This window comes from Corvus moneduloides, chromosome 1 (assembly GCF_009650955.1).
Source record: "Corvus moneduloides isolate bCorMon1 chromosome 1, bCorMon1.pri, whole genome shotgun sequence".
NCBI lineage: Eukaryota > Metazoa > Chordata > Aves > Passeriformes > Corvidae > Corvus > Corvus moneduloides.
Genome location: NC_045476.1, coordinates 54,242,731 through 54,314,819, shown reverse-complemented (window position 1 = coordinate 54,314,819; position 72,089 = coordinate 54,242,731). Strand labels below are relative to the sequence as shown.

The following is a 72,089-nucleotide window of genomic DNA, read 5'->3' as shown; positions in this document are numbered from 1 at the left end:
GTATCTGTAACAATTAATTGTTAATAATACAAGCCTACTTTTTCTAGTTCAGCTAAGTAAAGACAGGAACAAAGAAAACGGTGGCAGCTTTGTTTGGAACTGAGACAGGCTTTCTGTAAGAAATATGGTGTGTGCAACCATCTTTAGATTTCAGATTGCAATCCACTTGACTTCAGTGGGAACTAGAAGGAAAATCAGCTCCTGCATAAGCTAGATATCCAAAATTATGTTGGTCAGTTCCAAGGTACTTGGAATCCAGGCTGGTTTTGAAAATCTGGGTTCAGTATATCAGAGTCCACTCATATTTGTAATTCAGTACTTCTGTTGGAAAACTATATGAACACCTGCAGAAAGAAAGAGGAGTATATTCACCAGAATTAAAGGTACTGAAAACTAATTATTACTCAGGTTTGGGCAGTGTTAGTGTTTTCTGTCCTAAATCCAAGCTGATAAATATATCCTGTAGTGTAACATCTGTGTACCATGCCACAGTGAAAACCATGGGCATTCATCAACTCAGTGGAATATAAATTTAAAAAACAAGACAGTGAAGTACTGAAAGATGTTTTTATGTCACATGAACATAGGAGAATTAACAAGCAAGCCAGGAATAAAACAGTGAAATGTGAGAAAAACTGTAAGTTTCATTTCAATAAATAACAGTGATTAGCAAACCTTGCAGGAAGTTTTTTAAAAGCTGGTGCATAGATACTTCAATGAGATGTTATTAAAAGGCTAAAAGCCTTTTCCCAACAAAGTAATATTTGGAGATTCCCCATTAAGTATCAAACAGTCATGGATAAATAGGTTCTTCTCTCCAAACCATGAACTGTCTCTAAATGTGTGGAGACATCATAGAAAGCCCCTGGGAATACTGTACGTGCTTTTGATCACATCCTAACAATGTGACTTTTAAGTGTGGTTATACTGGACTCTGTGTCATACTGGAGGTTGTATGAGGCTACATAGGATAAGAGTTAAACAGCTGATGAACTGAGCAAAATGAACCAGATTACTATTTATCAGTCTTTGGGACAGCATATATTTTGTATAGTCTCATCCCACTCTAAATAAACATTACACTACAGTGTCCTCATGAAAGACATAGCGGCCATGTTCATGTTTGAACAGGTTCTTTCCAGAAACATCTTCCTATCTATCTGTTAAAGAAAGACAAGATAGAGAAATGTGCATTGCACTTGGAAGATTATGTGAAAAAGACTAGAGTGCTTTAAAACCTGTAGAAGCCAGTTCCACTTATCATTTGCATACATAAGTTTTACCTTAAAAGAGTAAAAAGAATTTTTTGGAGCCAGAATAAGGGCACAACATGCTATATCATTTGTGTAAGAGGCAGGTTGACATTCCCACTGTACCAAAATTGTAAGCTAGAAGTTAGGGCACTTTCTAGAATTTGAAACTTGTTAATCCAGGATATGCCTTAATTACTACATTAGCTTTCCCACCTTGGGTAGGAGAATTTTTACCCAGAATGAACTATCCAAGCCTATGTATTACCAGAAAATACTCTGGCTTCGAAAGAGAGAAAAAAATATGGTTAACTTCGTGATGGCTGTATGGAATTAAGAGCATGTTATTGACTGCTAGGATAGGACTGACCCTAACTGGGGATAATATTAACAATCAGAAAAACTGCTCCTGTGGAGTATCCATAAGGAATGGAAACAACTGAGATGCTAGAATATGAATCAGTCAAATGTTAATTTGCATCAATTAGCCAAAAGGATGAACCCTTTAGACTCCTTAACACTCCTCCAACTCTTCTTGGTTGGCTTTATCATAGACTTCTTCCAGGAATATTCAACATTAAAAATCATCGAGTTGACAGCACGGTCTAAAAGTGATGAACATCAATTATAACATTTACATTTCCACCACTAAACACAGATACACTCATTCACATAAATAAAATCCTTTATGTGCACCCTTGTATACACACAGGTAGATTTTACATGACAAATATATAAGAAGACAGACCAAAACGTGCCAACATAATAACAAAATTACCAAATTACAAATGATGTCCCTGTCAACATTCCCTAAGGCCTACCCATTGGATTTAGTACATCATGGATCATGCCTTTCTCCATAAAAGTTCTTCCTTAGCAGTTGCTCCTGAAAAGGCTTACCTAGAAATGTAGATGTAATTTCTGCTTTTTCTATTTCATCACCTCCTCTGTGGCTCTGGCCCTCTGTTGTGTTTTGTTTACAGAGTAGGAACACTTGTGCTTTAGTGTTTCCCTCCATTTCATACTGCTGTATAGCAGGCTGAGGGTGTTGTCTAATTTGAAAGCCTTGGCCACTTAAAACGTGGCTGTCAGCAGCAGTTGCTAAGAGACTACAACTTAACTGCTTTCAAACACAGTATTGCTAAAGTGCAATTACCCACACTGCTATTATTATTTATATGAGCTAATGTGTAATTCCTTCTTCACCATACTGGACACGTCCTCTCTTACATCCCATTTCAATAAGCCCCTTCTTTCTGGTAACTTCTGAGATCATTCCTCATCTCATCCAAACATACATTTCAAACCACCCCCATATCCCAAATATTCCCTGAGCAGGGAAATGTGCCACAAAATATCTTAGTGTAGCTCACAACGAGAGCACATAAATGCCCAGCTGGTCACTGTCACTTAAAAAACTATGATTATGAGACAGTCTCCAAATAAATTTTCCCCCAAGTGAAACTGCATGTTTGAATAAGAGTGGATGGGCATTTTTTACTTGAAGAAAATGTTTATGAAGTAATAAAATATTTAACTAAAAAGTAAGTGGATCGTTTAGTAACTCTGCTTGTACTAAGTCAATCTGCAATGTTTTGATACATGAACAAAAAAAGTGCCTGTAATAAGGAATATACATGCAAGACGAGTAGGTGTCTTATGGGCGGAAAGCTTTTGTCCTTACCTTTTTTATCTTGTAAAACATCTATTGGTGCCTCTTGAATAAAAATGGCATCTTTTACAGTGTTTTGGCTGTATTCCACATCAGCTCAGCCCATTCTGTTTACTAAGTAATTTCAACCGTGTGGATTAGATGCTGTCTTCTTTGCTTTCTGGAGGTGAATGCAAACCTCTTGGAACCAGTCAAGCAGGGACGTGAATGAGAGGAAGTCTGGGCTAGATAATGGGAGTGAACAATTAAAATGCAAAGAATTTGTAAAGCTTGATGCTTGCCCTTTTCTGCAGCCTGAGGTATGCAGCAACACATGGGAGTAAGGGGGAGAACAGCCTTAAGAAGAGCATGGCACCTCCCCACAGGTGGGAACAGACAGCCTTGCTCTCCTTTTTCCTTCCACTCTGATTCCACTCAGAGCTAACTAGACACAAAACAGAGAACAGGCTCTGCAGGGAGGCAACTGTGATAGCCCTGGTCCAGCTATGTTTTATTACAGCTGTACATCTTCTGAAGAGACCCTTGCTGGCACCTGAAGATTCAGAAATACTGGAAATGGGGCTTACATAGGTCTCCAGTCACTCACATGGGCTCACACAAAATAGAGAATATGAAAGGAAAAAAAAATAAAAAGGAGAGAAGGAAAAAGGAAGAAAAAAATAATCTTCTTAGCTAATAAATACACTCAGGCAGACTTACACCTTCATAAACTCTTTAAAAGAAAGTAATATATTCTAATGTAAATCTTGTTAGTCACTGAACCACTAGTCATTTAAGTTAAACTCCTTGATTTTTAACATCTGGTTCATAGAGTACAATTCCTTGTCTCAGTGCTGTATTTGGGTATTTGTTCTGCTTATATGTAGGGGTTTGGCACTGCAATTATGAACATTTGAGCCTCTCTGTGGGGTGGTGAGGTGACGTATCCTGCATTAGACTGCAGAGGTAAACAACATGATTTGTAGCTGCATGTGATTGTTAATTACGCAAAGAAAAACTTTGGGAACAGTACAGTAAACAAATGAGGTTATTTATAAATCTCTCATTCCCTAGTTTTAACTTCCAAACTGCAGAATACAAGTGCAGTCATATTGTCTTGTATGAAAATGGCAGTAATTAAAAAAAAAAAAAGCCAGTTCTGCATCACAAGATATCATTGTGCAGTTATTTAGAAAAACAAAGATGCTATTTTTTCCTAAGGGAGACCCTTGAGCCCACAGTTTCTTTCAGAGAGTTTTATTTTCACTAACAAACATTTGATATCTCTAGATAACTTAAGAGCACATTGTTGGAATATATTTCAACACATCTACTGCATAACTGCAGCAATGTAAGCTCAGGATAGTTCATTTATGAAAAAACCAACAGCCCACTATTTTCACAAAACTCCAATTTAGAGTGGAACGGGAATAAAAGTGGGAACAATAATTCCTGAAGATATCATTTGAATGACCACCTTTGGAGATGCTCAGGAGGCATTACTGTGTGGAAGAGGAAGGGGACCAGCAGCCCGCACCACCCTGCTCTGACAGCCATGGGGCAGAGGAGCTACATGCTAAGGGACCACCAAGGGTTTCCAACCTCCACCCAGATCTGCACATAAGTTATCATTCGTGTTCTGAGCACAACACGAAGGCACTACATTGAATGCCATTTTAATAATAACTTTATTGATAGGAGTAAGACATTGGGTTTCAGGGTATGCTTTTAAGACTTCTTTGAAGGGAACAGAGTTTGGTGGAAGAGCAACAGACTGCAGAGAGTCCCAGGTGTATAGCCAGACATATCCAGCTTTTTTAAAGATTGCTTCACCTGCATGACTTTTTTTTTTTTTAACTTTTGGATGGGTTAGAAATTCCTTCTTCATCATATTCTCCTTGTTAACTGAGGCAGAGACAATAAAACACACTACTAATAAATCTAGGGATTCAAACTGCAGCCCTTGGCTGCCACCTAAAGGTTTGCTATACTCCTTTAGAGGGATACCACCAGAATTCATTCCCGTGTTTGGAATGGAAAAATGCTTGTCTACTATTGTTATAGGCAACCTCTGTGGTCACTGTTACTAAAAGAGATTTAGGGGGAAATATATTTGTTCTAAAAAAAAACAAAAAACCCCACCAAAACAAAACAAACGAAGGAAAAAACCCCACAGTAGCTCAACACAGATTTCTTTTTTCTGCATACACTTTCAATTGGAAAGACAACATAAAATCTTAGAAAAGAATAAAAGCATACTAGTTGGTTTTGACAAAAGAAGACAGCCAGAAGAAAGAAACAATACAAACTGCTGAGTAATGAATGGCTCAAGAACAAAAAAGGGGGCAGTGTGCCCAGCCACCTTTTGGGCAACACAATGGGGGCAGCAGGCAGTTTATGTAGGTCTTATGCTCTCCACAGAGGACAGTTTGCTCTCTCTAGACACTCTGGAAATTCAAGCCACTTGAAAATAATAGGAGCTGAGATGGAAAAGAAAATGCTGGCCAGGGCTCCTTTTAGCACCAACAGGCAGAAATCTGCCTCAGTTCCCCAGCTAGCTACAACGATCTGATTGTCATCAATTAACTCAAAATCACTGTTCCTTACTCACAGTGTCTGTACTAACTGGGCAATACTGACTTCTTTCCAAGGTTTTTTAAATCTATTATAAAGTTTTCATTTTCAATGAACTATCAGTTTTACACAATGGAATCATTTTTTGGGAAACCTTTCTTTAATGTATCTAGAATTTGTAACATGATATGGTAAATGTTAAACTTTGCTCCTTTTATGAGTGGACCTTTTTTTTTTTTTTTTTGTTAGACGTTGGAATTTGAATAAAAACGAGTGCTCTGAAGTGATGTGGCCACATAGCAAAAATGTAAAACTAACAGAGAATCAGCCCACTGTTTGAAATGAACCTTTTGTATTGCTAATGAACATTCTTTTTATGATTTTTGCTGTATGTTCATCGTATATGTCTTACATCCTAGAGTACAAACAGCAAACAAAAGAATATATTAAGTAGGAGATATTTCAAGAGAGAAAAACACCCTATACTATCATAGGCTCAAAGAAATTCTGGACAACAAAAACCTGTTATTTCCTATGGTTTGGGTTTTGAAGTTTAGTCCTTGTTTACACATCCAACTCCATTTTGACTTTCCACAGGATCTGATCTGTTTTATTACGGGTTCATCCTCTCCTCTTACAGGAATGACACCTCTCATGTTCTTACAGGGATGTGGACTGACCAACTGACAATGATGCTCTGAAAAATAAACCAAGAATCCACAGAGAACTAGTGGTTTCCACCCACACATGGGAAGAAGTTTAGTGACAACATCATCTCATCCTCCATTGTAAAAATGAAAACCCACAAGTCATCAGTAAACTCATAACTGTGCATTTTCAAGCTGTGATCATTGTGTATTTGCAGTATTCCCTGGAGGACAGTTAATGGCTAAGGGAAAAAGATCTAGTCATTCTCTTCCGTCCTTTTGAGCAGTCCACGTGTCTGTGTCATCTGTGGCACACACAGTGATATTTGAGGTTACTCCCTGATCACAAACCTTGTGATCAAGACCTCCCATGGCAGCTATTAGGACAGTTTGTGTGTACGTAAGGTGTATGCCACTGGTATCCTGTCATACTGCCTACACTGCTGGCTCTTCTCTCCTTTCCCTCAGTTTTGCACCTGTATTTTTCTGTTCAGCAAGGTGAAGTTTTCGTTTAATTTGATGTAATGTAATCCTTACCGGTTTCAGAGTCAGCCAGGATGCATCTGCAAATTAACTTCATGTGTTCTGTTTTCTCTTCCAAGGCCAAGTCACAGAGTTTTGTTAATTATCTGTAGAAGTGTGGACACTTAGAAGAATGATAGAATTTAAATCAAGAAAGAAATGCAATGGTAATCTTTTCTGACCTCCTGTGTTATACAGGCTATACAACTTCACCCAGAAATTTAACATGAACACTTCTATTTCATCTATAGTCTGTTTCTCATACAACCATTCAGTCCTGAATTCAAGACCACCTGTGATGGAATATGGTGCCAAAGAAGTTTTATCAGAGACATTTTTCTTCAAACACAGTTAGGAACACAAAATTACTTTGCAATCTCTATTTCCCTTCATCTTCCAGTGTTCATTATTGTGTCATGTCACATGAGGATAATTTGCTGGTACAATATCACATTAACTAAATTTTAATGAAACAAGTTACTAGCCTGGCTGTAACTTAATTTTGTAAAATATTTTCCATTTGAGATAAAAAGATAAGGTCTGGCAAATCCTAAGGTAGCTGTGTACTCTATTCAAGTACATGCTAACAATGTGGTCCTAATTTTGGCCCTCAGTTCATGTTGACTTGTTGACTGTTGAACAATTCAATTATTCCTAGACTGCCTCAACTCAGGCTAGAAGTGTCTGTCCCCAAAAACATCTCTTTTTCTTAGCAATACCCGAATCCCATAGTCCGTCTCATGCCCTGTACTGACTTTAGTCGCAGTTGGTACCAGATGCTTCAGCAAAGGTGGAAATCATCTTTAAAGGAACACGTCACTGTGTGGCTGAAGGAGAAATTTCTCTGCAGCTTTAGAAAGTGGCCAGTTCTTGTTCTGAAGTACAAAAGCTTACCTTTGTTATCAACTTTTATCCTGGCTAATGTCAAGGCACATACAATTCATATAAATATCTCATCTATTTTTAAATCCAACAAACTTCTTATCTACAGCCAATGAATTCCATGAGTTAATTATATGTTATTTTTAAAAAGAATCTTAGCTTTATTATAGCTTAAAGGATGAACACCAAAACCAATAACTACAGCTCTACTGGATCCTGGAATTAGACAAGAGAAGACTTACTGATATGAATAAAAAAAATTCAGAATTCAGAAGTAGAGATATCTTTCAGAAGAAGGGATGAATTTGTGTGAGGTGCTGCCCAAACATACATGCTCTTATGCCAAAATGAAAACAGTCTAAGGATAAGCAGGATGTAAGAGGTGAGAAGATATATATGCAGACACATATTTGAAACAATTACAAAAATCAATAAGCAATGGTTTTTTCCTATTTCTAAATGTCCCTATCTGCCTCCATTCTTTTCTGATTTCGCACTTAAATATTTCTTGATTTATGTTATTGTCATTTTAGCAGTGAGCCTTGAGCAGCAATCTGATGAGAGAGGGGTTGGGGTTCCTCCCCCCTGCCATGTAGTACTGGGGGAGGGGACCCTGCAGTAGAGGCATGACCTACTGGGTTTCCCCACTCCCTGGTCAATCCCATTCCCCACTGGTTGTTTTGTGTTCCCCTGCCCGGGGGAAGACCCTGCTGGTCCCATGATTGCGGCAGTTCTTCATCAGGACGCCAGCCATGCAGCTGGAGAATAAAGATCTCTAAAACATCTATCAAGAATCAGTCCCTAATTTTTTCCACAGGCCTCGCTGTCCTATATATGTTGCAGAAATCCCCACTGCAACAGAGAGGGGAGGGGATATGCAGGTAAATACCACACAGAGAGCAACCAGGCTGTAACATGTACACCATATTTCAAGACTGAGGACAAGATCAGATGAAATCCTATCAGAGGTGCTCAGAACCTTTGATAATTCTGGAAAAACACCCACTTCCCATCCTTGCTCCCCACCCCTCCCACTTCCCCCTCTGCCACACACACACACAGAGTTTGCCTGTGGGATTTTTCCACTCATGGGCCACTGCTCAACACACCAGCTTAGCTATGGGCAGGAGAAACGATTTGCACTCATCAATCACCCAGTTACAAACTTCTGCTTTTGAACTGTAGGACACTTTTGAGTTTGATCTATACAGGTTATACTCAGCTAAAAATGAACTTCAGTTTCTGTTAAACAACACCAGTGCTTTTTATAAACCACAGCTTAACTTTCCCTTTCAACCTCTTAACACCTAATTTCCTCAGAAGTTTCTCAGGAGGAACTTTAATCTTTCAGAAGTCCCAAGAAATATTTCCTACTTACTATCTACTACATTCCACCTACTTTTTACCAGTTCCTTGTAAAACATAACATAGGAAACCTCTGGGAAATAACAAGTGAGCTAATGGTTGTCAGGGGCAAAAGCGGGAATTTTCTGTGAAAACTTCCTAAAATGTTGTCAGGCCTACTGTACTATTACAGAATATTTTGTCTTTGGCAACCCAAGGTCTTAAATCTTGGGGACAGAAAAAGGTGAAATTACTGTGGAAGGAGGATGAGGAAGAAGATGCAATACTACTTGAGATAGTTGCAGCAGCAGCAATTGTGACCTTGGGACTCCATTAGGGAAATGAGAGACACAGAGGAGTTGGTGGGGAAAGCAGGAGGCCTGTAAGTATCTGAGGATCTATTCAAAGTGACTGGGGAGAAGGAGGGTGAGAAGAAAGAATAAAAACTTTTTAATGAAGGAAGAAGGCAGAATGGGAGTAGCAGTCTTCAATGAAAAAAAAAATAGGAAAAAAATTTTTTGTGGAAGAAGGGAAACACCTGAAGTGTAATACAGTCACGTGATGGGCACCTATGTTGGCTCTCAGCACTAAGTGGAGATTACATACCTTTTTCAAGTACCAGAGAGAAAGGTAGGAGACAGGCAACAAGAAAAGAAGGAAATGGGTGGAGGTAAAATAAAGAAAAACATACGGGGTGCCAGTGTTCTGTGGACAGTTTGACCTTGCAATAATAACAAAAAAAGCCCAACCAAACAAAAAAAAACCAAACAAAAAAACCAAACAAAAAAAGTGTGTGACTGTTGCTAAACTTCACGGTGGCTGTTGTTCCTCTGTAGAAATAAAAATGCTATTTGTGCAGGTCACAAACTGTTCTTGAAATGTGTATTTTAAGAGTTCAGTAGACTCTGTGTCTGTGGACCTATACCTACATCTATCAAAATTAAACCTGTTCTTCACCCATCCTCCATGGAGCCGGAAAACAACGTAACTTCAAAGATGTTATGACTGTTTTTGGGTGGGCTGCAGTCCCTTGTGAATATAAAACTAAGTAAAATGATATGCTCTTCTTTCTCTGTTAGTCACTGAAAATGGCACACAGATTACTAACACAGGGTCAGGTCTTCAGCCCTTCAGGCCAAAGTCCCACTGAAATAAGGTTACTGAAATAACTCATTTGGCCTACTGTTCTTCTATTCCTTTTAGAAATCAAGCCAAGGTGCCTGTAAATCCATGAAGTAATATCTGGAAAGTATTAGTGACAGCATATAGAAGAATCCCAGGTAAATTTTACACTTCGAAGACAGACCACAGGGGAGCTCATCTCTCTGAAGCCAGAAAGACTCTCAAAACACAACACAGTGTATTTGTCAAAAGGAAGAAAAGACTTCTGTCTAAAATACCAGTTCTGTCACATAAAAATGCATAGTGGAAATACCAAAAAATCTTAGTGTAACACTGTACTTTAAAATTCTACATGTGACAACAACTAAAATGTTCTTCTTTCAGAATACATCTGTTCAACTAAATATACTACTGGGGTTTTTCAGTAATTACTTCCAGGAAGAGATTTTTAGACCATTTCAATAAACAACTTAAGCTTTGACCACTTCTTACTATACATATTTTTATGGTTTTGAGCATTCTAGGGGGATTACATAGATAACTTCTTATGCTTCCTTGTCTCTAGAAAAATCATCCTACTCTTTCTTAAACAGAGGACAGGGACACGTTTATTGAGGCCCCCCCCAGTGCTAATTTACAGATCAGCTGTTTGTGCTACAGATCTCTTAGGAAATGAGTGTCTGTGTAGAATTTAAAGCATTGGGTTTAACATAGTAAACCCTAAACAGAGTGATAACTTCTCACCTGTGAAGCCACTGCTGTGTCTGTCTCAACTGCTTGCTAACTATTACTGTTGAGAACTCATCTGCATTGGCTTTTTTTTTTTTTCTTGCAGTAGTCTAAAATATCTCAGGTTTATTGTCTTATAACACAGTGTTCTTCAGTGGACTTGTCAGAAGCCCTGAAGTACACAAGATCAAGAACAGGGATTTCAAGATTACATACTCTATTTTTAATATAAAAATTTTACAATTCAGTTGGTTATATAAACAAGAAAGAAAAGTGTACCACCAAGGTATTGCAAGTAATTTTCCACAGAAAAGCAGAATGGAGAAATTGCTGCCATATAGACCAGAAAAGACAATCATTTTATAGTTAAAGCTTTCGAAATAAATTATGAATAACAACATTTAGATGCAGTATACATAAGTCACCAGGCTGAGTATATGGAAAATAGTGGTATTCCACCTGTCTCTGCATGACATTGACCAAACTGTTAGCATTGAGAGGGCAAATGCAAAAAGGTAATGGTTCAGACGTTGCCAGATAGTTTCATGCAGGCCTACTGAAGTTGCAAACCTAAGATTTGTAAACTCACATAAAATGTCCACCTGAAATCAATGTAACCCTGCATGCTAAATAGAGTATTGGTCAATTTGGATTACTGTTTTACCTTAAAATGGACCATCTTCTCTTTGTGCCATGTACATCAGGAGGTTCAGTGGCATGAACTGGTAACTAAGGTAGGCATTAAAGAAAAAAATAATGCAAAATATTATTTTGGGGAGTAAAGATGCTTCTAGTTTGGAAACTGGCATTACCAGTTCTCACAATAAGAACTGAGCCTAGAAATGAAAATCAATGTGCACAGTTTTAATATCTTATATGGAAATGCATCACAATTTTTTTCAGAATTACAAAAATAAACACATTTTGTAACAAAAATGTCTGTACTGCACCAGGCAGCTGGAATTTTATATAGAATTTTTCTGGATATAATAAACAGCATAAGTGGACTGTTCATAGTTTGCACTTCTGAGAAAGAGGCCTATGACTTGGCAATCATTTCTTGGGAATAGTCATTGATTTTGAATTGTTCCATCATTTTTAATTGATGGGTTATAAAGGATTTGCACAATACACTGACCTTTTTATATGAAACAGATGCAGTTTTAGATTCAAATGTTGTATAAAGAAATGAACCCAAGTGACAGCAAATGCAATTGTATCTGACATACAAGCATATGATTCTTTTAGTTATATTGCAAAGAAATACATGCATGTCAGTGGGATCAAGTGAAGCCACCAAATCCAAAACAATTACTGTACTCTTGCAGGATTCTATACTACTAAAATAGGGAAGTTGGAGGAAAGTACAATTAATTTAACAATACCAAAATGCTTTTTATGGGGATTTTAATTGTGTCTAAGATTCCATGATAATGTAAGAAATCACAAGATCTGATAATGAACACTTTTCATTTTAAAAAAGTTTTGATATTAGAAGTTGTGAAACACCATCAATCTTCCCTTTGCAGTCCTGGTTTGGACTCTCCCCCATGAAATGGCACATTAAAGATGCTTGGAAATATTCAACCAAAAAAGGAACATGGGTTTTGTAAGAAAAATTTTGGGGTTTTTGACCAGCTCTAGTTAACATTCATTGCAGATGCAATATTTTCAAAGTTGTTTCCTGAAAAGAGAGACTATTCACCAACACAGTGATAGGCAATTGTATTTTGTTTCAGTAAAGCAAATGTAAATACCATAAAGAAGCCACAGTTATAACACTTCAAGAAATTTGGGGTACATTTAATATAATAACACACTTTCCACCATAAAAATTCATAGAATAACTTAGGCTAGAAAAAGGCCCCTGAGGCCCAATCATCCCCCTGCTCAGAACAGGTCCAATTAGTTCTGTCTGCTTGGCAACATGTTCAGCTGAGTTTCAACTCTCTCCAAGGACAGAGATTCCACAAACAGGTTGCTTCACGGATTCATGGCCCTGTGGATAGGATAATTAATTGAAACTTTAAATCCATTTGCAGTGGTCTTAAATTCCTTGTAACAGGAGTTTAAGAATTAGCTACTCTCTCATGTGACCTTGGATGATTCAGTTTCTCCACTTGCAAGCCTAGAATTATTATTCAAAACTCCTGCCTAATTATATTATTGCATGATAAACACTGTCTACACAACAATATATTCAAAGATGCTATCACTACAAAGGAAATGTTTTTAAGTCCTTGGATTGCATGGGAAGAATGAAGCTAAAGAAATATGGAATTTTACACAAACCAGCAGAATATACTTTAAACTCTTACAGCAGCCTCTACACATTGAGGCCTAAACTATCAGCATCTTCAGCTCTTGGCTTTTTTACTGGTGACTTTATTCAGGGTGCATAGTTCTCACCCAATATTTGCATCCTTTTCATTATGTTCTCAGGGTTTAAGTTAATGACCAGAGTGGTTTTATTTTGGCTACCTTATTATCAGATTTTATATGAAAATTATCCATTTTTTTCCTTCCACATTAAACTGCAGGTATTGTCTTTCTGTCCAGAATGCCAAATCCTTGCATGATATCCTCATCAGGAGTAGTGCATGTAATGACTGATTCCTATTTTTATGATGAATGGCCTTTGCTTAGAAACTCAGAAGGTAATTCATGCTGTTGAGGACATAGCCATTTTCTTTATGCTGCTTATGATAATTTACATTCTGATCTGATAAAAAGTTTCATACACAATATACCTGTACAGGATATTAACTGTATTCTTCCTCCCATCAGCACCTCTTAGACCATGCAGGTGAAAAATCCAAAGCAGGGAGAACCCAGTTTCAGCCACTTTTGCTTCTGCTGGTATTTTGTTTGAAGACATTTCCTTGATTTTCTTCATGTATCATCTGAATCCTTTTTTTTCAGATACATTGAATCACCATAAGTTTGCAACATCATGACCCAGGAATTAGACATTACAGTACCCAACAGGAGTAAACTGAGTTTAGTTCACCTGTCACCACTGTATCTTATTTCAAATAGCACCCAACTGAGTTCTCAAGGGACATGTAGCTCTCTACCTACAGTGTTTGCGACTGTGACCTCTGAAATCATAGAGCTTTTAGGTTAAGGATGCCACAAGATTTGAAGTCCTGTAGATGCTACACTTCTTTCTGACTGTCATTGCATACGGCTTTCTCACATCCTATATCCCCATTTGGGCTGTGACCACTCAAGGAATGATAGTCAGATGTCTGAAACAGGGGATTTTTCCAAAATGAAGCAAAAAAAAAAAAAAAAAAAAGATACATCATCTAAAAACTCCCAAGAGTGGGACCACAGGATTGCTTCACTGCCAACTCTTCCTCAGCACTCTTGAACAAACCCACCGCGTTCAGTTTCTGACATTTGACATTCAGATACTAAACCATCCATAGCTCTTCAAGGCTTAGCACAGGATCTGAAAAGCCTTCTGCAGCCCTTCATTCGTAAAGACAGTGAAACAGCACATTATTCACATTGGCTGCACTTGCAGGATTTATTAACCTTGTACCCTGCATAGGCAGACTTGGATGAGGCATAGAGATCCTTCTAGGATCCTGCGTGCACCGACACCTGTTGCTGGTATCAGAAATGAAGGGATGCCACAGGACGGGCCATCAGAGACACGAGGTCGGCACACCTACCCCGTAACGCAGCCGGGCGGGGGCCCGGCCACCGGCGTGTGACAGGGCGAGGAGCCCAGGTGGGTTTTACCTGCCGACAAAACGCTCCACCTACAGCCTCCCCGGGGAGCGGAGCCCTCTAGAGGAGCACGAGCTGCAGGACGGCCGGGGAGCGGAGCCGGGCCGGGCCGGGCCGGGCGGGGAGGGGCGGCGGCCGAAGGTCGCACCTTGGCCCAGCGGGGCTTTCCTGGCCCGCACGGCGCGGTACTTTCCGGACACGGTTAACCTTTGCGTTACTCCCACTGCGCCCGGAGGGGTGGAAACTCCGGGCAGAAATCATTCGGGGAGGGCGGTAAAAGAGAGGAGGTGTTTTTTTAGGTGACATGAAGTGACAAGGGGCGTTTTGCCGGCCCGCACCAGGGGCCGGCGCGCTGCTGCCAGCGGGACGCCCCCGGGGGGAAACGGTGGCGTTCCTGGGGCCGGGGGGCAGCGCCGCGGGGTGCAGAAGTGGTGACGGCGGCGGGGTCACACGGAGCGAGGGCCGGCCCCACCGGCGGGGCAGGGTGGGGCGGCTGCCACGGGGCCGAAGCGGCCGGCGAGGTGCGCCGGGGGCTGACGGCGAAGCGCCCTGCCCGCGGCCTTCGCCCGTCTCCCCGCCCGGGGCAGCGGCCGTGCCGAGCTCCGGGAGCCGCGACCCGCAGCCGCCGCCGAACAAAGGCGCGGGCGGGCGCAGTGACTTCACCGCCGGGCCCGCCCCCGCACTCCCGCCCGCGGAACCTGCCCCGCTGCCGTCTCCTGGCAACCCACGGGGACCCGCGGGCCCGGCGCGCACCCTCCGTAGTGGGGCCGGACAGCTCCGCGCAGCGCCGCCGGCCGCGGTCCCCTGCCTGTCCTCCCCTCCCCGTCCTCGGCAAACCCCGTCCCGGCGGCGCGGAGAGACGGCCCCGCCGGCGGCTCGGGACGGCGGCGGGCAGCGCCCACCTGGCCCCGGCGGGGGCGGGCAGGGGGCGGCTGTCCCCGCCCCCCCCGGCAGCCGCCCTCTTCGCCCGAGGGAAGTGCGGAGCCGCCGCCACCGCTCCCTGCGCCGTGCCAGGAGCCTTCCCGCGCCCCCCGGGCAGGGCGGGCGGCGAGGCGCCCCTGGCGCGCCGGGCTAGAGGCGGATGGAGCGAGCCAAGCTGCGCGCTCGGCCGGGGCCCCGCCGCTGCCGGGGGGGGCCGGCCCTGGCGGGGCGCGGGGGCGCGGCAGGCGCTGCCCCCGAGATGCGGCGGCCCCCGCCCGCCCCGCCGAGCGCCCTACCTGTGCCGAGCCCGCCGCCGCCCCTCCCCCGGCCCCGCCGCCGCCGCCGCCCCCGCAGGGGCCGGGACTGAGCGCGCCGAGGCACAGAGACACGGCCCCGAGAAGAGGGCGAGGGAGCGGGAGCGGTGCCGGCAGCGGCGCATGATGTGGGTGCCGCTGCTGGCGTGCCTCACCGCGGGGATCGTCTCCGTGCCCAGGTGCCAGCGCGGCCCCGGAGCCTTCCTCGGGGCGGCCCGGCTGCTGGCGGCCGTGCCGGGACTCTGCCAGCGCTGTAAGTCTCCGAGCGCTCGGGGCTGCTCGCCGTGCCCCGGCTGGTTGGGGTTGTGGCTGGGTTCGGTTCTGGCGCGGGGGCCGTGCGTGCGCGGGGGGCTTGCCCGGGCCCGGCGGCTGCCTTGGGACACAGCGCTGACAGCTGGGGCCGCCCGGCGCCACCGGCACACGCCGGCCGGACGGGCCGAGCTGGCGGGCGGACGGTACCTGCAGGGAGAGCCGGGCAGGAGCGGCCGGCCCCTGCCCAAAGCTCACACCGCCAGTGCCAGCCCGTGATTTAACTGTCCACCCCGGGGGCCGTCCCGCCTTTAGGGAGCCGTGGTAGCTCCCGGGAAGCCCACGGGAGTATCGCACGCCAGGGTGCTGCGGGTCCTGAAGTGCACCCTCTGCAACGCTCCATGAAGAGGACCCGCCCGGGGGTTCCAAGGGATGGACAGTTCTTGGCGATGGTAACACTCTGGTTTACGTCGTTTATATGGCATGTAGTGGCAGGGTTAAACAGGGATAGAACTACGAGAAGATTGTCTTCTGTTTACCGTGGGATAACGTGCATGTTGACAGTTCCCCGGGAGCTACGGTCCCCGGGTGAAAAAGGCTCTGGTAAATGTGGGTAACCCTTCGCGTTGTGGAATAGCTTCCCAAAGCCCCGGGCATCAGTTTTAATGTATGCAGGGTGAGAGGAGTTTGTGCAAAAGTACCTTAGATAGTACAGCAGTTGACATAGCAAGCAGGTTAGTCAATTATTTCATAAAGGATCTTATTTGGCTAGCAGTGGTCAAAGTAGATCAGGTTGTCAGTCATCTTTCTGTAGTTTTTTCTGCTTGTGGAATAATTGGCATTTCCAAGCTTAAGCCTGGAGTTGATTTAAAATGTTAACATGTAACTTCTAAAACTAAGATTTACAATGGGAACAATGTATTAGTCTTAACTTCTTTATTGCATATATGACAAATTCATGCCTAATTCAGTAGGATTTGCCCAGTGCTATTAAAAACAATGGAATAATTTGTTAACTTTCATAAGATAATTTATTTTGCTTTTTTGGCTTCATATTTTGAATTCAGAACCAAACTAAATGTCAATAGGAAAAATAAAATATATTATTAAATTTCTTATGAAACATGCCATCTTGTGTGTAGTATCCCAGATTCTTTTTTATGCAGTGCTATTGAGTTGAAAGGCTAATTGAAACTTTATGAAGAGGGTGGTTCTGTGCCTGAATGCAGTGTTGTGCTTGCTCATGAGTGTAGTTCCTGGGTACACACTAGTGCAAATAATGCATCAGAACAGAATGCCACAGGGGGGAGGTTATGCCACAGGAGGGCTTTTGTGCCAAAGGATGCTTGCTGTCTTTGTTGTGCTTGATAGTGAAAATATATATGGGCAATGCGTCATGGGTTATGTGTTTATTGTGACAACAGCTCTCAGATTGGGCAGACTGTAACTCAGATAGACCTTGTTTTTTTTCCTTTTCTTTTGAAACCTCTGCTAATTCATGAAAGCTGAAAGGCACACTGAATTCTTTCCTTCATACATAATCACTTTACAGGCTCCAGTCACAGTTGAAGCAAGAAGAGTGTTTTGTTTTTCTGTGAATGAACACGTAAAATTTTTTGTTATTATTAGTGTTGTTTGTGATTTTTACATTTGGTTGTGATAGCCGGTGCAGCACCACCTGGATTCTTTGAATGTCTGCAGGCTGCTTCGAGAGAGACTGGGCAGCAGCTCCATGTACAGATATTTGGCAGCATGGCTTTGTTCAAGCAGCCACTCCTCTTTGCTTCTACATCGGCAGTGCTGGGCATGGAGAAAAGCATTGCGCTGTTCCCGTGCCATCAGCAAGTTCAGTTTTTTTATGTGCAGAGTTGGCAGAACCTGCATATCTGTTGCATTGAATCTTCAGTTCTAAAAGAGACTGGAATTAATATGAAATGTACAAGGAACTCAAATTTATTTAATTCTTCCTGGACCATTTGTGGCTCTTCTAATCGAAAAATGGACAGCTTGATACTACCTGAGGTATTTGTTCTGCAAACTGCAGTTTGAGGGGTGAGTCACTGCTTGGGGATAAGTAAAGGTAGAATTTGGCCCAGTGTTTGAAGTTACAAGGAACGCAAAAGGAAATCTCACAATGCTGTAAATTTGCAATTCCCAAATTACAGGTTCTGTAAGCTCAGATAAAAAGGGTAGTGTTGCTGCCTTCTACAAAGAGTCCCTTGTTCAGTAAGTCTCACCAAAAGGAAATTTGCAGTTCAGTAAGCCAACTATAACAAATACCTGACATAAGAATCAAGCTAGTTCTGTAGGGATTTCTACAGATCCCTACATTTATGTTTGAACTTTGAAACCTGACAAACTCCTAAAGATGTAAACCAGTGAATTGAATAAAAGCTGGATTCTACAGCAGTGTGTATGCATTGTGCTAACCAGTTGTGTAAGTGCTCACTTCAGTGAAGACAGTCAGTTCCCTTGCCGTGTTCAGAAACTGACTGTTGAAATTTATTTTTTATCTGCTGTATAAGCACATGGGTTATGTGGGGCTTAAATACTGAAGAATGACTGATTGGTCAGGGTTAACAGAGGATATTGATTCAAACCTTAGCAGTGTCCCAAAACCAGTTATAATTAATATTAAAATCTGAAAACTAAGGTATTTGGTGCTTTCCAAAATATCTGTGGAATTATTCCTGTATGAAGCTCAAGTAAACAGAGTGTACTTGTGATGTGCAAATAGGGATGGGATGGCATGAAAATCTTTATCTCTGATTTAGAGAACAGTCACGCAGAACAGTTCTCTTAGGTAGTTGAGATTGACAGATCTCTTTAAATACCAACTTTAAAAGTTGGTACATTCAGTCTTCTTGAGTGTGTCAATTGGCAAGACCACTGGGGAAAGTGGGGGATCTGTGATCATGAAAGGGTCAGTTGTTAATTGATTTATGCCAATAGCATGACTTTTGTTTCATTAATTTTCTCCCGTCAAGGTCTTTGGTGCTTCACCGTTCTTGTCACATCAGATTTCTGTGTGTGTTCCCCCTAGTAAGAAAGTTTCATAAACCATTACTGTGTTACTTCTCAAAGGAATAAGAAAAGCTATTCAACCACCCGTGGAAGAACAGTTTTTGAAAAGAGGTGGTCAGGAAATGTCCTGTGGCACACATGCACGCACACAAAAAGGTCTGAAATAAAAGATACATCATGATGGCTTTAATTGGTGTTTGTCTGTTGATTCTGTTGTGTGCCCATGCAGCCCATTTTCTTTTGAGACTCAGTGGAAGAAGCTGAGTTGTATGGAATACTCAACACTGAGCCAGTTCTGCTTTTCCTGAGTCTTAAAACAATCCAACAAGAAGAGAAAACCCATTTTTAATTTCCTGAGTCTGCGTGGGTGATATGCTCCCTAAGGGTAATGGACCATCTTTGGTAAAGCCAACCTTTCGGGAACCTTTGGGAACCAGCCTTTGGGAAAAACAACCTGGGAGTTTGAGAGGGCTGTAGGTTGCAGTTCTGAGGAATAGTGAGGGGGAGGTTTGTTTATGTGTGCATTGTTCAAGAAGCGTATTATGCCAATAATTTGCCCATATTTGCTTGCAAATTGTACACTTCTCATAATTTGTTGCAATTTCATTTCTCTTCGGGGGCTTATATGGTAAGGGTATTTTTATTCTATGGTTTTTACAGATTGAATGAAACTGGTAGTTGCATGTGTAGTATTTACAATATTTTCATGCTACAGATGTTTTGAGATGAGACTGGGAAAAGAGAGGAGAGGGGCAGTGTATGAACTAGAAGAGCAGTAACTATACTCCTGATGCTCTGGGAAGGTTGTCTCTGTCATTTTGAACATGCTGTTGCTGAGGAAAGTTGTCAAGGCAGTCTGAAGATTGCATGCAGCAGAAATACTCTACAGTTTGGAGAGGCACCTGACTCTTTTCTGGCCCTTAAACTTTCAAGGACTGCAACAACTGAGAAAGCAAATAATTATACCCCATTAGTCAAGAGGCCTGAGTGAATAAAATTGATTCTCCATTAAAATACAGTCTAAGTTTAATTTACTTCCCCAGACCATCAGAAAGATGTCAGAATGTGAATTTCATGAAAGCTAAAGAAAATCTTCGTTAAATGACCCCCATGTGGTTGTATGTTCAACAAGCGGACATTAAATGTCAGATTATAATCTCCCTTTACAGAGTACATAAATGCTGGTAATATTTTTCAAATCCCTATGAAGAATTCGTGATGACTTGTCCATGTTGTGTCTTGAGTTTGGGACAATTTGAACTAATTACTAATCTACAGTAGGAGAAGAAAAAACAAAGATATTTTATTTACAAATTGTGCAAATTGGCATGGGCTGCTGATATATATCAAGACTTTTTCAGAAAGTCAGAGTCATCATTATTTTTGTAAGTTCTTACTTAGAAACCAGGGACCTCACATTTCTGGGTGTCTTCTCCCAAGTAACAAATTGTAGCATGAGAGGAAATAGCCTCAAGTTGTGCCAGGGAAGGATTAGATTGGAGATCAGGAAAAATTTCTTCACTGAAAGGTTTGTCAAGCCTTGGAACAGGCTGCCCAGGGAAATGGAGGAGTCATCATCCCTGGAGGTATTTAAAAGACACATAGATGTGATGCTTAAGAACATGTTTTAGTGGTGGACTTGTGCTAGGTTAACAGTTGAACTAGAGGATTTTAAGGGTCTTTTCCAGCCTAAATGATTCTATGATTCAAGGAGGTACTCCTGAGCCTACATGTGTTTTAGCCTCATCTCTGAAAAGTTCCACCACTTACATGAGGGTGGAATCACTCAGGACAAAAACTTGAAGAGCAGAAGCCTCAGACAGGTGCATATAAACTCAAGCTTTTAATGTGTGTATTTATATATATATGTATCAATGTAGAGGATTAGTGGTGGACTTGGCAGTATTGCGTTAAATGCTGGTCTATGTGATTTTAGTAGTCTTTTCCAACCTAAATGACTCTGATTCTGTCCTTGATTCTATGAATATATCTGATGTAAGAAATATTAACCTTAATGTACAAGTTAAAACTGCATTACCTACATGATTTTTTTTTCAACAATGTACATTTTAAAAAACACCCTTAGAAAAACTATACTTTTTTAGATCAGGATAGGTGTATGTTAGGCAGTGATTGGGATTTAATAGTTCTGTCAGGATAAGAAGGACAAGTGGAATAGCTTGGTACCCTGAGCTTTAAAGCTTGTCAGTATTCTTAAACTATATTAATGGCACTAAAGTCATATGTTATATTTTCGAAATTTATGTATGTGAACTATTCAGTGCTTTTACTGTAACTGGTTATCCAGACATCTTGGTTTAAATTTGGCTTCTCATGATGAATGTACTGAAAACAGAAAGCTGGAGAAGAATATTGGTTGCCTTGTGTTAATAAACTTTCTGTGTTTTTTTTTAAATAAAATTATTTAGGCCTTGGTGCTTCTCATTCTACTTGTGTTGTCCTTTTCAGCAAAATCTTGTTTTCAAAGTTCCTGTATCTCCACTACTAATTTCTGATTTCTGTCTAACCAGTGGAAAGATGTAATAATTCTTTCTCATCTGCTTAAGCAAACATAATTTTTGATGGACAAAGTAGGATATGGTCTGTTATTCCTTTCTAAGTACTTGAACTTTATTAATTTTTTTTTTCTTTTGGCAGTTTACATAAATGGACTTGGGCTATTTAGTTTAACTTCTGGGAAGGAAGTGGGGCTCTAATGAATTAGTTCACTGTACGCTGTAATGGAACCTTCCTCCAAGAAGAAAAGTAAGCTTCTTGCCAGCCATTCAGGATTCCCCCTTGTTCTGGTGGCAGAACAAGAATAACCCCTTGAGCAAAATGTAAGTGTTTCAGGATGATCGGAATTTACAGCATTAGAAAGCTGCCAAAAAAGCAACTTCTAGCTGAGGCTAAATTGGCCTAAATTGAAAACTTTGCAAAGCTCATAATTGACTTTTTTCTTTATATGTTTCTCTGCTTCCCATGACTTCATTGTCATATGCCTGTGGTGACTTCTTGGTATTTACTCATGGTGACAATAATAAAGAGTCTGAAGTATTTATGGTCATCAAAAGATACTGAGACAAAGATTTTAACTATGATTATTGGAGGAGGAAATTTCTGTAGTGTCAGGCAGGTGGAATGATGTTCCTGGATGTTTGATTTTTATTTTACTTCAAGCCTCTTCTCTACCCACTGTCTTGGGAGTTAGGTCGATAGCAGCAGTATTTCACTGGGTTCAGATCTTGAAGACTTAAGTATTTTTGGTATTTTTCAGTTGTAGCCGTGTTACGAATACAGCTGCGTGATGTATGGTGGCATCACGAAAGTAGTTCAAGTCTGATTAAACCAGTAACTGTCCTTTCCAAAATAAATTCTGTTCCTTCTCAATGTTCAAGAAAATTAGGCTAAGTGAATACTGTTTGTTCTCTACTTGAGAATACGATTTATTTCCATGTTATCTCTGCAGGGTGAAAGGGGTTAGTACTGTGCTGAGAACAACTTGCTTCTCTCAGATGGGAGCTTCTTCCTAGAAACGACCAAGTTCCCATCTTTTTGTTCAAACAAGACTACCAGGAAATAAGAAAACTTGGAACAACTTACACACTGGCACAAATGGCACAAAATTGCTAAATAAAACTAATGACATCAGCAAGCAGGCTCTTCCAATCTAAGCAAAGCTGTTGGAGTGCATTTTGCTATTAAAAATGTTGTGGCAGTACTTCAGAGCATTAAATAAACCACTACCTGTTTAAAACCTAGAATTTGTGTGTTTGAAGTCTGTCCCTTAGAGAGCATTTAAGCTGCACCTGGAGACCATACACATATGTGAATACTTCCTTGAAGGAACACAAGCAGAAGCTTGCATTCAGTCTGTGTGCACCTGTAGTTATAGCTAGTATGGGAGTCTGCATATTTTATAGCCCACAGTCATGTTTTGTGTAATCTTTGTCCCCAAATTATAAAAATTTAACAGGCTAAACCTAAAATAAAGGTTGGCCAGTGTCTGTTCCTAGACAGGTGGGTTGGGTTTTGCGGTTTTTAATTATGAAAAAATACCAGAAAGTTTTTACCAATTTGTCTTAGGGCAAATAACCATCTTTGGAGATTGAAAACCCTATTGAGAAGCAAATTACTGAAATAACAAATACTAGAGACTTGGTATTGTAGAAAACAGTAACATTTTTTTAAATAGCCCTCTTGAATAAATGCTCCTCCCAATCTTGTGGACTACCTACAAGTCCTTAAGGAGTGGTGGTTATCCTCTCTGATACCTCTCTGAAGTCTTAGCTTTTATTTAATATTCTTGAGGTTTTCTCATTGTGAGTGTAAACTACGTATTATGCGTTCAGTGTTTTGTTTTAACTCTGACATGTCTCCCTAATACCCATGTGCACAGCTTTTGGTTTGGGGTTTTTGGTTTGTTTCAGGAAAATGTTCTGTAGAAGCACAATTCAGTTTATCATTTTGTATTCAGAACTGAGGGACGTTTTCCACTAGGTTGTCAGCTTTTGGAATTACGGTCTAAAATGCAGAGTAGGTTTGTTCCAAACCACCATATATGCAGATAAAAGAGAGTGAAGTAAGCTGTTTGCATTGCTATGGACAAAGAATCTTTCAGGTTGTCTTTGGTGACACTGTGTGGGAAGAAATAGCTCTGAGCTATTCTCAGCAGTTGCCCATCCTCTGCGCTGCTGCTGGGTTTGTGAATGAAGACACAGTGCCAGGGAGAGGTCATGCTCCTGTAGGGCAGAAAGCAACAACTTGGTGATGATTAGATATACAATAAAAAGGTATGTTAGAGAAACAATTGGGTGTTGGAAGCCTGGCTTGAGGAGGTAGAGCTGTAGAAGATGGTGGGAGATAAAGCTTGGGCTTGTCTTTTATTCAAAGTTGAACTTCTTAAGCAGGCAAAAAATAGTCATTTTTATCTACCTTTATAACCATTATGACCTCCTAATTAGGTAAGACTTTATAGAATGCACAGGAACATACCAACCATTCAGGGCTGTTGATGTGCTTGCTACTTGCTAGCAGTGCTTGCTACTTGCTAGCAGTGCTTACTAATACACAAGAAATTAAATTAGCAGTGATGTATGGCAGTAGCCATTCCAGACTTTGCTCGAGCAGCATTACTGTATTCAAGCTGGTCAACTCCAAGGGAGCTTCTAGCAGCTGTAAATGACTGGAGTACAATGATTCCTATGACCGTGTTCCATCCTAGGAAACAGAATTAACTCCACACATCTTGAAGTTTCCTTGAAATCAAGGGATTTAATAAAAAAAAAAAAAAGCCCTCTGGTTTCACATGCTTTGCATTTTTATTGGTGTAAAGCTGTGCAAACAGGACCATCAAACCTGTGCCATAAAAGCATTAGCTTTTATGACTGTGGGAAATGAGTATCTTTTAATGATATAATCCTAGTAAATTTTCCTGTATGTTTTTATTTGCAAGAGACAGGATAGGTTAGTTTCTGAAGCCAAGTAGTCTTTGACTCATTGTTTGCAGGCATGAATTGCATCAACAAAATGTAACTATCTCCCAGAAAAGCAGGAAGTTTCATAGAAAGGAGAGGCTACAAGTAAAGTTGGCCAAGAAACAAAAATTGTGTTGTGAAAATTTCAAGGTTGCATTGCTTGTTTTCATTCTGTATTGTGGCTTAGGAACAAAGTCAGACTGGAGTAGTTGATAGCTCTGTCTCTCATAGTCAAGGCCATGTCTGAGGCTGTGGTTTGAACATTGTGTTTGTGAGACCTAACTGTGATACCAGTAGCTACTTTGGGTAGTACCTTTTCTAAAATGCTGTTATATACATCCTTCTGAGAAAATAAATAAAAATAAATCTTTGAAATTGATATATATACATTAAAAACCTGGGTTGCTATGCATCTGTCTGAGGCCTATGTTCCCCAAGTCTTCATCTTGAATGATGTGCAACCTTCATGTAAATGTTGGAACTTTTCAGAGAGATGAGGGTAAGACACTCAGAGAGTGTCAGGAGTATCTCCTTGAATCATAGAATCATTTAGGCTGGCAAAGACCCTTAAGATCCTCTAGTCCAACTATTAACCCAGCACAAGCCCACCACTGAAACATGTTCCTAAGCACCACATCTACATATCTTTTAAATACTTCTAGGGATGATGACTCCTCCATTTCCCTGGGCAGCCTGTTCCAAGGCTTGACAGCCTTTTCAGTGAAGACATTTTTCCTGATACCTGTCTAAACCTTCCCTGGCACAACTTGAGGTCATTTCCTTTTGTCTTATTGCTTGTTAGCTGGGAGAAGAGGCCTACCCCCACCTCGCTGCAACATCCTTTTCAGGTAACTGTAGAGCGTGATAAGGCCCGCCTCGAGCCTCTTTTTCTGTAGAAACAACCCCAGCTCCCTCAGCTGCTCCTCATAAGAATTGTGCTCCAGACCCTTCCCCAGCTCCATTGCCCTTCTCTGGACACACTACAGAACCTCAATGTCTTTTCTGCTAGCAGCTTTCCATCCCTTCTGCCCCCAGCCTGTATAGCATCACATGGGGTTGCTCTGACTGAAATGCTGAACCTGGCACTCCCCCTTATTGAACCTCACATAATTTGCTCAAAGCTTAGTATCAATATCGTTCTCTAATTACAGAAGTGTCCATACACTTCTTGGGAACTCCATGTCCACATGCCACTACAGAGCAGACTTACTCATTTTCTATCCTCCTGCATCATCTATGACTCTTGTTTTCTGCCAGGGCTTTCCTAATATTGTGTTGACAGAGGTGTCCTCCCCTTTTGTCTTTGCACTGTTCGGCTGAATCCAGCGTCAGCTCTCTCCAGTGGCGTCACTCAGACCTTGCGCAATGTGCAAAAAAAGGAAGACCTTGGTGTTTTTTCTTGCATGTTTTACAAAGACACAAACTCAGGCAAGGCAGGCTACTGTATTGCTTTGCATTTTAATGGCTTTTTAAATCACCTGTGTAGCTCTCACTAAAGACCCTCATGTTCAAAAGATACTGTGTTCATACCGTAATGCAGATTAATTTGGGAACCCCAAAACTCTCAGGACAGGTATGTTGGCAGAGTTATGAATGGAAAGCCCCTATCAGTTATCAGGACTTGTTCACTAGTGATTCTTTTCACTGCATTTATTTAGATGTGCAAAGACTTCTTATTCATGTCTCGCTTCTACCTCTTACCATCTCTGTAACCACATTATGGTTTATCTCTTCTACTATACTCCATTTTTCTTTTTAGGAACACTAACAGTTGATTAGTTTGGTTTGGGTTTTTTCTTTTGCTTGTTTGTGTCAATGGAAAGGTGTTTTTACTCATTTGCCAGGTTTACAGAAGTATTTTTTGAGGGCTCAGAATTTAACAGTGCCAATCATGTTTTGTACCTTTCTTTTACACGCCTTTATTTTCTTAGCAGAAACACGTCTCTGCCATGCAGAGTTTTAGTTTACTGCTTCTTCTGTTGCTGGTAAAAAACATTTTAAAATCAGTGTGTGGCTTAGTTTCTTTCTGTCTGAATTGTGAAACTAAGTGCCCAACCAGTAATGGAGAAGTGAAACAAATTAACAAATCCCATATGTAATAGAAAAAAAGAGAGAGGAAAGAAAAGTTGTTTGGTATTCTTCTCAAGTAATCTTAAGATTTCATTATAAAGCATAAAAAGTGTATAGTGTTCAAGCTGAAATCTCCTTTCCTGGGCAAGGCTGAGTACCTCTTAAAGCTGATTTTGAGGCATACCTTGTAATCTTCTTGGAAAATCTGGTGGTAACATAGTGGTTTTTTTAAGCATGACACAAAAGGCAGAGAGAATTATTTTTTGTTTGGGAAAAAAAAAAAAAAGGGGGGAAAAATCCCTAATTCCAGGATTAGGTTTTAGGATTGGCAGTTAAAGCACAGGCACTCATTTTTTTCCTGTAATCTGAGCAAGTCAATGTCCGACACAATAATTATGGAAAAATAATCCCTCCCCTGTATCATTTTTATAATGCTTTTCATTGTACCTTCTCACTCAGCCAAAGTGAATCAGGAAACCATGTGTTAGGTGGGACAGACACTGTCTGTTCCCTCTACAGGGTCATGTTGCTTTGTTCTGAAGACAGAAGGGTGAAGGTAACTGCAGTACGTTGCATAAAAGCTGCAGCTTTCCTCATAAATGATGCTATACATGAGTTACTGAGGGCCTCGTTCATTATCTGTGCAGAGGGATAGCCTGGCTGATTGCTGCCCTAGAACAAGATTAGATGCACAACTGAAGGAAAAGCAGCTCTGTAGAGGCTGGATAATTTCCCATCTTCTTGCCTTGATGAGTGTTCACCAGTCTGAGGGCCATGATCAGGGAGTATAAGCTTCTAGCTATATTTTGGCTTTCTCTTTTAAGAAAGCAAATGGTACACCCTCCAAAGCCAGCACAAGCGTGTACCAACAGTGAAGGTGATACAAATCCGAATTCTTGGCTGTACTTGAACAAAGTGCTGCCTGTTTGAAAACCTGTTTAACATCCTCTCTCAGACTCCAGAGTGCATTATTGTTTTTTCATCTCTGAGATAAATACCCTGATTGTGATAAAGTTACTTTCATAATAAGGAGGCAGGATATAATTATAACATATATGATGTTTGCCTTGTCTTGATCCCTCTTGTTGCAGAGAGTTTAGGCTTGCCACACCTGTGATCACTGTAAATAGCTACAGTTGTTGGAGCACGGCTGTAATTTTGTGGAGTAGGCTGGAAAAGTGTAGTTTAACCTGATGCACTCACTTTTTATTATATGCATATGCCTGTGCAGTTCCCAGCAGAGAATTTGGCCCTTGTCAAAAATACCTTTTGGCATACATCAGTTATAGCTAAGCCAGTAGAAACTAGCCCTTAGCTTTGGCTGAACAGTAACTCAGTCTTGTCTGGACTCTGTTTTTGGTGAAGTGGCAGGAAAAATCTCAGTTCTTTTTTGAGCCAACTCATAAAAAAATGTTTCTTGCTTTACCATGATTTTTTTTAAGCAACTGAAAAGTTTATACTTAAACAGTTATGGTTTTACGGTAGGCTTACAACTAAATAATAAATATTTAATGAATGAAAGCATGTCCATAAATGTAACTGTTATAACGGACTATGTACTTGGGAACCAGAGTAGTGATGTAGACAGAATAATAAATAAAGGAATTAATTCAACTTTTTCAAGTTTCTCTTTATTAAAAAAAATTTCAGCTTTTTGCTCCAATGGTACCAAGCTTGTCTATCGCCAGTCTGTGACTTCATGTTGTGGAAATGGAGCTCTTGAGACTGGAGAGTTATCAGCAAAGAGATTTGCATCCAGCAGTACTGTATATTCATTTGTTAAACCTTTTTATCTGCCATGATCACACTGACACTAGATTTTAAGATCTTTTTTTCTTAGAAAGTTTACAAAGTTTAGAAGTCTTTCTTTGTAAACTTCTGTCTTAGAAGTTTACAAAGGCACACAGACACCCCTATATTTTACTAGATAGGCTGTATTAATAAACTAAATCAAGTTTCAATAGATTCAAAAAACTAACCATACAGAAAAAAATTGGGACAGTTATTTTTCAGTCAGTTTTCCGATGTGTCTGGAAAATGGCACATAGACACATACTGTTGGTTTTTTTAGCAAGTGCATATTACAAAAAGGTGTTAATGTTTTGTTATGTGGTCAGTGGCATTTAAATTAAAGTACGTGTTTTGCAGATTATATGTCTTAAGAAAGGAGTCTCAGATATTATTGCAGGAAATTAATTAGAGCATACTTATTATTTGTCTTACTTGGTTTACTGATTGCAATGACGAGGAATTAATGTTCCTTATTCCTTATCTCAATAGCTAGAAACACAGATTTCTCATTTTTTCATGTCAACTGTTTATTCTTATCAGAACAGCTCTGTCTCTTACAATGGATATTAACTTGAAAGTTCATGTAATTTTCTCCCTATTTTTCTCCATGGTGGTCTTAAAACCACTATTGTGCTGCAGATCAGCAACTTATATTTTTCCTTGTCCTTTGACACTTTCACTGAATCTATCACTTTACTCTCTTTTTCTTATAATGCCTTTTATCTCTGCTGTCTTTGATACCCAGATGAAGATGGGAGGGCTGTTTGTGTGCCAAGAACAATTACATTCCTTTTATTTTTAGTCCTTCAACAGCTTTTCATTCTGAGTCTTTGCACTTTATGAATACTGTCTAGAAAGGGATCTGTGGCAAGGTCTACAACCCTGTGAATGTCAATACCTACCTGAAATCTTCATACTTTTTTCCCTCTCCTGCAGTATGTGGTAACATTTTCTATGGCCTCCAGCTCTGCTCTTTCAGACTGCAGAATATAAAGTGCAGTTGCTATCTTCTTATAAATGCAAAAATGTTTTATTGTGTCAGTGCTGAATGAGCTTGCTCTCATTTCACATCCAAGTAAAACTTGCTGTGTTTGTTTTTATAACAAAAAACTAAACAAAAACCTTTTGGATTTTGTCTTGTTCTTTTCTCTCTCCTTAGCAACTCCTCCTTTATTTATCACTACCAACCTCTCCCACCCTTAATCAGTTTTCCCTACATTCCAGCACCTTCCTGGGCTGCTTTTCAGCTTACTGTGTATATCATACCTATGTCTCTCCCTTTCATTTATGTTTTTTTTTTTCTCACATTGCCTTCATGGCAAAAATCAGCAGCAGCAGTTGATATGAAATAGAAATATAGGTCTGACCTTTGAAATTATTTAAATTGCCACTAATCTACACATTATCAGTTTAAGGCTGCAATTGTGCTGCACTAGGCTTGTTAATACTGATAATGGTATATGTGTTGTTGATACTAGTAATGTGCAAACTGTGATTAATTCCTTGGATCAGCCGTCGTTCTAAGTGACCTAATGAAAACTAGCTGTTTATATAATACAGGATCTTATCTTAGCAAAATAAACATTTTTAAAAAAAGGTATTTTAGTACATATTTCCCTAGTACAGCTGTTCACTATGAGAAGTTTGTCTCATTACCTAAAAAGCAAGATGGTTTGCATTATTACTGCAGATTGGAAAGAAGTAATCTGAGAGACAGTGCGTGTAGCCAAAACTTTGGATGAAAACCAAACTTTTCATCAGTTTTGATATGATGGTACATGCTATGACAATGGACCAATCAACAGATATAGCCTTTTTTTGTATGCAGAAATCAAATTTCTTTTGTTCCCTGTATATTTTCTAATATGGCATTCTGAACATGCCACAGAGCAGTGTTGTTAAACAGCACTACTACTGAGCTGCGCACTTTGTGCCCTCCATATAACTCTTAGCAGGTGACTTCTGTCTTGTTTAGAGGTGCACTGGTCTGCAAGAGACTTGTGCTCAGTGTGCTGAAAGGATACACTAATGCTGGCATTCAAGTTGAGCTGACCAAGTCTCTTGAAAAGACTCTTCTTTTCAGTACCCACTGCCAAAGTTTCATAGGAAAGAGTAGTAACTTAAGCAATAATCTATAAAACAAAGATGTGAAAAGGATATAAAGGACTTCGCTGGTAGACTTGTAAGTAGGCACAATTTTTGCAATTGTTAGTACAGAATGATGTGTCTTCAATCTGTCACACATGTAGTGTTGGATACATTTCTATTTGCTTCTGGAAAAGAAAATCTTCCTCTTCTGGGAAATTATTCATTGCAAAAATGAATATGCAGAGGGGGAATATTTATAGAAGGTGAGAAAATACTTTGGGTTTCATGAGGAGTGAATAATGAATAATTCAGTCAAGTGTAAATGACTTAAAGGGAAAATGTCTGCGAAAAGATAAGCTACCTAGTAAATTTTTTCTGTTAGGCAATAAATCAGCAAGATACATGCCAAAGATAAACTTTCACTTCAGACTTATTCTAAATCTTAAAAATTTGGCCTTGTGAATTGTGAATGGAGTTTATTCAATCTGTGCATATAGTTCTAGACTGTAGCTAAAAGAAAATTTTATTCCCTCACCACCATTTCTTTGTTCTGTTTTACTTCTGTTTGAATACATTGTCATCACTCTTAATCTGGAGAAGTAATTTTTCAAATCGTGGTTTAAAATTAGGTATTTTACAATTTCACATATCATCATAAATCATGAATGTTTGGGTTTATATTTCATTGCAGCGGAAAACAGATGTGCCACTTCAAATGCAGTAACATGCACAAAGTGTCTTGCTTTGGGTCCAGAGTGTGGATGGTGTGCTCAAGAGGTATGGCATTTTGGTTAATTACATTTGACTTTATATTTTAGCTGCTTCTGATCTTTATAAAGATAAAGACTTTTAAACTGAGAAAATTATAGTGAGAAATAGAAAGAAAATCTTTAAATGATCCCTAGAGACAGAACCTGAGAAATCATGTGAAATTTATTTTGTTTCCAAAGGAGAAAATGCAATCTTTTATTTGGAAAATTGCAGTAATTTTAAATAAAGTGAGACCTTTTTAATGCATTCCATCTGCTTTGTAGACAGCTTTGGCAGACTTACAGTAGCTTTGAGAGTTTAACAGTTTTTGGCTTCAAGAGCAAAATTACTTATCAGTACTTTATATTAAGTCCTCATCATATATGAAAACAAGTCTATACATATATGTCTACTGAATTTAGCAAAAGGTTGTACTAACAGTGGAGGTGACTTTGACTTCACCATATACAATGATCCTATCACAAATGGAAAAAATTATGTTTTTCTCATTTTGACACTTGAAACTATCAGTTTTGAGACTTAGCACAGAAGGTAGATCTTAGGTTGCAAGAATTATCCTGAAATTATTGTTACTTTGCAAAGTATTTGTAAGGATATGGGAATTTCTGGTTTTGTTTGACAGAAAAAAAAATAACCCTGTTGGTAGCATGATTTTGAGTAATCACTTCAGAGGAACAAGCTTTTGAAGAATATCGCTGACAATCGCAAGCTCATATGCCCTGTAAGGTCATGTGGAAATTACCCGTAGTAGCTTTCAGGTTAGCAGAGAAGGTAGATAAGTTCCTGGGGTGTGTCTGGCTGAGATAAGGAGTGTAAGGCACTGGCAATATGTGAGATATTATGTCTTGGAATTATTAACTTAGTCTGCCAAAGGCACAAGGCTAAGTAATGCAAGAATGGGTAGAGGCATGCAGGGCTTGTTTTCCCAGAGGAAGCTTAGGGCATGAGTAGATGGCACAATGGATTACAGTGTGGAGGGGTTCATTATTTTGGCCTCATGTCCTGTGTTACAAAGGACAAGGCTTTATCCTCCTCCATCTGCATTTATCACAGAACAGCATTTGCTAACTTTCCAGTGCTGTGGATCTGCAGTACGTCCCCTTCTAACTAGGCATGTGGATTTGGCCAGTTTCACTTCTGCTCTGCTTCTCTTGCTTCACTTCTCAAGTCAATGCTGAGAGCTGTTCATGGAAGCCAGGGCTTTGTCAAACCCTCTTAAACAGCTGGTTCACCTGCACACCGTTCATGGTTATGGAACAGCAAAACCCTTATTATTGCAGGTGGAAATACTGCAGTGCAGCTTAGCCTACCTGCTTCATCAGAGCAATATTTTTAATGAGATAATTAGCCGTGAGGAACTTTTGAGATGCTTTGAATTTATACCCACACACAGTGGACTTCAGAAAACACTACAAATCTATTAGTCATTACCAGTAATGAGAGTAAATTTAATAATAATACATTTAAAAATCTAGCTTTTTGATATACATATACTAAAAAGGGTATATAAATAGCAGTAACTTAAGAAGTAGTCTCTGTTGTCTTCAATAAAGAAGGTTATGGAAAAAATGTCAGAGGTAGACTACAAAAATGAGTTTGAATTTGAAAAACAAGACACATGACTGTCAAATTTCCTTCTTCAGGGGCTTCCTCTAGTCTTTACAAGGTCTGGATGACTATTATATAACATACAATTGACTGTATGCACTTTTAGATTGCTTATTTTCCCCATTTGCCTCTGAAAGATCAGAAATTGTCCTTTGTTTGGTTGGTCTCCAGCTTTGGCTCAGAGGATACTTTGAAAGACTACAAAGGATCTTGTCTTTTTTTTTGGTTTTTTTTATGTTCAGAATTGTATTAATCATCACATTAGTGGTCAGGAAGGAATTTTGTATTGGATCATTTTGGCACAATTTTTGGCAAGTTTGCTCTTTTGATGCAGCAAAGGATGGGCTGCTTCTGACATCATCCTTCTACTAATCACTTTCCTGTTGCTACAAGGGCTTTTTTATGTTGGTGGCATCTTAAACTGTCCACTCCCGTAATAATACATGATTTCCTCTTTCCGGGAATTGAAATTTCATAGTCCAGCAGGTCTTTGGATTTTGTGTAGTGTGATAGACAGATTCAGGTTGGCTAAATCTAAAGCTGACCTCTGTTGTTCCTATTAAATATTAGCCTGAGTAACATTACCAGTGGATTCTTCTGAAAACTAACCTGTTTTGATGTTGTGGGAATGACACTTTCTTGCTAAAATGAGCTCATAGCATGGCACAGAACTTTTTTTAGTGACATAGTGACAGTGTGTAATTTCCTTTTTCTCCAAAGCTGGCTTGTTCTGATTGTGCAAGATCCCGTTTCTCATTAAAAAAAATTTTCTGTGTAGAAAAGGGTCGTTGTGGCAATTAGGGTTAACTTCTAATTTAAATATTGCATCATTGCCATTATTAAAAACATATGGCTTCATGAACTTGTTCTATGATTTATTCATTTATAGTAGCATATTTTATTGTTTCAAAGACTATTATTTTGGTTTTCTTCATCCTTTGAAGGTAGTACAGGTTTTTTTTTCAGCTCAGATTGTTTTGTACTTTTTGTTTCTTATTAAACAGGATTTCATGGCTGGCACAACACAGAAGGGACGCTGTGACACTGTTTTCAACTTAATGAAAAGAGGCTGCCAATCAGATTTGGTTGAAAACCCCACAGTTCATGTCACAATACCTAGTGACCACGAAACAAATATACAAGTGACACCAGGAAAAGTTTCAGTCCAACTGCGTCCAGGTTGGGTCGTCTCTAGCACATTGATATTATAGTAAACTTAAAATAAAAACAATACTTCTAAGTACAGCTATTTCGTGAAGAGGCATCTGGAATAATTATTTGGAAGAATGATGGTATAACATTGTATTGTAGGACTGTGATGGTGTTGCTCCCATATTCAAGTGTCATCTTCAGCAAGATTTGTTTCTGTCAAACACAGATAAAGGTCAGAATAATGGAAGTAATAAGTGGAAAGGGAATTTTAGGTAGTCTTTCCTGTTTTCTTATGTAGTTTCTTGATTCTTTAGCCACTTACACTAACAGTTTTGCCTTACCTTTCCTTCTGAAAGTACAGTTATAATTACTGAATTCATGATTTGATAAACTTCTTGATTATTTCTTTACTTTCAAGTGCATTGACTAGACAACTACAAAAATACGAAAACCATTGTGTAAGAAAGGACTGAATTCCTAAAGAAGACTTAAGTATTCACTGCCTGAATTTCTTTTATAACTGGTATATCTCCATTTGCCCTCAGCTGAAGTCTAATTAAATCAGTGTTCATTCTCTATCTCTAAAAAAGCTGTAGCCAACAGCAGAAGTAAAGGTGATATAAAAGGATGCAGGGTTATCTTTCACTCAATAAAATTTAATTTATTTCTTTCTTTTGCAAAGAATAATTGGAGAAAAATATGTGAGAGGGATCAATCTTTGGTAGGAAAACATTAAGTGTTTGGGAGAAGTATTTTGCTGATCTTCACTGGGGAAATGATAATTTTATGTCAATTACTAGGGAAAAAGGAAGGATCTACATGAGTGTAAATTACAAAGGAGTTCTCATTTTCACTCCTTACAATAATAAAACTGTCAAGATAACATCAGCACTTCTCCTTTCCCCACTTTCCTTCCAAAGTGACTGATACTCCGCTTTGTACTGAGAAATGGTTTCAGGAACTGAGCTACCTCTAGCTCTGTCTGTAATAACATTTATTTCCAAAGGCATAGCAGATTCATAGAAAAAAAAATTAGCTTTCTAAAATTCGGTTTCAGTAAACTTTTTTCCATTAAATAATGAAATTAAGTTTGGGGTTTCTTATGCTTTGCAGAAGTTCTTGCATCAGGGAGGCAGAAGTATAAAATTCCAAGGACTCCAGAAGAAAAACTTTTTATATGTAGATATCTTGCCCATATTTTCTGCCTCAGGAAAATGCACAGATATACCACTATAGTTTTTCCTCAAAACAGATGTTGGATACAATATAATCATGCAGACAAAGATGGTTTTATTTTGATACTGGGGTTTTTGACACTGTTTACATATACTCAACATTTAGGATTTATGTGGGAAAAAATAAAAGCTGCAGTCAATATCTTGCTATATGCAAACTGGAGACCTGCAAGGATCGTTTACAAAAAGTAATTCAATTTACATTGGCAAAGAGGAAACATAAATTGCAGCACACTGAAATTGCTTTCCTCGTGCAAGACCTAATACAGACAAATCCTGACATTTTCAGGTGGATTACGTTCAAAGAAACGGGAGAAATTACTTTTGCATATTTAACTTTTCTGAGTCAGATCTTTGTACTGGATGTACCTTTTGATAGTTTTTATTGAAAACCTGCATAGTTCTTCTGTAGCATCTTCCTTCTTCCTGTCCTTTGCTGTATCTTCATTGCACAATACTGGATTAGATTCTCCACTCGTCACATGAAGATCCTAAACTCATTTCTGCTATGAGCTCACACTTCAGGTGACATAAAATGATGACTAATTTGAAACCATGCATTACTGTACCTACTCTGTCTGTACTCATCACTTAACTCCTTTTGCTGACATTACAGAATATTAGGGAAGCAAAAATGTGAGGACTAGTTTTAGCAGTTTCCAAAGCATTAATATTTTTATTACATATGAGAATGTGTTGTGGTACTGCAGGAGAGACAGACATCTGTCATTCTGAAATAAGAGTTCTATTTTGTATATGCCAAAACATGGATTTTTTTTTTTTTTTTTTTTAGATTAAAACCTTTTTTAAAAAAATATATATTTTCATCCTACAGAGTTTTCTCATCCAATCTTTGGAAGCAATTTGGGATAAACTTGTGTCATTATTTATGTGAGTTTTTCAGGCTGCACTGTCCTTGTGGTGCATATGTAGTTTTAGATTCTGTCATATGACAAACTATTTGCAGGATACATTTACATATTTTGAAGTGTCAACCTTGAAGTGACTGACCCCAATTTGTATGCAGATCTGTGTCCTTTGTGAGCCACAACTGCTTTTTGTTATAATGCCAAAGGGATTGCATAACCATGAATTTAAAACAAAATGGGGAGAAGTCAGATTTTTACAATAAATTGCACAGTGCTCCTGCAAGAAGAAAAAACCAAGATGTAGTACAAAATGTCCCTTTATGGCTTATTTTTGAATGATTCTTCAAGGTTTCATTTACTCTTGGGAGATTTTCTTGTTTGTTTGTTTTTCTCTTTGCTGACACAACTTTATGCTGAGATTGCTACAAAAATAAATGTATTTTTAAGCATGTCCATTCAAAAATAGTAAATAAACTTACTTGTTTCTTTTTTTAATCAGGAAGTGAAGCAAACTTTATGTTAAAAGTTCGTCCTTTAGAGAAATACCCTGTGGATCTCTATTATTTAGTTGATGTCTCAGCTTCTATGCACAACAATATAGAAAAGTTAAATTCCGTTGGATTTGCTTTATCTAAAAAGATGGAGAATATTTCTCTTGATTTTCGACTTGGATTTGGATCCTATGTGGATAAAACTGTGTCACCCTATATTAGCATTCATCCAGGTAGAATCCATAACCAGTGCAGGTATGTAGTCTTCTTATATTTACTTTAGTACTGAGACGTGTATTTAATGACACGAATATCCATTATACATATTTATTTTTAAATTCTTCAGAATTTGTCTTTATTTCCTTATACCGTGGTTCTTTGACAAAGTTCCTAAGGAAATGATGAAAATTGTTTTACAGTGATTACTTCTGAAACACCTGGTGAGTGATTTCAGGAAAACTTTCTGTATCAGAAAAAATGTGCTGTATTTTCTTTAGGAGAACAAGCCAATATCCATGCTGGTTTGGAATATTTGGTTATGTTTTGTATTTAATTTTAAAGTCAACTGTTGTGGTTTTGGTTATTTTGGATATGCTACCTAGATTCATCACAAAGTTTTGTACTTTCTGACCCATGTTCTTTCTAGTGTATGGTCATGTATTCATTAACTCTTCCCTTAAAACTCTACTTTTGTCAACATTATGTGGTTCCTTTCAGCTCATTTAATGAACAAAAGCAATCCTCTGATCAGCTTCTACAGTTCTAATGTGAATGAAATCCTCTTTTAAATAGAAAAGATGTTCTGGCCTGCATTTCCTTTTTCATACCCTGCCTTTTATACCTTGTGTTCAACATACATAAAGTGAGGGATCATTTCCAAAACCCCCTGGGGAGCAAGATTACTCACAACAGATTCAGAGCTGTATGATAGTAGTTGGAAAAGTGAATATAAATTCTTCATACTTTCTTGCTTGCCTTTCCTGGGAAGACATGATCCAGAGTTCTGTGAAGTCCCTAAGTAACTTTTGTGATTTCAGTGGGTTTTGAATTGGTTCCTAGTAGTGGAATTCATTCTACAGGTGTGACTATCTGTGGATAAAGCAGTCATCTAGACCATCTATACAGAGTGAGTGGATATTGATTAGCATTTCTAGGTCATGATGCATTTTGACTAAAAGTAGACATCTGCAGAGGTATTAATCCTTTCAATGCCAGTTTCTCTTCTTTGACTGCACCTTGATTTGGAGGAGGGCAGGTTCCAGTCTGAATGTAGTAGAAATTAAGGGAATTGAAACCTGCTCAGCATCTCTGAAATGGATGAGCACTTCAACTTGTGCCATAAATCATGGCTGTGAGTGGGTCCCAGATAAATGACCTTTATAAGTGGTGTTTCACTAGCTTACCTACGACAAACATCAGACTTTCTCCCTTATGCATAATTTGAAAAGGTATTTTTTACTGTGATGTTACTGAAAATGGATTTTCTCATCTCTTTGATGAGGTAGCTGTTATAAATATCAATATTAATTTTATGTACATTTACGTAACACTAGTGGATATAGGAACTTAGATTTTATTATAGCTTGAGCCAGTAGCCTGTGTAGCAACCTATTAAAGGACCTTAATGTTGCAGCGTGATAGTCCTTTCTCAGGGATAATGAAAAGCAAAGCTGTATCACCCTGTAGATATTCCAAAAGGGTTTATATACTCCCTGAGATCATACCATCCCTCTTGTTGCATTTTTGTTCTGTATGAAACACTACATATATACTGTCAGTATATTAACTGTTATTATACACACAATTCCATAAAATACAAAATAATATACTTTTTTTGTAGTTAATTATAACTACTTCCCACTGAAATTAATTTCACATAGAATTGCTCTTTTTTTCTGTTTCTTGTCCTGTGCTACCTACGTCTGTATTGGTATCAGAATTTTATGGGTTAATGAGGATGCAATATTTTTATCTCCTTCAAATGAAGAATAAGGCTTTTGATTTGTTTTGGTTTTTACAGTGATTACAATTTAGATTGTATGCCTCCTCATGGTTATATTCATGTGCTATCCCTGACTGACAATATAGCAGAATTCAGAAATGCAGTGAATAAACAAAAAATTTCTGGGAATATTGATACACCTGAAGGGGGTTTTGATGCAATGCTTCAAGCAGCTGTGTGCCAGGTAAGGAAGGAGCTTATTTACAAAAGTCTAAAGAAATAGTAATTCAGGCACTGTATATATTTTCATATATATATATATCGATAAATGTGTATAAATATATATAGGTACAATGGTGCTCAGTGTTCTTGAATTCAAAATGCCAGTTCTATGCCTGATAATACTAAGATTTTTTTTATTCCTTTTCCATTATTTCCCCCTTAACTGTACATTTGCAATTGAAACTGTAAAAGGACAGCATGAGGGAATATGTTTCAGTATTGGTTAATGATCTTCAAATTCTGTCTTTAACCAGCCTAACCAACATAGGATGGATGATGAAAGCAACTGCTTCTTGTTTGAATGGAAACATGTATTAATTTCAGTCAATTACATAATTAGTTTCAAAAATCATTAAAACACTGCTTGTGTTCCTCAGTGAAGACATACAAATTTGACATTTCTTCTCCTTTAGGACTTGAAAATTGAATGATAAGTTTCACGTATCTGCTTGTGTTGACAAGGAAAACAGAAGAACTTCAATGTTATCAACTTTTAAAGATTTCATATTTTAAAACAGTACAAATCAACTAAAATTTAACTTTTGTATATTGATAAAATTTCGTCATAGTCTCTCCCATGCAGAAAAGGATGAAGAAGATCTGTATCAGTAGGTCTCAAGCTAGAAGCATATTAGATAAAGAGAGTTAGTTTTGCTCTAGAGAGCTGTTTTGGTTGTTGTTTTTATTCTTACACATATTAATGCAATAAAAATTTTGAAATTCGGTTGATTCATGGGTTTGGTAATGCTCTATAAAATACTCAACTCCTGTTCAAATCACAGGCTTGCTGTGTTTCTCATCTGTTAGAATGATGTCAGGACAATGGTTTTATCTTGTCCATCTTCACATTATTTTTCTGAGCAGTACAATAAGTCAAGGACAAACAGTAATCCAAACTATGCTAAAAATGAATAGTTTGGTCCAATTTTATTTTCAAATTTTGATGAACAGGTAAGTAAAAACCACTCTTCATAAACACTGTGGTTGAAGCTGTTACAAAAAATTATTCTGGAACTTTGGAAAAATTCCTAAAAATTCAGTGTTTCTCACTGGACACATTCCACACTTATGACATGTGAGTTCTAGAATAATATATGCTTCCAAGAACAATAGAATGGAAACATTCATGAGAATGTGGAGGCTTTCCTTCTAACTGAATTGTGAACTAAAATGGATGGGAAAAATGTGCAATTCATAATGACCATCATGAACTACAAATTATATTAATGTGCACTAAATTTGCCTACAATAGACCTTTATAACTTGCTCCATCTTGCTTTAACCAATACATCACAGTTGCAAGAGACAGCAGGTTAGAACATGGAGCTGCTTTAAAATTTTGATTGCTATGACATATGTAGGTAGGAATCATAGAACCACAGATCATCTTAATTCAGAAGGAACCCATAAAGATGATTGAGTCCAACTCCCTGCTCCTCACAGGATTACCTAAAACTAAACAACTCTCAAGGTGACAAAGTCAAATGATGGAGTCTTAGGAGAAGAGTTTTTTACAATGCTGGAGAGAATTTGGAATTATTTAAGACAAAACCTGTTTATAAATAAAACTTAAAATACTCCTTTTTTTAGAGGAATGCTGTCTAGGAGTGTCTGAGGGAGACTGATGCCTAAAGTGTAAGTTGGAAAAGACATGACACCCCTCTGTACTTGTTATCCTTTCTGGCATGAGATGTTTAATCCCCATTCAGAGCTAGCAGAGAATGAGCCTGAGAAGGGAGCAAAATCCCTCTCTGTGAAGAAAGGAAGACAGAGAGTAAGTCATGAAGCTTGGCTGAGTACATGGGGTGTACTGCAGGTACACGTTTCACATGCGAATGGTAGAGAGGAGACAGTGTCATAGGAAGGAGATGAAATGGAAGCAGTGAAAAAGAAGATGGAATAATCAAGAGAGGGAAAAATGAAAAAGCATGTGATGTATTTCCTGTCTGCCTCAGAGGTTTGATTATAATCAGGGAGATAAATGTTTTGAAAATACAAATCGGCATCAAAAAAAATTTAGACATAAGCTTACCTTGCTGCATCCTTCACATCACTGAGTTCCTAAAAGACATTCAATTCACCCTTGAGGCTGCCACTTTGCCATCAGTCCCTTAAGATGGTGGATAAATGTAGCATTTTGCTGCATAATAAAGAATTTCTCAATTTGCAATTGCATGAAGACCTTCAAACTTTAGTTTATTGATTTGTGATCACATACTAAAGTATTTTCCAGAAAATTGTGTAGGAAAAGGAAATTATGGAGTGATAATAATATGAAGTAAATAAATACAAAGTAAATGTAGAACAGGATGACAAGTATCAATATGGACGAATGCATATTTACTGGTTGTAATGCTTTCTTGGATCCCAGAGAATTTTACAAACTATATGCTTTACACTTTTACATAATAGTGACACACACAATGTGGCAGTTGTTATCAAGCCTACTGTATAAAGCAAAACTGGGATGTATATTGGGACGTTTTTCTTCAAAAAGCAAAGAAAGTGGAAAGTGGAGAAAAAAAAAAGAAATTGGTAGTTTTCAGATGTAGGACATTATATCTATTTCCACACGAAATGCTTTAAATAGCCTGGTTTAAACTCAGTGCTTCCAAGCAGTGTAATATCTGAAAGTGGTCTTTCATGTTAATTTTTCATTTTGTTATTGATTTTAGAAAATAGGTAGGTACTGCTTTCTTATGCCTAATTTTGTTTTCTATTTAGAGCCACATTGGATGGCGTAAAGAAGCAAAGCGACTGCTTCTTGTGATGACAGATCAAACTTCCCATCTGGCCCTTGACAGTAAATTAGCAGGAATTGTAATTCCCCATGATGGAAACTGTCACTTGAAAGATAATGTGTACGTCAAAGCTACGAGTATGGTAAGGTATATGTCATAGATTTTGCCTTCAGAGAGGCAGTGCAAAACTGTGTAAAGAAGGTTTTTAGACTGCTGTCAAAGCATTGCTTTTATTTCAGTTATTAGAGTGGTATTTTTCTAGGTAGGCAAGTTGTGAAATGAAGAATTGGTCACCTGGCATATTGGCATTCTTTTTGTGTGGAATAAAGTATTTTGGAGTCTGAAAAAAACAGTACACAGCCAAGGAGGATATGTTACTGGTTTTGGTTTGGATTTTTATTAGCATCTCATAAAAATTTTGTATAAAATACAAGTAAGAAGTGTGTGATGTGATATTTTGCACAAGTAGAAGCTGGTAATATGTCAGAGTTGTACAATCATGCTCATAAGACAAAGCTAGCGGCTGTGGTTTATGGTCAGAAGATGCACAGGTGCACTGCTTGAAAAGGCTTGATAAGAGTAAACCAGAGGGCGTACAATAGCAATGAACTATCTCAGCTGGATGGATTAGCATTAAATGCATTCAGATTTCACAGTAGAAAGCCAATGTGTGGTCGTACAGGCCTCTGAAAAAAAGTTGCATCCAATCTGCTGTAGCAGAATAAGACACCTTCATCAGGTATTTTTAGATTTCAAAATATTTTCTTCAGGAATGGAAAAAGTAGTCATAAGTGACTGAAGAAAGGAATTTTTGCCTAAGAATTGTAGGTTTCAACTGCTTTAGGAATTTTCTTAAATAAATACGAATTGCTTATTTAAGAAACATGAATCACTGCTTAATTGCAGTTTAATCCCCAGAAAGCAGAAATATGAACTGTGGTACAATCAGAGCACGTTGAAGTTTTGTTCTCGGTGCTGGCTGCACTTAGTTAACGTGTACAGCCTGTGTTCAGCCAGAACCAGCAATTTGCAAGGGAAATCAGTGAGGGCTGTGTGTAAGTGAGGTTTAACCTGCATTTAATCCCGGCAACTGGTGTTTACAAGGATGGTGGAGCAGCAGGAAGAGGCCGCTGGCTGTTGTGTGATCATGAAATACGGGAGGTTTCTGGGAAGCGGTGAGTGTTTGGGACCTTGCTGAGCGGAGGAGGGAGATGAGTGTGTGCTAACAAGGTTATTTAGATTTCCGATTATCTGACGTTCTTGCATTCATATACTCCCTCTTTCACTTCTTTGATATTTCCTCACAGATGTCTGAATATTTTTTTTCCACTCTAATCAGTCTATTCAGCTTATTTTACTTAGAGCAAATAATCCTGAAACTTTTCTTTCCCAAAGCAGAACACACTCTCTTTTTATTTTCTTTTAGTTTTCCTAGCTGCAGTGCTATAAATCAGAGGATGTTTGCTCTGCTTATTAAATAATTGCTAAAGGCACAAATCTTTTTCTAGTGTTCAGGATTCCTTTGATAATAAAGATATTGTCTGTTTCAGAAAAAAAAAAAAACAACACACTATATTTATTTTCTGTCCAGCTTTGGGAATTAATTTCTGTTGCAACTGGAGAAACTCACCAATGGAAAATACAGACAAAATTAATGAATCTCTTTCTAAGCAGCCAGGATAGATTGATGGCTGACTGAAAAAAGGTGTTTTAACTGATATTCTGCATCCTGGTTTGAAAGATCATAATTTTACTGTCCCATATGGAAAAAGAAATCTCCATGATTACTACTATTGATGTATTTTATGAAAAGAGGTTTTTTTATCCACCCAAATGAAATTACTTTGAAAGATGCTTAGATCTATGGTGGCACATCTAGATCCATATGGTTTTTTTAAATATGGGCTAATTTTTGCATGCCCACATGTTAACAGTAGCAACTTAGTTACATGCACTTAGTACTAGAAAAGGGTTAGCAAGGGAATCTTTCTTAGCATTGCGTTTTCTGGAGTAGATTTGATGACAACACAATAGTGTCTGCAAGGGAAAGTGTGTTGGTTTCCTGCTTTTTTCTTCTCATCCATGTTATATGTGATTATTTTATTCATAGATATCCATAAAGAAACTTCAAATGAACAAGTGAAATCAGGGGCTGGGAAGACTTTTTGATATTTAAATGAAATATCATCAAAGTCTGTCAGCCTTTTAGAAAACATAATGTGAAACATATTTTTGGGGTTTTTTCTTAGTCATACAATTTTGTTGGGCTGTACTAAATTAAAGAGACCTCTGTAATCACATTGTTTTCCTGCTTTGATTCTTAGCTTTGGGTAGTCATGAGAAGATTGCATTTTGGCATATTTTTATTTCTTACTTGTGCCAGTTAAGAGGACTTTGCTTTATTTATTTGAATAAGCTTGGCCTTTACATCAGAAATGTTTCCACTTAGACATTTTTCTGAATGTTTCTTTCTAACTTTTGCTAAGCAGTCACACAAAGGTCAGCAAAAAAAAATGCATGACAGGAAAGAAATCTAGTCCATTTTAATTAGATCTGTGTTTGATTAACTCCCTTTCTGCAATACTTAACATTTGTATTAGTTATCTTCTCTGCTTAACACAGTAGGTTAAAATAATAAAATGAATGATGTAATTGAAACAAGAAAGATGATCTAAAATTAAAGTACATTTGTCTGAGCAGTAGTGGGAAGAGATAAGATAAAAAGACAAAGTACAGCAAGGTTTTCACAGCAAGCAAAGTGAGGGTCCATGAGTTACCATTGGTACCTTATGTCATCTCTTTACATGCTTAAAATTAAAAAGCTGGTCTGGGTCTGTTGATGCTTTGAGCTTTGGTTTTTTTTTTTTTAACTCAATTCTAATAAAAAGAAACAAGAAGCTGGACACTCTAGTGAGTTATTGATGATAGATACATGGAAGTTCAGCCTTGCTTGTGAGCAGAGGTAGTCTGGGGATCCTGCCCCTGCAGCCCTTGCATGTCTATGGGTGTCATCTCTTGATATCAGTAAGCTCCATCTGAATAAGTTTTTGTTTCCTGAAGGCTTGGGAAGCTATTTCTGATACTCCTGATTAGAGAGTTCAGCTAGTAGCTGCAGAGTTGTTGAGGGGCCACTCTGCTGGAATTCAGAGACAGGTCTAGTACCATGTGCTAAGCAGGAAGACTGACTTATTTTGCCACCATCTCATGATCCCTTGATACTGCCCCTATCATTCACACATTTATGGTGCAGGAGGTGTTTGCAAAACATCTGGATTCACTCGTGTCCTGGGACCACTTGATGTGTCTGTGATCTCCAGCCAATTATGCGTGGCCTGTAGGGTTGTGCAGCACAATGGAGGCCCCACCAATGTGCTCTGTGTCATGGAGAAGGAAGGAAGGCTTAGCACTTTGTTGTAGGCTGCTGAAAATGCCAACAAAGCCACCACTGCTGCAGTTCACTCATGACTCCTGTGTGATAGAAATGCCTGCTCTCTCTCCAGTGAGCATGGCACTCTCTCCAGCTGGAGCTGTAAGAAGGACGGTTTAATACTGTGTTATCTGCCTTTCATCAGTTATCGTAAGGAATATAATCTTTTACCAAAGCGTTGAAACTTTGAGAGAGGCGTGTACCCTCTAGAGGCTAATATCAAACTGCACCAAGAAACTCCTTTGTTCTTTCTGTGCAAGGCTCTTTATAATGGTGCAATATGATGGAAAATGGATTTTGCTCCCTTGCATAACTTTGTCTCAGTTCTCTTGCTATTCAGATTACTGCTAGCAGAGTTGTTGACTTGCAGAGTGCCTTGAGTAACAAGGGACAATCCGAGGAGAAAAGAATTGTTCAGGGTAACAGACTGTGTTTGGGCAAGAGAGATAATATGGGGCAGATGGTGAAAAATACTAGGAAAAAAAGACAACAAAAGTTTGTGGGGGATAAAGGTTGAAATACCTGACATAAGTGGAGGTGTCCAGATGAAATCTCTTTAAGTGGAATCACAAGCCAAGGCCCCAGTCACTTCTCTGTTTAATCTGGATTTTAAGTGTTGAATTTACTTTTTGAGAACTATTCACTTATGGAGGGTTAATGAGCACTGATTTTCAGATACAGATTGGTTTAGAGTACTGGAGCTGAAGGGATCTCACATAACCCAGGTGTACAAAGCCCATTGGGACCACACCGACACCCTTGAAGTTCCCCAGATCTTGGATGAAGAGATAGCAGCACACCTCTTGTTCTCAAATCCGTGTCAGATCTCTCAATGAGAAGTGTAGAAGGACAGGTCATTGGCACAGGACATGCTGTCATAGGTACTTCAACAAATACAACAATGCATTACTGAGGAAGGCTGTGAAACTCATGCCACCTTCTTCAAGCACGGGTGTGGTTAAGAAAATGTAGCAGGTGGTCATGGTGAGGACTGGAGTCATCAGTCTTTAGGTGGGTCTTGAGCACACAGAGGAGAAAGCTGTCAGTCATAAGTGAGGTAAGTACAGAATACTGACATTGCCAGAACCTGATCCAATGGCTGCATTTGATGCCAAAATACATGTCTGAGAATCAAACCTTTTTAATTACCCTCCTTGCTGTTCTCAAAAGCACACCTCATCTCAGTGCTTCATGCTGTATTTTCTCCCTGACTTTTGCACAAGAACCCACCTATTATTCCCTGTTCTTCTAGATAGACCATGGACCACAACATACCCATACTTCTTAAGCATCAGACTCAAACCAACAAAATAGTACTGTAGAGTTAGTCCTCCCTCCACTGTGCAGCAGATCTACATAGTTGGCAACAGATAAGCCTGGCTGATGCCCTGGTGATTTTTTTTTATTGTTTATTTGGATGACCCCACCCTGGTTTTGATGTAGGTCTCGCATTCTCTGTACATTTAGAAATGAAGATTGGATTGGTTTTGGAAATCTATAATGTGTCATATTTGAAATAAAAGATTTTTCCCTACTAATCTGCAGTCTTCTCTTTTCTGTTGTATTTTACAGGAGCATCCATCTCTTGGGCAGCTCTCTGAAAAATTGATTGACAATAACATCAATGTTATTTTTGCTGTTCAAGGAAGCCAGTTTCATTGGTATAAAGTAGGTTAGAAACCTGATTTCTTTTTTTAATTTTGAAGGCACAATATTTATACTTAAAATTAAAACTGTGCATAAATGATTGTCTTTTTCATAGGATCTGTTACCTCTCTTGCCTGGTACTGTTGCAAGACAAATAGAATCACAAGCAGCAAATCTCAATGATTTGGTGGTAGAAGCCTATCAGGTATGATGAGAGTGACAATGTTGTATGTAATATTTGTATATTTTTCATCTTTCATAGCCTGAAGTTGGAATTTCCAAGATCTCGTCTTCCATCTGAAGTCCAAAAGGATACATTCCCTACTTTTCCTAATGTCCAGGTGGAGAGGTGAAACTATCTTATGATAGCTCTCAAAGTTCCAGTCTGTCAGGGTCTCAAAGCCAAGAGCTACTGTTTTTTTAATTTCTAAGGGTGATTCTAAATATTCTGTTTGATTCTCTGCACCTGTTGCTATGTCACTTCAAAAGAGGGTTTATTTATTTGAATTTTGGCACCTCAGATCTGTAGTTGCAGACCAGACACCACTGTCCAGGCACCATATAAGTTCAGAGCAAAAACACAATGCAGTATCTGGAGAGTTTTGCAGCATAATTTTTAGAAACAAACAAGAGATGGGAATTTACAAGGAGATAGTTTGAGGACAGTGGATTTCATGAGGAGCAGCATTTATACTGCAAAAAACAGTGTAATAACTTGGGGGTTTGAGGCATGGAAGTGAAGAAGTGTTTTGGTAGGTATTTGGGTGAGAACAATGAAAATGGCTTTGTGAACTCTTGCCTGGAGCACTCAATTGAACATAATTGTCTGGGAAAGAGAAAGTAATAGTATGGGAAATAGCATAAAGTCATTTTCCACACATGCTTGACACAGAATGGCAGTTTGAAAGTGAAATAGGCATCTTGTTAGTGAAGGAAAGAGGGAACAAACAGCTTTGATAATGAAGCCAAGAAATAGGCATTTGATGTACCAGAGCACGGGGAGGCCATAGAGCAGCATGAATGTGGTGGGTTGGACAGTTGGATGCTGCTAAGCTGTGCAGTTACACACAAACATTTAGGTTCAAAAAGTTGAAAACTTAGCTACAAAAGTGTATGCAAGGTATCCACAGGTATCACCTTTTTTTTTTAAATTGATTGGATCTGGGGGGCCGAAGCTATCCATTTTACTTCCTTAACCACAGAATTAGGCAATTTGCTTACAGCAAATTTGCTATAATGAAGAGCCAGCCCCTGTGTCTGTTCCTAGTCCATGGAGTGCTTTTGCACACGTTTTGCTCACTGTCATGTTGGAGACACTGGGCAGAAGTCAAAGACATTCAAAAGCAGAGGAGTTTAGGGGCCATCAAAGTGCAGAGAAGTTCTCACTGATATTTTACTTCTCTTATAAAGTTGAAAGATCTCATTTTGAATATGGAGATTTGCAGGAAGTTGCTGGCAAAAAATTTTGAAGATTGTAGTCCTTTTGTATGACACCTTTACACTGTTCATCCTAAACTGTAACACAGTTCTTACCCAGTGCAGGGCAAACATTCAAGGAGAAGAAATTAAAATTTATGAAACAATTATTTAGTTCAGTACAAGTTTCAGTGGGACTTTCCTGGTCCAGCCACCCCCAGTTTGCTTTTGCTTTATTTTCATATTTTGGACACTGTCTTTCTTCCCATCCTAACCTTCACTGGATTTCACAGTTTGAGATTTTTATCATAGTTTTAGGGGCTTTCAATATATAAACACATGGTGAACAGGTCTTGAAAGTGTTGCCTTCTAGAAAAAAAGGACTTAGATAAGAAAATAAATTTAGTGTTGATATTCAATGACAGTGGGCCTCTTGCAGTCTTGTTCCAGGCAGGGAAACCTTAGGCTTAGCTATGGAAAACCCTGGCTGAAAATCCCTGGCTAAAAAGCCAAAGATGAGTCACTAATTTTCAAAAAGTTACTAAGATAAACATGTGTTAAGATTCATGTAATTGCATTTCCATTTGTAGCAGTAAAAAGATCCCACTAAACTCATTTTTAATAGTAATATGACAGGAATTTTAAAAATCCCTTTGTGCAAATTTCAGCTCATAAGTTTGTACAGAGCTTTAATAAATTTTTAAATGGTCAAGAAGAAGTATTTCTTCCTTGAAGGAAGAAGGATTTTAGGGTATGTAGTAAATACAAGTTACAAAGTAGCTGGCTTTTTCATTATTTTTTATTGCAAAATGCCCTAATGGGATCAGCCAATTGTTGGCTTACATAGTCTTAGCTGACCCAGAAAAATCTGTAATAATAATCCCAGTAGCCTTTGGGTCACCCTAAGGTTTGTTCAGAGAAAATTTTCCAAGACAGATGCAAAATATCAGAAGTTTATAAAGTGTCAAGTCAATTAGGAAACTTTTCTACTGGATAACAGTGGTTTTATGTATGTTTACTGTTGTAACAGTACATTTTAGGTGTGTGGCTAAAAGGCAGCGTGGACTCAATGAGCAGTTTTTGTTGCACATGGTTGTTGGAATAGATTTTCAAATTGCGAAAAATGCAGTCTCTCAAAAGCATGTTAGCAAAGCTGAAAACATTTTCATCTGGAAAACCTAATCCTCTTTATCAGAATTACCAGTTCATTGGTTGTGTATATTTGGAATGTAATTGGGTCTTTACATGGGAAACAATGCTTTAATTCATTCCTTTATTCACACAGACAAGCTTTCTTCATTTTTAGTCAGACATAGTAGCTGTACTTAGTGTTAGTCACTAATGTACATTATATTTTGAGATGCAATGCTAGTAAAACTTGTTTTCTGGTTACAGAAACTAATCTCTGAAGTGAAAATTCAAGTGGATAACCAGATCCAAGGTCTTCATTTCAATATCACTGCAATCTGTCCTGATGGAAGTAAAAAAACTGGCATGGAAGGATGTAAAAATGTGGGATATAATAAAGAAGTATGTTGATAGTTCTCATTCTTCAAGGAACTGGAATACTTATTTTTCTGTTTGGTTGGGTTTCAATGGTGTGAAATCTTCTAGGGATTTACTTAAACTGAAAATGGATTTATGTGATTAATGATCACAGGCTCTCTATTATTCTCTGGATTTATTTTTCTTGAATCTTGTTTTAATTCTCACTAATCCCATGGAACTAAGGCTCAAAGCTTTTCCTGAAAGCTAACGTCCATTAAAACTTTCCTTCTTTGTCCTCCACTGGGCACAACCACCACATCCATTGTGATGAAATCTGTACGTAAAGAGGTTGAAAGATAATCACCCAGTGGAAAAAAATCACTGGAATTTGTGTTCCTTGAGTCTGTACTAGGTGTCACCTTCCTCTCTTCTTGCTTTAGTAGTCTTCATGCCCAAACAGGTTTGTGGATAATTAGTTTATTTTATAAATCAAATTAATAAAATAATTTATTCCCATTTGAATTGGTGCTACCTACTGAATGAAACAGAGCCTCATGCATCATGAAAATGCAGGGGAAGATGTCTGTCTGATGTAAAGAACATGGCTTTCTTCCCAGAAAAACTTCTCTGTGCCTTGATATATTTAGTTAATTGCTTGGACTACCAAAGTAATTCTTTTAGCTTGCCAGGAAGAGGTCTGTGTTTCTAGAGAGCAAGGGCAAGGACTTCTTTCCTGCTTGACATGTACATATGTCTCAGCTAGTGTGATTTTACTTGTGTCTGTGTGTAGAAATAGCGAAATAAATCAGTAGATTAAATGTGTGAATTGTAATGTACATTTAAATGTATTTTATGCTTTCCTGAATTTTGTCTGCATGCTGCTGATTGGCTTCTACAGTTTATGGGAGATTTGCTGTTTTTATTCTTAACACATCTTTTCTCCACTGTTGATCCCTGGGCATGTCATAAGAAACAGGACTGGAATTTGTTCTGTTTACTGAAAAGAAAAATATTTATATCTGTTTCTTTTTAATAAAAAGCCAAGCCAGTTGACTGTAAAAGATTGCATGTGGTCCTAAACCTCTACTGCTGTTGAAAATGAGCCATCCTTAAGAGATTAATTTATTTTAATGATAAATCCTTCTTTCGGTATTTGTTTACAGACAAAATGCTTTTCCTTAATTCTCACATTCCTTTCATTGTCTAATCCTTCTTCCTTCCTTTTCTTACCAAAACACAAAGTGGATTAAATTCTGGAAGAATCCTGTGACCTCTTCAGGGTGCAAAACTAACTTTGGCTTTTAGCAAGTGTCATGGTGTTGTAATTTTTTAGTCACCACAGGTTTAATCTATCTGCCGCTGTGTTCAGAATCAAATTTCACAACTCATATGCACGACATGATTTTCCCTTCCCTCCCATTTCCCTGCCATCCTTCCAGTACTGTTTTGTACATGAAGATGATGTTCTCTGGCAGGGCTGTGTGTTGAATAAAAAGCACATTCCCTACCTGCAGCCTGTCCTCCCCGCGATACACACCTGCTGTATGAATCAATTTCTCTACAGCCGCACTTTTGCCCTGCAACCCAAGGGAAGAAATCTCATGCACGGAGAGTGTGGGCTACTGAGGGGTTATGTGTGTAGTGGCACATTTGAGAAACGAGAAGAAGAAAAGCAAAGGGTGAGATAAAGCCTGTGTGCCCCCTCAGTATGACATTAAGTGCATGTTTCTGCACAGCATTCTTCTCCTGTTGTCCGTGTAGGCAGCCGCAGCCCCACTCGCCACAAAGCCACCATTGTCCCCAAGGGCTGGGTTGTTCTCGTGTGGGGGCACAGCGGGAGGGAGAGACAGTGATGAGAGATGAATGGCCTTAGTATTTGTTGGTAGTTTCAACCTCATATGTAATCAGTTTCTCGGGGTTTCTCCTTTTTTATTTGGAAATCTTTATTTCTTGGTACTAAAGATTAAAGGTACTTGCTTCTCTTGCGCTCCTTTCTGACTTTTCCCTCCTGGTTACATTTTCTCTGAGGAGGCAAGAAAGAGTTGTTTTACATCAGGAAACTGAAAAAATACAAAACCTTAGAGAGAATACTGTGTCAGAAGCGTACTGGTCAAAAATAAAGCCAAAATAAAAGTTGTGAAACACAAGACTGATATCTAGTGTAAGTGTCACACATGCCAGAGCTGTCAAAAACTTTTAGTGGTGATTGATGGAAACTCTATGGCCATCACCTAACCACCAGAATTATTCTCAGTCCTGTGCCAGGACTACAAAAAGCCATGGGGGCTGCTGCTGTAGTGGGCACTGCTGGGATGAGGACCTGGAGGATGGTGGTGATGGCCATGGCATGGCCCAGAACTAGGCACTGGCTCCATGGAATTGAGGAAAGTAATCTGCTGCTAGCATGTGAGCCATCTCTGTGTTTTAGTAGGAGTAGCTAGGGCCATCCAGAAACCTGTGTGGTTTCTATGTGCATGACCATTTCTGCAGCAGGACATTCACTATAGATTCTTTTTATGAAGAGTATCTCTGTGTCTGTTTGTGTATTGGCTTGCTCAGTCTAGTCCCAATTCTTACCTGAATATTTCTGTGATATGTATACATTAAATAATAGGAGGATGTGATGGTGTTTCTATTTCCATTTAATTTGTATAAAATTGTCTTTTGCAACGCTGCTTTCTTAGCTTGAAAAGTAGACTTCTGTCAATCCTCTATTGTTAGGATTTTAACTGTATTTGTGATGCCTATCATTACTAATATATCATGTTTGACAAGTGACCACTGTGTATTTTGCTATTATCAGCTAGTGCACATTCATATACAATATAAGATTCTGCTTTATTTTTATGTGTTAAAAATTTTAAGCAAATGTAAGCAAGGAAATAATAATAATTATAATAATAATAATATTTATTATTTCTTAATAATATTTATTCATATTTATTTCTTCTTAGGTGCTTTTCAATGTATCAATTACAATGAAAGGATGTCATACAACTGGAGGAAGAAAATATGCCATACTTAAGCCTATTGGTTTCAATGAAACTGCCATTGTTAATGTGCAGCAAAGCTGTGCCTGTCAGTATGGAGACAGCACAGGGCACAAAAGAGTGTGGGCTGATGAAACTTCTACTGACAGCAAACAGTCCCATTGCAGTGACAATAACTGTAGCTCTAACAGAGACACACTTTCCTCAGAGCAATGCAGGCAACACCAGGACCAACCCATCTGCAGTGGTCAAGGAAATTGCATAGATGGAAAATGTTTCTGCTACAAAAACAAGCTAGGCAAGGTGTATGGCAAGTACTGTGAAATGGATGATTTTTCCTGCCCCTATCACCAGGGAAACTTATGTTCTGGTAAGTTGCAGCATTTATGTCTGTATTTTCTGAGGCTAATGTACATGATGCAGCTGAAAAAGTGATATAAGGCTGTCAAGAACAAGAATTGTTTGTGCAGAATTAATGTGGGCAATGTCCTGAATATCTTGTTAGGAATTCACACTCCTGGGCTCTCTTCACCACAGGCATAGACACTGTCTTCTAAATTTCACCACTGTTTTCCAGGAAATATACTGATTTTTTTTTCCAAAGTTTAGCTGTTTTAATATTTAAATCTCAAAATTCTTAATAAGTAATAATACTAATTTCTCAAACAAAAAGTAACATTTATTCCAGAAAGCTAGTTTATACATTTCAGCCTAGTGGGAATATGAGATACTGAGAGATTAGGAAGGAATCGTAGCTTCCAGGTGAGGTTCTGATTTTCTACCACCCTAAATCAGTCCTGTGAGAGATTCGGTGGCACTTGATTTCAAATACTAGTATAGACACAAACACTGTTTGGAATGCCTGCTTCAGAAAGAAGACTCTTAAGTGAAACAGAATTGTTAGAAATTCTTATTCTTTTTGTAGTCTGCTTTATGGTAGAGAAGAGGGAACAAAAAAAGAGGAAAAGGAAAAGGAAGAAAAGGAAAAGGAAAGGGAAAAGGAAAAGGAAAAGGAAAGAACGTGGTCTGTGCACATGAACTTGATACTCCTTCCACTGAATCTTGCTGTTTATTTGAATGGAATGTTTTCTTGCTAAAGAGAAGTTTGTTTAGTTTGCCTAAAGACTATTTTCCTGGTCATTGCATAATTCCTAATCTCCATTGTTTTGATCCAAGGCAAAAGAGAAAAATTTTAGTAGAAGGTTTTAGGGTGACATCATAGTAGCAACTTTTGCTCAACTTAAGCAATGAACATCAGCCTTCAATATTTATCATCCCAGTAATTTCAGTCCAAGATGTTAACTTAAAAACTAATTAGAAAGTCCAGGTCTAAATTTGCTCTGTTTAAGGTAAAGCACAAACAATACAAATGTATCCATCTAAAAATTTATTTTCTATGTTTTCATGGAAGCATATGACTCCAGACTCTCTATGTTGTAGGTAATGGTGAATGTGAAGGTGGTAAATGCAAATGCTTTGCTGGCTGGGAAGGTGATCATTGCGAGTGCTCATCACAATCAGCAAAGTACTGCCTGAATTCAAAGGGCCAGATTTGCAGTGGAAGAGGAAAATGTGTATGTGGAAAGTGTGAGTGCACAGATCCAAGAAGCTTTGGCCGTTTCTGTGAATATTGCCCTACTTGTAACAAAGCCTGTGAAGAAAACTGGTATGTTTCTTGTGCTAGACTTGACTTTTTCACTCCCTAGTGTTGAAACATCAAGAAATATTTTTGCTTGGTAGATACTGTATTTCGTAGCTATTTAGATTGTAGGAAATTGGTACAGTTCATACTTGATACTTCTTTGGGTAGTTGGATTCACACTGGCAATTCAGAGAATTGCATGTTGGCATCTATTTTAACCATTTCATGCTTCATATGAAATCTTCTGGGTAGGAAATAAAACCATAAATTTGTATTTTTAAAAATGGAAATTTGATCCTACTTTTGAATGCCACCAAGTCCAATAAGAGTCTCCACATTTGTTTTTGCACACTCCTTATGCTTCTCAGCTGAAAGAAGGAGGTGTGGAAGTAGAGCAGTGCCTGTGCAGTGTCACTGCCACTGATCAGCAGAGCAGAGCTGGTCTTACAGAGAACAACATTCTTCATTGCAGTTTTAAAACACTTAGTCTTTGCCATGCTGGCCTTAAAGCACATCATTTTTCCTTATCCATGTAAAGGAAGGGACAGTGTAGAGGTTGAAATGAGCAAGCCCAGGAGGAGAGAAGCTAGACCAGGCTCTCAGTGGTGCACTGTGTGGTCCTGGCACAGAGAGCAAATGAAGCCCTTTCCTTGGGCACGGCTTTTCTGCACCCTCTCATCATGTAATGTTCTGAATCTCGCTGTGCAGAGGGTGAAAGATCAGCCTTTTGTTGGAAAGGTCATTGTGCTCTAAACAGAATCATTGTTTATTTGTATTAATTTCAATTATAGCTCATCTGGTGAAAATGTTGGAGAGCCAAGCTTGGCCACATCTGGCAAGGTTGCTGCTAAGAGTTCACTAGATAGAATGCAGTTAGCCTTTCTGGCTTACACTTGTTCAAAGTCACTGTAAAATGCACGCCTTTAGTAAGTTCAGAAAATGGCATATCCTCATTAAAAATCCATCTAGGGCTTTTTTGGAATCTCTTGTGATTGATATCTTATGATGTCTGTCTCCTGCAGGGCTATACAGTGAAGACAGTAAGACTGAAAGCATTGCCTTCCTCTTGTGCTGCTCTCTCTAAACTGCCCAGCAGTGCAGACTTACTTGGCTTTGTCTTAACATAGCATCTAAAAGTTATTGACAAAGCTGTGTTTCCTTCCCCTATCTCTACCCTTCAGTTCCAGCATGCATCCTAATCAGATTGATAGGTAAGGAAGGACTAGAACGGAACTGGAGGCTGAAAGCTGAAGAAAGGGTGTTGGACCTTCGCTACACCCTGTGGCAAACTCTCATCTCAAAAGGCAGAGCAGGGATTGGATGAAGGTGGCTCAAAGCCAAAGACGTTTGAGTTTACAACTTCCAACTAGTTGGTTCTGAGAAGCACCAGAGGGATAAAATGCTGAGAGAGGCATCACATTTCAGAAAAAAAATAAATAAATGTCACAATGTTTTTACTAACAACAGGAAAGCATTATGTGTAAGCACTACGTCAGCTTGTTGATAAGATCTCTTAAAGGGGAGTGCAGAGAAAGACATAGGTTTTTAATTATATTTTTTATTTTACAGGAACTGTGTTCAGTGCCATCATTCTAACAGCTCATCTCAAGCAATACTTGACCAGTGCACAACCTCATGCGCTTACCTACTGCATTATATTGACCACACTTCAGGTAAGTGGCATTTTCTAGGTAATTTTAATAAGAGATTAAAATCTATTGGGATTAGTAATTGAATTTGCCAGTGTTAAAATGTCTTTCAGAAGCATGTCACATTATTACAATACCAAAGAAAGAAAGCAGGAAAAAGATAAAAATCATTTGTAGCTTTAGGGAAAGTAAAAGATAAATAATAACAGGAAATACGAATGACAAGCATTGCTAAGTTTGGTTTTCCCAGCTCCTTGAGAAGTCACATCTAATAATGATGAATCCTGCCTGAGCAATGCTTAAAGAAATAATTATAAAAATTTGTTATGACATCTGTATGTTTTATTACTTTGAATATGCTTATATTATTTGACATTACCAGAAACAAGAAAGAAGTGGAATGCTTACCTCGAGTTCAGTAATGTTTAAATGTTCCTTTCAAGTATAAAAAACTACAGTTATGAGGGCTGTGGAAGAATAAAATCTTTTTTAATGAAATCTCATAAAGTAATCACTCCATACAGCAAAAAAATGCAGGTAAATGGTTTGTCACTTAACATTTACATAAATGTTTTTATACTACAGTTCATAAAAGAGGAAACTAACTGTGAATACTTTTTTATAACTTTAGTATTAAGGAAAGCTTACTGTGTTAGTTTACCAGTGAGGAGAGTACTGGAAAAGGATTCAAAAAAACACATTTTCTTTCATATTTTACCAGTGATCTTTACTGTCGTCTTGTGAAGATTAAATTCTCTCTGTCCCAAATATCTCTAATATTTCATCCTCTCTATTTTAGCTATAAACTCACTCTACAGAGAATTTGTGATGGGCAATACAATGAAGCCTGAGTCTTAGTTCTGTAGATTAAAGGAGTAATAGTTTCACTATTTTTCTACAATGGATCTTAATCTGAATTGCCTTTCTTGATATGCCCAACTTTAGAAGCTTGCATATGATAACTTTTCCTCTTAATTTCCCTTAATTTATTTTCTCTTAATTTTTATCAGGCTCGTGTTACATTTATACAACATTACTAAGCAGTGGAAATATGCCTGTGTTAGAGGGATGTGCCAGTTCCATACGTTAGGCTTTACCCTTGTGTTTTCCTTTTGTTGCAGATTGTTTCTCTGGACGAAGCTACTTTAGAGTATTTTCCATAATCTTTATAGTTACCTTTTTGATCGGGTTGCTTGTTGTCCTTATCATCAGGCAGATAATTCTGCAGGGGAGTAGCAATAAAGTTAAATCTTCATCTGATTACAGAGTATCTACAACAAAGAAGGTAATTGATTTCAGAGCCATCATCTTCAGTAATCTTTTTCTTGCATATAAAAGTTAGCTAATTGCTGATAAAACTTGTATCTTCTCCTTCAAGGATAAGATGTTTTTGCCTACAGTTTGTACAAGAACAGTAACATACAGACGTGACAAACCAGAGGAAATAAATATCGACATCAGCAAGTTGCGATTAAATGAAACTTTCAAGTGTGAATTCTGAAGACTGCAAATGTCTTTTTCCATCATGCTCGACTTTTAAAAAGTTACCTTTTGTACTCTGTGGGAGTCTTGACTGTTGCCATATGGTTTTTTGTTGTGCATTTTGTTGAATACTGTAACAAAGTGACATGTAAACATATTCACATTATGTGATTATGTTTGGAACTATAGCTGCTGTATTTTTTAAAACTTTTTTTGAAAGAGAAATGTGCGTTACTACTGTTCAGAAACATTAGTGTTGATGTAGCACTTTAGCATATTCTAATTTATTTAGTTATGGCCTAGAATGTAGATAGAAACCGGTCTGACAAAGCACTGATCTCACTCTACATGTAGCTAGTACTGATGTGCTCTGTGGGAATGGAAAAAAGCTGTGACTGAAGTATTAACAGTGCTGTATATTATAGCAATAGATGAAACTATTAAAATGCTCTTAAATAGAGTAAATGGTACTTTTATAGTTCTCTCAGTTGACAAATTCCACTAATTTGTCTGCTTATGCCTCTTATCTTTTCCTCATAAAAATGATGGGATTAAATGAATGTTTGGTTCCTGGTATGGGTGCATGTTGTGTGTGTATACACACACATATGCATGCACACGCAGGTAAATTATATATATAATTTTTATATGGATCATGTCACTTAAAGATAATTTATATCTGATAAAGAGTAATTTTTAGGTTTTTTACTTGTTTAAATATAACCTCCCATTTTATACAAAATTTAAGGTGTTTGGAAACTGAGTGGCTACAGAAAATGAGTTCTTCTGTGCAACAGCATAGTCTACATGATGATCACTGCCAGCAGACTTTGCATTTAGAATCAGCAGCATCAATTCCATTGCAAATAGATAAATTATACCAGAGCTGTGTTTGGTTTGCTAGCTACATGTCAGTGTTTTGCCAAATAAAGACTTTGATCTTTTTGTATATGTCAGGCATAAGTCTGATTTTACACGTGCTCTTTTTCTCTATGTAAATTAGTTTATGAGATTAGGTTTTGTAAGTTTTTTTGTAACCACTTCAGTTTTTGTGACTGTGCATTGAGAAATATGTCCAGTGTGTGATGGGGAAAAGAACCTGCAATTTAGAAGAAGGTGAGGAAAATAGAACTCTTTTTTCTTCAGAGAACATACTTATTGACTTTATAAATATGGATCAGATTCTGCCTTCAGAAGTGGGCAAAACTCTTCCAAACATGGTGGGACCAATATAAGCTTGTCTGAGAGCAGAATGTGAGCTACAAAGTCAAGCAGAAGCATTTTTTTTTGCCCCCGAAACCAGCTAGAATGGTAGAAGACATGTTATTGCTATATGGGCGTTGGAAGTGTCAGTCTGATTTACTAACTCTATGCTGCTGAAACCCTACAAAAATCTGATCAACCTCTAATGCACTAAAACATTGCTGACAAAAAGAAAAATCACCTCAGAAGACAGTACATCATTTTAACAACATTTATTATTAATACTAGATATTGTCACTATTTGTCATAGACAAGAGTTACAGAAACAAAGCAGGACTTCCTTATGTGCAGTTCGTAGAAATTACTTGTATTTCCTATTCTGTATTTCTTACGTAAATTCACACTGAAACCTGAGGAGTATGAGGACTGAAAGGAAGACAGGATGTAGAAAAATGATGAGTGTTTTATGAGTGTTAAGTTTCTTGGGTAATGGATCAAGTGGGATTGGGAAAAATAATATACAGACAATGGGCCTTTCATTAGTCATAAAAGCTCTAGACCTTTGGGTCTTGACTGTGTTTTAAAAAAACCTGTAAATTGGACTATTAAATGTTTCTAAAGAGTCTCCAAAGTAGGCCTTCAGCTTTCTACCACACAAAGTGTCTCATTTGACAAAAAGAGTATTTCTTTACACTGACCCTGACTTTAGTGATAGCTTAATTGTAGATTAATTCTGTAACCTATCAACTACACTTTAAACTCTTTCTTTTAAAATGTTTTCCTTCTGTGTAAATTAAAAGATTCCAAACAATTGGTTTCGGTGGGATAAAGATAAAAGATTGATAAAGGTTGACCTGCTGTTACTCTTGTCACAATTCATGGCTATTTGTGAGTGGGAAACAAATCTTTGGTTGTCTATTTAACTTAACAAAAAAAAAAATTTGGTGCTTAGTGGAGTATATCTAAGTATATAAAAAAGAGGTTAAGTATGTTTTTTAAACAGTGTTATAAACCCTTTTAAAAAAATATTCCTCACTGTATAATGGCCTTTAAGTGTGTACTGAAGTGTTTACTGAACAAATAACTATCTTTTTTTCTTTAGAAGTTACTTTTCACTCTTAGAGGGAGTTCAGTTTTGTGGGTAGGGGACAATGGAACTGGGTTCTTGGTGGAAGAAAGACTTGAGCTGTAATACCCATCTTCCAGACACATCATGCTGCTACTGCTTTTCTTCTGTAGCACTTGGCATTGCAGTGCTGCCTGTGAAGGGGCACAGCCAGTATTTCCTTATCAGACACCTGCCTGAATGTTTAAAATGCTCTGGTCAGATAGAGCAGGCTCACAGGACAAATTGCACTGTAAACTGCCTGCTGTCCTGAGATTAAAAAATGGATATTTAAAAAAAAGAAAAAGAAAAGAAAAAAAAAAGGAAAGAAAAAAATAAAAGACAAAAAATAGCTTTTTTTGCATCTCCCTCATGGTTTTGCTGTATTGTGGAAGAGGCTGGTGAAAGAGAATAAGCTGCTGCTAATGTGACAGGTCAAGGCTTTTAGAAGGCCCATGGGGAGCTTATACAGAGCAGGATTCTTGGGAGGAGGCTTTGTTTCTAGGGATGGAATCTATCCATGAGAAACTCTGGCTTTGCTTGGTACTTGTTTCCCTCTGCCTTTGACCATGTTTTTCAGAAGGGCTGCTGCAGGAGATGAATAGCTCAACAAAAGCCTCACTATTTAGGGAGCTGTGTTCCCTCAGCACATGACCTTAAATGAGAAAGCAGCCTTTAATTCACAAGGAATTTCTTCAGTGATTGCAGGACTGTGCTTCCTATAGTGCTTAATATGGGAGATATTAAAGGCAAATTAGTTCATATTAGTTTTCAATGTATTGTGCGTCAAAGATGTTCATAAAAATGGGGGAAAAAATAACTAACCTCAGAATAGAATGTTCCACAGTTCTCACATAACACTTCTTATACTGGGCTTCTTCAAGAAAAATTGAAGTCAAATAATTCTACTGCATGCTTATATCCAAAAATATACCAGCAGATACTGTTGCATCTCATCATTGGTTTGGGGAATTGTTTTTAGATTTGGTCCCACAAACAGAGCATGTGCATGACTTTTCACAGCATATTTGTTACTGTTAAAATCCATATGTATAATTTTCAAATTCTAGTCCCCCTTTTTTTAACCTTTGACTGGTTATTTGCCTAACTCTTCAGAAACTGCATGTTTATGTAATTAAAAAGTATGTATTTTACTTCAGATTTTTTTTGAGTACTGTAAAATGAAGAAATGCTATGAAATAGTTATTGCCAAGCATCATGACTACACTAATAAGATTGCTGCAGAAGTGTGTGGGAAAATAGCTGTTTCATCCAGAAAACGTGCACATGGTATGCAAGGAATTTTCATTGTGCCCAGCTGAAATTCCCTTACATTTGCAAGGACGTTAAAAGTTAACCTTAAAAAGGAAGGATGTTCCTATGGGCATAGTTTACATTTTAACTATTATTTACAACTGGATTTATTTTTTCCTCTCTATGATGTCATGAAAACCTGCTATGTAAAGCATTTTTCAGACTGCAATGGAAAAATATTATTTTCCCAGTCTGATCATATATAATATTTATTTCCTGCTAAATGTGCATGTTTTGCAAACCATGGAAGTAAGTGTGTGAAACAGCTTCAAGCAACCCCCCATCCTAAAAGCAGACATAGGGTCTGGTGATGCCCAGGGTAGAGACATGCAAGGGCACAGCTGCCTGTGTGGAGACTTCAAGGGGGACAGCATCCCTGCAGAAATGGTGCTCTGAGATCTTGCTTCGCCTTCTGTCAGGGCAGGAGACCTCTCCAAAGTAGGTTGGCTTGGCAGCGGTGGTGTCCTAGGTTTGCATCACAGGCACTTGGCCCCACACTGGGACTGCGTTATGTGCGGTGTGAACACTAATGCTGCGGGCTTTTCGCATCTTTACTCACCAAAAATGCCTGCCCGCAACCCAGCAAGGGACAGCCTGTAAACTTGGATGCTGCAGACCTCCACTAAAGCTTCTGGGGAGTATTTGGGCACCTGCCCATTGACTTCCCACCAGCCCCTGGATCTCCACCAGCCAGCCTTAAGGAATGCAAGCTGTAGATGGAAAGGGCACTTCTCACAGAGGCATTTGTGCTGAGTCAGTGCTGGGTGACACCTACTCTGCCCTGACGGCGAGTAACGCGTGGTGCCAATGTCTTGGCTTCCCTTTTGCAAGAGAGGGGAAAGCAGAAATGGGGCAATAGTTAAGAAAAACACTAATTTTTAATTCTTGAGACTGCTCTGATGCACAAGTATCTGTTGGCTCTTATAGAGAATTGAAGTCCATGGAGAGGGGGGAAAAAAGGTTAAAATTAATCAGTGGGAATGCACCTCTACAGTGAGCCAAATCAGTTTCACTGAGAGCAAGCCAGCTCAGAGTGGTTGGCCTGCTGGAGGGGGGATGGGGGGAAGAAAAATCCTAAAATTTCTAGATTCTTAAACTTCAGAAAAGCTGTTCTGAATTGCATGTTCTCTTTGTTTCCTTTTCTGCACATGCTTTTAAAAAAAGTACGTATTTACTAAAATAAAAATAAAATTAAAATATCTTGCATTTATTAAAATAATGGCTTCTGTCCAAATTCTAACATTTCATCCTGATACCTATATTGTACTTGGGCTGTTTCAGTTATATTTTGAAGGGAGATGTTTGAAAGATGAAAGAGTCTTTTGCAGAGGCATTAGTGTTGGATGAATTCACTGTGCTGACATCTTCACTCTTACCTACTACTGCTTCAAAAATAATGCTACTTTAAAGTGTCTTACTTAGCGATTGTGTGACAGCTATTAATAATACTACAGTTTTAAACTTTCTATTTAACATATACTACCTTTTATAAAAAAATATAGAGAGATAAATAATGTGTCTCTAGATTTTATGCATAGAGAATGTTAGTAAGGGAAGAGGTTTTAAATCTGATAATTTCTTACTGCTCATTTTACATTTTAAATGATACTTTTAAATCACTACTTTTGTTCATCTGGAAATATGCTTAATATTTTATTATTTAAAATAGTATACTTTTATAGTTGTTTTATTAATTTCAGTTGACTACTAACTTCTATGGTGATATTTATTAATGAGTTGACACTGTAGTATATTGAGATGTTTATTTTTCTATCAGAGCTGTAACAACTATGACATAGCATTATTTTAATGCAACATCATTGTACTTGCTCTCTAAAAAATAAAATCAATATTTAATCCATATGGATTTTTCATATTTTTAATATTAAATATGTCTGTGACAAGGAAGAGATGTTCACCTCCTTTTAAAAGTATAAAGCACACTTACTGAGGTGCACAGATGTCTGCAAAGGGAAGCATATGATTGTGGTTATTTTAAAATTGAGCAATACTGTGTCCAGAGAGGTAAAATACAAAGAATACCTTGTTTATCAGATGTAGGCAAACGGGTGGATGCAGATTCAGGATGAACTTTGAGAAGATGGGAAGGAAAAAAATGCTATTTATCAGTATGGAGGTGCAGCTGGTTAACTTTGCCCAACCCAACTGAAACATGAATGGACCAGGAGGTGCTACTACTTTGTAGAGAACAAGAACACACTTCCTGTACAAATACAGTCTGTAGATTGATAAGTGGTTGTGATAGCCTCTCTTCTCCTTTGCTCTCTTGGGTGGCAGAGGCGCTGGATTTCTGGGAATGGGTAAATCTCTCTGCAGATGCCTCATGTCTGCCACTCACTGCACATTTGGGTCTCTTTACGAGTACTGGTGAAAACACATCACTGGTGGGGAAGGTAACACATTCTGTTCTTGTTCAGAAGCAGTCATAGCATTTACTTTGCACAGTGGCACGAAATTGCTCTTGAAATGGACTTTAGCTGTGCCCTATATAAGGACATTCAAAATTTGCCATGATGCCTCAGTAAGAGACATCTGTGGCACTAAGACATCTGCCAGACCTCACTGGTAAAACTACCCATCCATGCTGCTAACATGATCCAGTTTTTGCTTTTAGGAGTGAGAGAGCTAGAATCAAGTGACAAGTGATGTGTTCTCAGTCATCACATAACTAACTTAGTGTCTAGGACTTAACAATAAAAGAGAAATACTAAGAAAAGGTCAAAACTGCAAAGAAAAAAATAAGTAAATATCACAAGGAAAATCTGTAAATCATTTTTGCTTCTTTTATCAAAGCAAGGAACATCATCCCAATATATGCATGGTGAGACTGAGTCTGAGAAATTTCCTTTCACAGATGCTGTAATCAACCTTCACTGACACCCAGAGCAAGAACATGCAACCAGTCCTACAAACAGAAATACACATTTTCCTTGAAAGCTCTTTATTGAGGAAATATTAATGTTATCATTACTCCAAGTAAACATAAACCTAGATCTGAACTTCAGACACACAATTCAAGTGTACAGTTTGAGCGAGAGCCGTAGGCCTCCATTTTTCCATTTGGCAGTAATCTTGAAGCCAAGGTTTTGTTAACACTGAAGTCTCCTATAGCCAGTGATCCTGGCACCGAGCGTGTTGCATATCCTGTATGTTGTGAAATGATGGTAAGTGCTCTGTATGAAATCTTTCTTTCTGTCTTTCTTCTTTCTTCTTTCCTGTGTTCTGAAATCCAGCAACTGAGTCATGCCTATATAACTTTCAATATCCAGGAAATGACAACGTTTTGACATTAGTGGCATTGTATTTAGCCAGTTTTTGCCCATATATACACTGTTGTCTGCAAGGGCACAACAGTACTGAATTTGACTCCAATGTAACACAACTGCTATTTTGTTGCAGATGCCATTGCCAAGGAAAAGGCTTGCTGGCTGGACTCACCAAAGAGAAAAGAAACCTCAGTTACATCCTCTAAAGCTGGAGGAGGAAAGAGATCCTGATTTCAGCCACATTTTTGACACCAGTCATGTAGGTGCATGCTATTACACAATTTCTCTGCCTGCATGATTCCTTTTGTGGTCGGTGCAGAATTTGATCCAATATTCAGAGAGGATGGCATTAGGGAGAGTTGGTTTGAGTGAGTATCTGAATATGCCTGATGACAACCTAAAGATGATGATTAGAATTAAAAATAAAAACTTTTTTAACAGACTGATTTTGACTAGTAAGAAGTTAATCTGAAAAGTGGGTGGTTTCTTTTGCTTTCAGGTCTGCAACAAAGACAAGAACCTTGGAAATGCCTTCCTGCTACCCTGAGTTTAAAGCCAAGCAGTTTAATGTATTTTATGAAGTAAATAAAAATCTAGTTTTACAGAAACCCAAGTGGTCTGAAGCTGTGATTAGAACACAGGTGCTGTCAGTTCTTCTGGCTGCTCATCTTCTGCTTTGGAGCCTTGGAGTGGTCCAAGTTGGGTTGGACTGTACAAAATTCATATAAAGTAGATGTAGGCTGCCAATCTGATTTATTAGCACTCAAGAGGCCCCAACATTATCATCTGGTTCCTCATCCCAGGGAAACTGTGGTGGGTGGCAGAAGGCAGAATTTGCCTTATGTTTTGCAAACCATTCTATCTCCTCAGCACAGAGCATAGCATGGTCTCTGATTATTTTCCTGGCCTTGAACTGCATGATTCATGAAGGACAGTTACTGTTTAATAAAGTTGATGTGTATGCAAGCAGATAAAACTAAACTATTAACCACAAAAGCATAGTTATGCCAAGTTATGTCACATATGCTTATTGAAATCAGTACATGTGATGTATTTCTTTCAGCTCTGCAGCTTGCCAAGTCCCCCTTTTGGGGCTCTAAGCCTCATCCTAAGCCTCTTGTTTATGCCTGAGCAGTGTGGAGAGCCCAGGACCTGTTTCTGAGTGGTGTTCCTCTGCTCTCAAAACTTCTCAGAGGAGAAGCCTTTCTCACAAACCCCATTCTGACTTTTTGGGCTTTGACCATAGCCTTAACACAGGCATTCTGAAAGCATCACTGAGGCTGTAAGATACTTGGCTACATTGCTGAGGAGACAGAGGACATGACAGTGGATGGGTTTTTCACAAAATTTTCAGACACATTTTTGCTTTACTCTGCTCTATACCAAGCAGGAATTTCAAAGACTTATACACCTTAATCAAGGTGTTCTCTAGATTTTCCTTGTCTTCAGGAGTGTTTATGGTCAGCTTCTTTCCTTGAATCATTTTGCAGCTGCATCCAGGGGAAAAAAAAAAAAAAAAAACAGCTAAAAAATACTTCCTGTCTTTCTCAGCTTCTTTTCAGCTTCTTTTCTCAGCTTCTTGTGCATCTCTCAATATCTAAATTGAGCTCTACCTGAGTCTTCTTTGAAAATTGCAGACGCAAGATCAGAGGGCTTCATCAGGAAACAGCTGATGAGGAAAGCTTTTTTACTTTGGGGCAAAAAAGAGCAAGTTAAAGTCTGTAGTGCAAAGCTAAACAGAGTGTCTCTGAACTTGGTCAGGTGCAGTCCCTTTCCCCTGCTCTTTTCCAGAGTTAAGAAGTAATGGCTATTTCTTGGTGTACTAGCCAGTCCTCAGAGACCCACAGGAATTCTCCTGCTGTAAGCTTTAAATCACAATTTCTGCAAGCTCTATGCAACATACAAACCCCAGAGACATATTTCTCTTCTAATATCCCCATTCCAATGACAATTTTTATCATTTATAAATATTTCTTTCTGTATAGCTTTGTGTGTGTGTGTGTGTGTGTGTGTGTCTCCATATTCCATCCAAATTAACTTTTCCTCAGCATCAAGAAGTCCATCTCTGATTGTTAAACAGCCTGTCAGTCTATATGCAGACGTAGTCTCACATACCTTTTTTGTATATATTTAAAATGGGATTCCTCCCCTAATTTCTTATGCATAGCAGGATCTTCCTTTTAAAATTCCTGTTTCTCTTAATGGCTAGGCTGCTGTCCTGTCAGAACTGTGACTTGAATTGTTCGCTGATGTTCTTATTTATTCTTTGTGCTTTTATCCTTTTTGGCTGCTGCCTGCCTAGCACATTAAACCTAAAGCATAGAAGACAGACACAACACCTTACACAGGAATTTTTGGTTCACAAATAGGTCCTAATCACAATGTCAAAAATAATAAATGAATGTTACCTTAGCCAGTTTTATCTCATGCCTTTGATTTTTTCAAAGAAAGAATCATTTGGCCCAAAGAAAGAAAAGATAATGTGTCAGATCGTTTTCAAACCCAAAGTGTCATTCTCAGAAGGAAGATTTATTACTGTGTGACAGATTGAAAGTGTTTCATGCTGTCTAAAATGAAAACCAAGTAGATTAATTTCCAGACCCAAAACCAAACAAAATTTGGTTTCAACAATTTTGTCCAAGGTTCACTTCTGTGAAATTTGTGGCCCCTTTGTGGTTCAGCTGAAGACTGTGTTAGAAGTGAACATGCTGAGCATCTTTAAATACCAAGTCCATAAGATCTCCTTTGATATCAGATATATGACAATTTAGGAATGTTAATGTAATATGTTATATTGCTTCTTTAAAAACCACAGCTTTTTACAGAACCTATTTGGTAATCCAAAACATAAGAAGCTTTATTTATTTTCTTAGCTGATACTCTCTCTAGGGTCACAAAGAATTTCTGCTAGCAAATATTGTGGAGTATTCTTACATTTTCTATTTATCCCCTTTTGATTCACCAAAAAAAGTAATTTGGATTTGAACTACCTGAAAATAATGCAGTGCATCATTTACTGTAATTTCCTGTACTAACCAAGAACTTTGCTTGTCTAATTAGCTGGCTTTTTGTCAAGTACTGTACTCAATTACTTTTTTCCCCATTTTTTTCCTTTTTTTTTTTTTTTTTTTTTTTTTTTTGGTGGGGAAGGAAAATTCAACAAATATCTGTCAGCATCACTTGAAATGCCTCAAAAGAAAGTGTGTTACTTAGTCTAATTGCTGTTAATTAGAGATACATTTGGTGCCCTAACTCCTATGGAATTCAAGTGTTTTTACCTTGCCAAATTTTACTCCCTTACTTGGTCAGTGCTTGGCTCCTGCTGCTTCCTTAGGTCAATGCAAGTGCTTGCCAGCAAAGTCTGCAATTGCCCTTTGAACCAATGAACTAAGGGAATTGCTATTCTTCAGCAAGCTTTGGCAAAGACAGCAGTGTTGTAATTTTTATATGATCATAACACCTGGGCTATTAAAGTTTTATTGGATATAAAGTGTATAGTCAATTTATACACAGCCACCCTGAAGTCACCAGTATAACATACCTGAAATCTCACTAATTTTAAGGGTTGGGATCTGAGGGACTTCCTTGAGGAACCATTTTTTTTTTTTCAGTATTTTTGAGATCTCCCTTGAAATGACATTTTTAGATACTTTATTCCCCCCCCCCCCCCCCGGTGCCTCCCTAGAGGTCATTAAAATAGGATTTAATTTACAGTATTCACAAGGAAGGAGAATGACACCGTCCCCTCCTTACCTAAGGGATACAGAAGTGACAAGCACTCTCACAGCACCATAACCATGTTCCAACAAGAGTCCTTACTTTTTATATCAGTACCCCATGAGAATAGCCTGATTTTTTTCAAACCTGGAGTCCATCTAGCATGGTATAGCTGTCTCCAGCAGTGGAGACAAGCTGCCATGGGAAGCATAAGCACACTCCAACTGTATATTACTTCCATGAGGTCCCCTAGCCTCAAGTCGTTTTTCAGCACAGGGAATTTCTTACATCTAATTACTTTGTTTAATCAGTAACCCTCACTTTCAGGTATGTGCCATTGAGCTTACTTTAAAAAAAAAAAAAAGAAAAAAGTCACCCACCAAGTCTGGAACTGCTGCATGAGGAAGATCTTTCTCTGGTTTTGAATGCAGCATTTTGAATGCAGGAGCTATGGGCAACCAAGCAAACAGAGTGGACATTGAACCCCAGCCACTTTTCTGGAAAACTTGTCATGTGTTTCCCAGACTGCGGAGTCCAAGCATACAGAGTCATTTATACCAAAGCCTTTCCTTATCCTTGATCATCTTTGCAGCACTTTTCAGATCCTATCCTATCACTGGCATTCTCCTTTCCTTCATTAAGGATGAGCGAATAGAACTATTTTCAAAATTCAGAATGTACATGACCCACCTGTTTACTAGGGACATACTGACGTTTCTTGCTTTTCATTTTATAATACTTCCTAACATTTTTATTACTTCATTTGATACAGAATTTTCATGTCTTTCTCCTTAACAGAGGTCTTATACTGAATTATAGCATATTTTCCTGGTTAGCTCTGAAACCATTAAATGAAGGAAAGATGATTTCTCACAGCTCCCTTGAATACAAATGCTAGAAGTTCAGTTCCATTTTGGCTCAAGAAGAATCTCTGCCTCTCTCCCTCTCTCTCTCTCTCTCTTTTTCTCTCTCCTTCATAGCTTCTGTTTATTCTGCACATAGCATCATTCTGGGTGAAGCAGAAATCTCCTCTGGATACCCCCCTCCAGTATTACAGCTCTGCCTTTCCACTTCTGTCTCCAGTTCTGCACAGGCTGTAGCAAATGCTTCACAGAAAGTTCCCACCAAAGTCCTGGTCTCCAGCTTTTTTTTCCCAACATGAAAATCTTTTCCTCCAGAATTTCCTACCTTCTCTATCCTATATGTGATTGATGGTTACCTAAATACTACCCCCTGCAACTCACTGCCTCTGAGGTTTACCAGCTCTGCACTTATTAGGCAAATTTTATGTTTGCCTGTATGTCCGAACCTTTTGCTGGATCAGAGCATTTTTCCCTTCCTGCTGGACATCCTAATTCCAGAAGGGCATTTGCATTAAGAGAGGGCGCATAAAATCCAGTTAAGAGAAACTTGTTACTGGAGTCATGTTTTCTTTCACTTGCCAGTATGATATTTCTGGTTGTCTCATCTGTCAGCCTATGTCTCAGCAGAAGCAAACAGGTTTTTTTAAGACAAAATATTCAGCAACTGCAATGTGTCCTCAATGAATGTCTCCCTTAGCCCACTTCCCTCTGGGCCAGCTATTGACCCTGATATCCATACACATATATGGTGGCTTTCCCACAGAGGCAACACTTATATAAGTCTGCCTCTCTCCCTGTAGGAAAGGTACTTCTAGTGTTTTTCCTTCTTTTTGCCTTCTTGGACAGCTACAACATCAGTTCCTGAAAAAGTCTCTTTTGCCAGCTGCTCCTTTTTCATTAACTTCCCACAGTGCCCTGGCAGCCAGAAGGGCCAACCCTGTCCTGGGATGCATCAGGCACAGCATCACCAGCTGGGCAAGAGAGGGGATTGTCTTGCTCTGCTCTGCACTGGGGAGGCCTCACTTCAAGTCCTGTATGCAGTTTTGGGCACCGCAATATAATAAGGGCATGAAGCTGTTAGAATGTCCAAAGGAGAGGCACAAGAATGATGAAGGTTCTGGAGGAGAAGCCATTTGAGGAGCAGCTGAGGTCACTTGGTCTGTTCAGCCTGGAGGAGACTGAGAGGAAACCTCTTTGCAGTTACAACTTCATTGTGAGGGGAAAAGGAAGGGCAAGCACTGATCTCTTCTCTTTGTCAACCAGTGACAGGATTCAAGGAAATGGCCTAAAGTTGTGTCAGGGGAGGTTTAGGTTGGATATCAGGAAAAGGTTCTTCACCCAGAGGGTGGTTGGGCACTGGAACAGGCTCCCCAGGGAAGTTCTGTCAGGCTGGTCACAGCACCAGCCTGACAGAGTTCAAGAAGAGTTTGGACAGTGCTCTCAGGCACATGGTGTGACTCTTGCAGTGTCCTGTGCAAGACACATGGAAGATGAAAATTTTATGTATGGGCCCTAAACAGTCCTGGTGTAAATGATATCATCTGATAAATAGATCATTTGGTAAGCAAGTCTCCCTGAATTATAAGATGAATTTTTAATTAGCTACGACTACGAATTATAAGCTAAATTTTTGATTAAATACAACTATGGCAATGGAAAGGATTGTTTCTTAGACAACAGTTAAAATGAGACAGAAACAAGAGTGCATCTGAAAAAAGTTAAAACAAGGATTATCATGTCCTTTACTATGGTGACTGTCATTTTAAAAATAGTCTCTTGGGGGGGTGGTAAATCACTATTTTACTCCTAGGTTTTGTTCAAAGACTAAAGTTTTGAACTTCAAAATTTTGGCAGAGATTCCTCCAATTTTTGGCACAGCAGAGTCCCAAATGCACTCCTACATTTGTTGAATCCAAAGAAGTGGAAAATTAAAAACAAGAAAAGACTACTGGGATAACTCTGAAAGTAAGAGTCATCATGACAGAAATCTATTAAGGTATTTTCCACAATATGAATCTCTACTGCTTTTCCACATGGGATGGGTATTTAGATAAAGGTAGACATCTTAACAGTCTGAAAGAAGAGACTGACAGGAGCCTTGTGAAACTCAGCAAGGGCAAATGCCAAGTCCTGCACCTGGGACAGACTACCCCATCACACCAGTCTAGACTAGGGTTTGCCTGTTTGGGGAGCAGCTCTGTTGGGAAGGATCTGTGAGGCCTGGTGGTTGCAAGGTGAATGTGTGACAGCAGAGTCCTGGCATCAAAGCACGCCAACAGCACCATCCTGGGTTGTGATTATGGAAGCATAGCAAGTGAAATGATGGAAGAACTTGTCCCCATTTTACTTAATACTCATTAGTACCACACCTAGATACTGCATCCACTCTTGGGTCTTAGTACAAGAAAGGCATTGAAGACCTTGAGCAAGTTCAGCGAAGGGGTACTGAGATGGTCAGGGCTGAAGCACTTGCCCAGTGAGAAGAGTCCAAGGGATATGGGCTTGTTCGGCCTCAATGAGAGGTGGCTCCAGGCACCAAAGAGCAGCCTGCCAGTGCCTGTGGGGAGGTGATCAAGACAATGGAATCAGCATCTTCTCCAAGATTCATGGTAAGATAATGGGCTGAAACAAGAGTTTGAGATTGGATATTCAGAAAAATGTTCATTCCTAGGGTAATTAAGCATTCTAAGAGATTTCTCAGAGAAGCTGTGGGGTCTCTGTTCTTCAGCATTTTTTAAATCCAGCTGGACAATATCTTGAGCAAACTTTTCTGATGCAGTGTTGCTCTCCTTTGAGCAGGAAGTCAAACTAGAGACCTCTCAAGGTCCCTTCCAATCTGAATAGGTCTGTGAGTTTGTGGGATGTGTGGAGCCTGTTAGCTCCCAAGCACACATTGCTGTTCCCCTCTGTGTTACCTACATTTGCTTCAAGAGGCTTGCTGTATGCAGGTGGTCAGTGGTACTGCTCGTGACAGTTTGCTAAGGATCTGCTGGGAAGGAAAAGCTGCAATCATCACACTTCTTTACAAAGCAGACAGATACTCTTCATTGAAGAAATAGCTATATAAAGAAACTCAATTCAGTGACATTTATAGCATACATCAATTTTTAAATGTGTATTCCTTATCTGGCCATGGAAGATTTTTGCCATCTGAAACAAAGAGCCATACTCTGCTCCAAGGCATATACAAATCCCTTTAGCTTCAGTGGGAATAGCATGCACATAGCTGAGGGCATGGCTTGGCCCATGGTCAATAGCCTTCTAAAAACATTTTTTTTTTCCTACTTTTTTTCTTGCAATATTCTTCTTTTTCCTTTCCAAAGGTTCTGATGTCATTCCTGTTGCTGAAGTTATAGAGCTCAATTTAGTGGG

The 72,089-nt window shown here is 38.7% G+C and overlaps 1 protein-coding gene across 4 annotated transcripts; it reads left to right on the top strand.

The window, feature by feature from the left end:
- The first annotated feature begins 15,702 nt into the window (after positions 1 to 15,702).
- On the top strand, positions 15,703 to 64,750 carry ITGB8 (integrin subunit beta 8). 4 transcript variants are annotated; one of them, XM_032110083.1, is made up of 15 exons: positions 15,703 to 15,950; positions 31,088 to 31,173; positions 33,780 to 33,954; positions 36,531 to 36,777; positions 38,543 to 38,708; positions 41,471 to 41,629; positions 46,487 to 46,582; positions 46,677 to 46,766; positions 49,373 to 49,507; positions 52,420 to 52,825; positions 53,896 to 54,121; positions 55,667 to 55,770; positions 56,868 to 57,031; positions 64,271 to 64,396; positions 64,637 to 64,750. In XM_032110083.1, the coding sequence occupies exons 1-15, from the start codon at positions 15,821 to 15,823 to the stop codon at positions 64,682 to 64,684; spliced, it is 2,358 nt and encodes a 785-aa protein (XP_031965974.1). In that variant the 5' UTR covers positions 15,703 to 15,820; the 3' UTR covers positions 64,685 to 64,750. The 4 variants fall into 4 exon arrangements, with proteins under 4 accessions (XP_031965974.1, XP_031965959.1, XP_031965949.1 ...); XM_032110068.1 differs by lacking the exon at positions 49,373 to 49,507 and having other exon boundaries at positions 15,723 to 15,950; XM_032110058.1 differs by lacking the exons at positions 64,271 to 64,396; positions 64,637 to 64,750 and adding an exon at positions 57,125 to 62,711 and having other exon boundaries at positions 15,726 to 15,950.
- Positions 64,751 to 72,089: the final 7,339 nt, after the last annotated feature.

Excerpts from the sequence above, each read along its gene's own strand:
- ITGB8 (XM_032110083.1), top strand. The coding sequence starts at position 15,821 with ATGATGTGGGTGCCGCTGCTGGCGTGCCTCACCGCGGGGATCGTCTCC. Across the intron at positions 31,174-33,779 it reads GTGGATGGTGTGCTCAAGAG|GATTTCATGGCTGGCACAAC; the intron begins GTATGGCATTTT and ends CTTATTAAACAG. Across the intron at positions 46,583-46,676 it reads GCCAGTTTCATTGGTATAAA|GATCTGTTACCTCTCTTGCC; the intron begins GTAGGTTAGAAA and ends TCTTTTTCATAG.